The sequence below is a fragment of the Zalophus californianus genome, chromosome 2, assembly GCF_009762305.2.
Source record: "Zalophus californianus isolate mZalCal1 chromosome 2, mZalCal1.pri.v2, whole genome shotgun sequence".
Taxonomy (NCBI): Eukaryota; Metazoa; Chordata; class Mammalia; order Carnivora; family Otariidae; genus Zalophus; species Zalophus californianus.
The window spans coordinates 59,510,221-59,582,309 of record NC_045596.1 but is presented as its reverse complement, the minus strand read 5'-3'; the positions used below and the strand labels follow the sequence as shown (position 1 = coordinate 59,582,309).

At 40.3% G+C, this 72,089-nt stretch overlaps 1 protein-coding gene across 1 annotated transcript; it reads left to right on the top strand.

Moving 5' to 3' along the window:
• The first annotated feature begins 22,666 nt into the window (after positions 1-22,666).
• BTC (betacellulin) lies at positions 22,667-67,826 on the top strand. Its single transcript, XM_027599169.1, has 6 exons — positions 22,667-23,017; positions 48,577-48,675; positions 56,784-56,901; positions 62,074-62,220; positions 64,425-64,535; positions 65,948-67,826. The coding sequence occupies exons 1-5, from the start codon at positions 22,954-22,956 to the stop codon at positions 64,531-64,533; spliced, it is 537 nt and encodes a 178-aa protein (XP_027454970.1). The 5' UTR covers positions 22,667-22,953; the 3' UTR covers positions 64,534-64,535; positions 65,948-67,826.
• The last annotated feature ends 4,263 nt before the right edge of the window (positions 67,827-72,089 follow it).

The window sequence follows — 72,089 nt, the reverse complement described above, 5'->3', positions numbered from 1 at the left end:
TGGCAGTGAAAATCAGTAGTCATGAGAAGCTCACTTTGAGAACTAGAGATATTCACAATCAGAATTTTTTTAACTTATGTAAACCATTTAGCCTTAATGAGTAAATCAGAATTTTACTGATTTTTTTTTTTTAGCCAAAGCCTAGATAGATTCATTATGAGGATATAATATGGCTTTCTGAAACTTTGACCCCACTTGACTCTCCTCTGTTTACTTCAGGCTAAGCTTCTCAATGAGTGAAATGTTCTCAATCCATTGGGCAAGCTAACTATGGCCTCATAAATCCAAATGTCCTTTGATAATAAAGAGGTAGCAGGAGTTCTGGCAATGGCTCAAGTCTTCAGAAAGGTATCAATGGGAATAAAGGCAGTTAAAGATGAAAAGAAATTCCAACACCCTCTCCTTAATAATTGTAGTCCTAGGGGAGCTTGGGTGGCTCAGTTGGTTAAGCCTCTGACTTGATTTTGGCTCATCTCATGATCTCATGGGTCATGAGATCCAGCCCCGTGCATCGGGCTCCCAGGGAGTCTGCTTGAAGATTCTCTCGCTCTGCCCGCCTCCCCCCACTCATGTACTCTATACGCACTCTCTCTCTAAAATAAATAAATAAATCTTTAAATAAATAATAGTGGTCCTAGAATCAGCAGCCTGCTTCACAAACAAAAATAGGGAGAAAAAAAGATGAGAAAAGAGTTCAGGAGAACAACAGAATCAAGAGACAGGATACAAAGCAAGGGGCTGGGGAAGCTTCATGCGTTGTCACTCTAATGGTTGTGACTCCAGTGAGTGGCCAATTAGAATACCAGGGGACCATCATTCCTGGATCCTGAGATCCAACTTTGAATGATGTCTCACCTTTGAATGAGGATCAGACGTCCTGATTCTGAATTGAGACTTTTCTATTTTTTTTTTTAAGATTTTATTTATTTATTTGACAGAGAGAGACACAGCGAGAGAGGGAACACAAGCAGGGGAGAAGGAGAGGAAGAAGCAGGCTTCCCGCTGAGCAGGGAGCCAGATCCCAGGACCCTGGGACCATGACCCAAGCCGAAGGCAGATGCTTAACGACTGAGCTACCCAGGGGTCCCGTGAATTGTGACCTTTCAACTTTAACTAATCCCACTTTAAAATCTTTAAAGGTATTTGAAGGTATAAAAAAAAGAATCTTCTGAGTTTTCATCCAGGAGCAAGGAAAAAGTAACAATAATAAAACAACAACAACATAAGGACTGGAGGAGACAAAAAATAAAGTTGCTTTATAATTGTATCCCATGAGGTGTTCTTGATCAATGTACCAGTGATACTTGGTTAGTGTAGCTCTAGAAGTCACTTGCCCTGGGTGTAATTTGAACAGCTTTTTTTCATTTTCTTAATGGTATCCTTTTTGCTTGGTTACTCAGGCTAAGAACCTGGAACTAAGGAAGATTCAGGATCTATGGACCCTGAAGTCCTAGGGGTCCTGTTGAAGGCAAGGATTATAAAATTACAAGGATGAAATTTCTACGGCCTGTCTCAAATGCCCGGAAAATGTCCTTTCAGGTGAGTGGCCTGGAAGCTTGAGTGTCTTTAGCTTCACAGGGTATCAACCTCTCTCTAAAAGTCAGCTTTTCTCTCTCCTGTCCCATCAACCAAACTATTAACAAGTCCTGTCAGCTCTACTTTTAAAATATATCCCACATCCCATTCTATCACAATATGTCTCTAACTCTAGGCCCACACACCATGATTTCTCATCTGTACTAACTTCTCACTTCTAACTTGTCTTTGGGAATCCCTTGCACATTCAGTAGTCCAGGTGATCTTGTGAAAAGACAGATTAGATTCTCATATCATTTCTCTTCTGCAATGGATTCCTATCAAACTTTGAAGGAAACCCTAAGTCCCTTATGGTTCCCAAGTCTCATAGGACACTCAGTGATCTGGCCCATGACTGTTTTCTGACTTCATCTTCTGTCATTCTCCCGATTACTTATGATGCTCCTGACATAGTGGCATTCTTTAACCTTTTTTTTTTTTTTTTTTTTTTTTTTAAGTAGGCTCCACACCCAGCATGTAGCCCAAGGCAGGGCTTGAACTCACAGCTCTGAGATTAAGACCTGGACTGAGATTAAGAGTCCGACACTCAACTGACTGAGCCACCCAGGCGCCTTCTGCCATCATGGCATTCTTGTTCCTCATCACACCAAGCCATTCCCACCCCAGGGCTTTGCTTTTGCTGTTTCCTCTGCCTGAAATATCCTTCTCTTATTTTGTCTTCTAGTTTGCATTTCAGATTTCACCTCCTTAGAGAAGCTTCCCCTGAGCACTTTATCTAAAAAAGCCCAAACACACACCTGCACACATGTGCATGCACACACATGCACGTACACACTACAACCTGATTTCAGTTTCAACTTCCTAATGCTGCTTTAATTTCTTCACAACATGCAACAGGGTTCACGAGTGTATTAATTGCTTCGAGTTCATTGTAGATCTCCCTTCCTCCCCTATGAGGCAAATACTTCATCTCACTTAATGCTGCGTCCATGCTTGACTAGAATGATGTTTCAGCACACAGAGAATGCTCAGACATACATGGGAAATTAATGAATACAAGTCTTAAATGTATGCTGAGATGGAAACTTTCTGTGAATGCAGAAGACCTCTTTTTCCAGCAATCTGTTCTGGGGAGATTTCACTGCAACAAGAGCATCCTCTAGTTCTTCCCTCTTCAATTAGAGGCATCCAGAGGTTAATGTGGAGAGAGCATGGAACTTGGGGTTCCATCCACAAAGTTTCAAAAATGAGTGAAACTCAGTCTCTTTTTTATTTTATTTATTTATTTTTTTACAGAGTTTATATTCTAAATAGGTATAGACTCTCTTCCCAAAAAGTCCAAGACCTCTGGGGCCTTCTCAGGCCCATGATGGAGACCAGACCTACTAGTCGGCTAGAATTTGTCTGGTGCCTCTGGTCAGAGTATAATTTGATGGCCCTCCAGATCTAAAGGATGCCCTAAATAGAAGACTGCTTTGCCTACATCTTCCTGAACCTGCCTTATGACAACTGGCCGTGTGAGACGTTGCTAGAAAGAGCATGTAACCACAGAAGGATGGGCCTCCTTCCTGCTGCTGCCAGGCGCTGAGAAATCCTAGTGCAGTCAGCAGGGGGGCCACATCTATTGAATGGCTACTGGGTGCAGCAAAGGGAAAGAACATTGAATTCTGTGATTTCGCCCTGTGAGGATTCACTATGTTCATATGGAGACGCTCCCATATCATAGCATCTGCATTCTTGATGGGCTAGCCAAAGACCTACACATGCCAAGGAAATACATGAAAAAGGGGACCAGAATAAGACTGTACTAGTCTAGGTTCTCCAGAGAAACAGAACCAGTGGTATTTATTTTAAGGACTTGGCCGGCACATGCAATTGTGGAGGCCAAGAAATCCCATCATCTGATGTCTATAAGCTGGAGAACCAGGAAAGCTGGTGGTGTGGTTCCAGTCTGAGTGCAGGAGATGACTGATGTCCCAGCTCAAAAACAGTCAAGCAGGGAGCAAGTGCTCCCTCACCCCACCTTCTGTTCTATTTAGGCCTCCAGTGGGTTGGATGAGGCCCACTCACATTAGGGAGGGCAATCTGCTTTACTCAACCTACCGTTTCCAATGTTAATCTCATCCAGAAACACCCACAAAAACATTCAACCAACTATCTGAGCACTCTGTGGCCCAGTCAAGTTGACATATGAAATTCGCCATCACAAAAAATTGAGGTGGAGACTTCTTGAAGAAAATTTCGAGGAGGGTTCTGAAAGAGGAGAATCTTTCCCAAAGAAAAGTGATGGAGGATTCTCTCTGCCTTTAATGTCTTTCAAGAATTATTTCCTACTTCTGGTTGTGTGAACTCCTTCCATGGGAAACCTTCCCTAATCCTTACCATGGATAACAGGCCAACTCCCTGCCCAGTGCTTCTTCTGTACCTTATTTATAGCTTTTCTGTATATTGCTAAGGGTACCATTTTACTCTTGCACCTTTACGTGGCTCTGTACTCCATTTAAACTGTGAGGGTTTTGCAGGCTTTCTGGATATCCTGCAGTGTATGGCACATAGCAAGTACTCAGTGTGCCACACACATGCTGGCCAACAAGTCAGGACCAGAGATTGCAGGTATAGATGTGTAGCCAGGGTCGAGTTAAAGAATGGAGTCCTGGTCACTCCGCCTGCTTTATGTGCCTCAGGATATGTGTCTGGGTTTGAATCATGGCTCGAAACTTTATCAACAGGTTGGACAAATTACTTAACTCTCTGCTTCACTTTCCTCACTGGCAAAATAGAGAAGAATCATAGTATCTGCCTTTATAGGGCTGTATGACTTCATACATGAATAAGTTAATATGTGAAGAGTACTGCGTGGCTGGAACATAGTACAAATTTAACTGATTTTAGCCACCATGGTGATTCTTGTTATTGTCACTATTATTCTATTCATCGTACTTGACAACAACCGTTGATTTATTTTTCTGTTCTTTAATCACACTCTACATTCTGAGAGCAGCCTTCTTTCTTTCTTTTTTTTTTTAAGATTTTATTTATTTATTTATTTGACAGAGAGAGACACAGTGAGAGAGGAACACAAGCAGGGGGAGTGCGAGAGGGAGAAGCAGGCTTCCCGCCGAGCAGGGAGCCCGATGTGGGGCTCGATCCCAGGACCTTGCCACCGTGACCAGAGCTGAAAGCAGACGCTTAACGACTGAGCCACCCAGGTGCCCCAGAGTCTTATTTCCTATGCTATGCCCAAAGCCTTGCAATGTACCTGGCACATGGCAGGTACTTTCCTCCTGATTGTTGAATGACTTAACTGAATGGATGTGAGTATGAAGGAAGTACCCGGGAAGAGGGCAGAGGATTCTCCTGGTCTGTTTATGTTGCAGATGCATGTTTTGCTGGAAAGCGTGGGGTGGAGGAAACAGAGCTGTGCCCAGGGTGGGTTATAATATGCTTAGCAAGATAAACTGAGAGTGCAGACCACACTTAAAGAGAACGTTTGGCAGCAGCCCTCTGGGCTTTTCTTATTCCCTGTCTCTTGGCCTGTAATTTGAAGTTTAACTGACCTTCACGCACAAAATCCTAGTAATGAATTCAACTCATCTTTGAACAGAAGGTGATAAAAGTAATACTGCACATCGGGAAAGTAGGGGAATTAATGAAGTAATTAACCTTAGTCAGCATGTTATGTGACCCTAACCCAAGGAACAGATAACAAAACAGGGAAAAATGCCTGAGCCAAAAGACGGTTTATGATCAGTGGGAAAGGGGGAGGATACTTGAAAGCCATAGTGAAAGGCAGCAGCAGAGAAAGCTTTATGGGGCTAGGGCTCAGGGATTGCCCCCACTGAAAGGTTGTGGGTTGAAATTTGGGCTAATGGTATGTGGGGCATTGCAAGGGCGATTTTGATGGAGGAAAAGTAGCACTTCTTTTATTTTTCTTTTCCTCTTTTTTCTCCTTTACTCTCTCTCTCTCTCTCTCTCTGGCTTCTCACCTGTTCCTGTCTCAGCATTGTCTTTAGCTTCCCCTATCGGAAGCTCCTTGGAGTCATCCCCTCCTGTGTGATTGCCCATCCCCTGGCCCCCACACTTCCAGAGAAACAGCCTGGGGTTAATGCAATTCAGGAAAGCTCTAGAGATCCAGGGGTCCTATGGGACCCTTCCTTGACCCCCATACCTCCATCAGCAGCTATGAAGGCTGTAGGCCAGGTCTCTGTGTGCTCCTGGGTGGACCCCTGCCTTCCGTCCACGTTCAGTACTCTTTGCCTCACCTTCCTTATCTTCCTTGGAAGCATCAGCACTAGTCTGGAGTTCGAAGCACAGAGGCAGAATAAGCGGACCTGGAGGAGCTTTACTTTCTAACCCACCCTCCGCTATCAGATGGATTAGAAATAGCAGAATCCAATGGACATTTCCCCCTTCTTCCTATGAATATACAACAGTTTATATTGAATATCTGTGACCCACATGACCTGGTTTGCATTGTGCAAAATGCTGGGAAAAAGAGTAGGTTCCCTGACCTCATGTGGTCAAGGAGGAAAGCTATGGAAATATATGAAGCCAATACAGTGACTGTTGCTGAGATAAAACTCACTCAGGACAGACTAAAGGCACAAAGGGGAGAGGAGTAGGTTCTGCCAGGAATTGGAGAGTCAAGAGAAGCTTCACCGTTGAGGTGCCGTTGTGAAAGGTGGGCGATACCTGCCGGGGAGATAAGAGAGCAAAGGCTCTCAGGGCAACTGAAGGTGTTCAGCTGTCAGACCGGGACACTGCAGACAGGGCAAGTGTCACCATCTGGCAGAGAGCAGGGCTGGAGGAACGGGGACGGCCGGATGGGCAGAGGCTTTCGTGCTGGCTGAGAAGTCTCGACTGACCTCTGGCAGCGGGGAAATCCTGAAGGGTATTCAGTAGGGTGGTAAGGCGCCTACTGATTTCTTTAGTCTCGGTTTTGTTAGATATGTGTGTTTTGAATGTGTTACACGCAGGCGCCTTTCCAGGCATTTGGGGCACATCAATAAACTGAGGGATAAAAATCTCTGTCCCTGTGGGGTTTATTTTCTACTTGTGGGAAACAATCGATCCTATCAATAAGTACACTATATATAGCACACTAAATGGCTACATGTGCTATGGAAAAATATAGAGCCGATTAAGGGGATCAGGGGTCCTGGGGTGGAGGAAGAGATAGAGTTCAAAATAGGGTGGTCAAAGATTTGAAGGCACTGGAGGAAATGATGTGGATTAGGGGTGGGCGGGGGGGAGAAGGCGTCACAGGCAGAAGGAGCGCTAGTTCACCGGCCCCACTCAAGCTGGGAGCAGGCCAGGCATGGATGAAGAATCTAGGAGACCTGAGGGGCTGGAGTTAAGTAAAAGAGAGGAGGTCAGGGAAGTAACTGAAAGGAGGTCATGGGCTCTTCAGGACCACTATAAGGACTTAGGTTTATATTGTAGTGAGATGAGCAGCCATTAGGGAGAGACTGAGAGAGAGGGTGGGGGGAGAAAGAGGGAAAGGGAGGGAACACAAGCGAGTATGAGCAAGAGTGAGCAGAGGGTGACAGGATCCAACTTAAAATTCAAAGGGATCATTCAGCTCCTGAGCTAAGCACAGACTGTGGTGTAGGGTCCAGAGCAGAAGCAGGGAGAACAGTGAAGAAGCTGTTGGAATAATCTAGACAAGCTTTGATGGTGGTTTGGACCAGAAGCGTAACAATGAAAGAAATGATGAGTGCTGAATTCTGGATATATCCAGATTTTTATTGTGGAATTATCAATTTCATAGTGCAGAGGATAAAATTTTGTATGGGGTTAACATTTATTGAGTGCTTATTATGTGCCAGATACCAGTCTAAACACTTCCCATGTATCAACTCACTTATTTTCCACAGCCATCCAATGAAAGAGGAATCATTATTATTCTCCACTTTCCATATGAGGGGACTGAAGCAGAGAAATCATAGTGGGGTTGGGAAAATTGGAAGATTATTCCAGGCACGAGATGATAAGCGTCTGAGTTAATGCTATAGCATTGGAAATGAAGCAGGAAATCAGGGTATGAGGCGGTGGGGGAGAGAAGATAAACTTTTCCATCTTTAGTTATTTTATTTCTGTCTTCCCAAGCAGGGCATCGCGTAAGTGACCATTAAGATGCTGCAGACGGCTTGAATCTCTTCTCTGGACAAAAGACTTTTGGAAACATTTTCTCTGTAAAGCCGTGAGAGACGTTTATTGTTTGCAGGGCTATCACGTTGATTCATGGGGGAAAAGTATTTTCGATGATAATAAAGCAGATAGTTGAAAATAACTGCAGTGTAAATATATCTTTACACCAAGAGAGATGATAGAAATGTAAAAATTGAGAGGGTTGAGGGAAGGTTTTTATAGTAAGTGTTTTAATTTCTTTCCCATACCATTTTCTGCTAAGTGAATTTCTAAAGGAGGGGTCTAATTTCTTTCTTGTGCCTGGAATGATAGGCAATGACAATTTGCAAGTCTAGATTGACTTGAAATGGGTCTTATTAATAAAGTTGTCAGCACGAAGGTGGCAGAAGGAGATAGTGTGCCAGATTTTGTTTTGGATTCAGTAGAAAAAGATCTTGATTCTAGCCCTAATGCCAAGGCTTGCCTTATTTGTAAAACAAAGACCACAAGGGACAGCAGTAGGAATGGATGCTTCCAAGGCTTTTTCAGGATGAGAAAGATGCTAAATAAATGAAAGGTACATAATGAAAAACGAAAATCTCCTATTAGGAACCTTTGAAGGGAGAGAGTTAAAGTTATTTACTCACTGGAGGGGATTTTTCTGCTGCATTTACCATCTTGACAGTTTGCCCAAAGAAAGGGATAAGGCAGTTAGAAGTTATTAAGATTTACAAACGTCATTTGTCATCACAGCTGGATACTCAATAAGAGCTTTTCAGTCTAGATTGCACTTCAAGCCTTGCCCTTCGTTTTCTCTGGGCATCGGCTGTAGTTAGTTACAAAGCCTCCTTCCTTTAGATTTCTTTGTTTGTGGGAATGTGGGCTGTGTTTTAGTGCAGTCCATGTTCCTCCTGCTGCATTAAATCTCCATTTTGTGTCCTCAGGCATACTTAAAAATATATTCCGGATAGCTGAAAGACGGTGATGTGGGCTGTGTTGAAATGTAACCTATGCAACTCACATTGAAATGACTGGATAATCGCCATTACCTTGGACTTGTTGATAGGCTAAGAATGCAGAAATTGCTTGGTTGTATCACTGCTGAGACCAAATAGACCATGATTTGTAAGAAATACATTTCAGTATTTATTTTTGTATTTCCATGGGAGCAGGTGAGCATATAAATATTACGGGCCATAAACCAAAAGTACTCGTCTTAAATTAAATCGCAATTTGAAGATCACCTAGAATATGGGGAATTCTTAGCCATTTATATGCTAATTCGCTTTTTTTAAATTATTTTTTTAAATGTCTAGTTTCATGGCAGATTTAAGCAGAAATGGTTTCTTAGTGACCATCTGGTCATTTTAAACCGTGTTGAAAGAAGAAATCTTGACACGTTGTATTCGCATTTTATGGCTGAAAAAGGCTGTTTAAGGTCATCTCGTCTTGGAATCTCTGCACCTCCAGGTTCGGAGTGAGATGAAATTCTTTGAATTTCCTTTTCAATACACAGCATGGGCATTTCCAGTGCCAGGGAACTCATTATTTCCCAGAGGAATCTATTCTCTCATTAGAATTTTAGACAGATCTTCTTTCTATTGATTCCAAATTCATCTGCCTCTAACCCTTGGGTCCTTGTTGCAACCGAAGACACTGAGCAGTATGAATAGAATTTATTTTCTATGTGACAACTCTTCAAATATTTGAGGAACTCTACCATGCAAGCTACCTTCCCCACCTCCCTCCTTGCCTCTGTCCTCTCTGCTTATGGATAAACAACCCAAAAAGAACTGTTATTCATGAAACAGAGGCAAGGACTCTCACCAGTCTGCTTAAGTTTAGCAACCTATCATTGAGGCGATATGCGTTCTTCCCTTTTGGGATCACTAAAATATATTTCCTTATCTTGTCTTTTGGAACTGATTTCACATAGATGGCTAATAGCTCGTCCTCTCCACTCCCCGACCCCTGTGCTTTGGAATATAATTCATATGAATCAAAACACTTGAATTCATCAAAGGATTGGGGAACTCTTTTTTTAAATCCCTATATTGGCTTTGGTGTTTTTTCCTTTTTACATTTTATTTTATTGTGGTAAGAACACAACAGGAGATTTACCCTCTTAACAAAATTTCAAGGGTACAATACATTACTGTTGGCTGTAGATACAATGTTGTACAACGGATCTCTAGAGCTTATTTATCATGATTAACTGAAGCTTTATGCCGGTTGATTAGTAACTCATCTCTCCCTCAGCCCGGCCCCTGGCAATCACCACTCCACTCCTCGATTCTATGAACTTGACTATTTTAGATGCCTCCTATAAATGGAATCATGCAGTATTTATCTTTCTGTGACTGGCTTAGTTCGCTTAGCATTATGTCCTCAAGGTGTATCCATGTTGTTGCATAGTACAGAAACTCACACCTGTCAGGATGGCTATTACCTGAAAAACAAAAGACAGTTATTGTTAGTGAGGACGTGGGAACATTGAAACTCTTGCACACTGTCGGTGGAATGTAAAATGGTGCAGCCAGTATGGAAAATGATATAGGAGTTCCTCAAAAAATGAAAAATAGTGCTGTATGATCTGAGTATTAATCCAAAAAAATTGAAATCAGGACCTCGAAGAGATAGTAGCGCTCATATCTATATTCACTGTGTCTCGATTCACAGCAGCCAGGATGTGGAAAGAACCTAAATGTCCATTGACAGATAAATGTGCAAAGAAAAGGTGGTACATACATATCAATGGGATACCATGCAGCCTTTAAAAAGAAGGAAATTCCGCACTCATCTCGGATTTTGATACTTCTTCAAATACCCTCTCTGCCTCTTTTGTTCTCCTTGGCAGAAAAATTAAATCACAACGAAAGTACAAACTTTTACTTATTTATTATTTTTTAAATTAACATATAATGTATTATTTGTTTCAGGGGTACAGGTCTGTGATTCATCAGTCTTACACAATTCACAGCACTCACCATAGCACGAAACTTAAAAATGTGCGTGTGTTTGTGGTGAGCATAGCATAAGGTATAGACATGCCTAATCCCTACATTGTACACCTGAACCAGTGTAGCATTGACACACAACTTTTTAAAAAGCTTAAGAAAATGTGTGCGTGCGTGCGTGTGTGTGTGTGTATGTGTGTGTGTGTGTGATACGTGTTACACCATTGGCACAGAGCAACCGGTCACGCTCCCATTTGCTATTTTCATTATGAACATAATTAGGGCAAATTTTCCATGGTCCCAAGTCATTTTCTTTTCTTTTCTTTTCTTTTTAAGATTTTATTTATTTGACAGAGAGAGAGAGAGCACAAGCAGGGGGAGCAGCGGCAGAGGGAGAAGCAGGCTCCCCACCAAGCAAGGAGCTCGATGTGGGACTTGATCCCAGGACCCCGGGATCACGACCTGAGCCAAGGCAGACGCTTAATGACTGAGCCACCCAGGCGCCCCCCAAGTCATTTTCCTATATCTCAGCCTCTTCAGATGCTGTTGTCACAGGTCTGTAATAGTTATTCTTATCTGCACTTGACTATGTAACTTTCCCTCCAGCTTTTATAGAATTCTTAACTAAAATTGTTAATAATTACAAAATTGGAGTCATGTTTTCTGAGAGCTTTTAACTCTTTGAAAGCATACACTCTTTTTAGCTTCTTAAACCCTATAAATATGCCTGTTTGTCTCCAATATGCCTTTGAAAGCCTGTCTTCTTTCAATTGGGGTTACATAGCTGATGCTCGTCCTTCTCCGTGTGGTCATAACTAATTCTAGGGTTGTATAGTCATTTTTCTCTTATGTTTTATTTTGTTCTAACTTTTCAACCAATTTCACCTTGTGAGTGAGAATTACACACAAAGCAGCAATCCCTCCGCGTCTCTTCCTCTATATTTTAAAGAGACACAATTTTTTCAGGAAGTCAAGTGAAGAACTCATTAGATACGCTGTTATTCCCAAATGAGACTTCCAGCAGGTGGCTAGAGGACCAACTTCACCCACCACTACTATCTGAGCTGCTTAAAGTCATAGCCAATGATTTACTCTTCTGGGTCATTGGAGCTGAAGAGTGTGCTCAGGATTCAGAATTTGAACATATCCTAACATCACTCTGCCGCAAATCAGCTATGTGACTTGGGGCAACTTATTTAACTTCTGTGTTCTCATTTCCTTATCAGAAATGAGAATGACAATAATGCATAGTTCACAATATATTTGGCGAGCACTTAAAAAGTGAGTGCACCTAAAACGCTTAATATCGCGCCCTGTGCGCAATAAGCATCACTAAGTGTTCATTGGTACTATTATTCCAGCAGGGGGATGAGGCACTTATGTACCCTTAACTGAAAAAAAAAAATTTCTCCCCTACCTGTGGAGGGGACCTATGGAATAATTAGGGAAGACAGGAACATTCGTCTTATCCAGAATGAGTGTGCCTACAGCCGGGTAAAAAAGATGCTAGAGGCAGAACACCCTCATATCGAATGTGTTTGTTTGGGGATCCCAGCATTTCCTCACATCATGCCTGGTACAAGGTAAGCATTCAATGTCTATTTGACAAACTGGAATATAGGGCCGAGAGGAGCTAAAAAGTTTTTTTCGGACAATTTTGTAGTTACATGGATTAGGAAAATTTCCTCTATCGGGCCAATTGTTTGCAAGATATTATAATGTTAACTTCTATTCCTCTATCTCTCATTTCCTTACCATTAATGCTTTCCACCATGCTTCAGACCTCTGCTTTTAGGATATGAGATTCCCACAGAGGTATAAATCTCTACCTCCTCTTCTAACAAGCCTGCTTCTTTTTAAAATCCCATACCAGTGATTGCTATATTTGCACCAAATCTTGGGATAACATGGAAGCCATCTTGAGTATCATCTTCATACTTAATATTAAGTACTTAGTATGTGCCAGCCACCATGTCGCATGCCTTATATGAAATCTCCCATCTAAGCCTCATACGAACACAGTGAATCGGTTCTGCTCTAATTATCAACTTAAAAATACAAAACTTTGGGTTTGGAAAAGTTAAGTTACTAGTCCAAAGTCACATAGCTGATAAGGGACCATGCTAAGATTTGAACTAAGGTTGTATCCTTCCCTAAGATTTAAATTTCAAGACTGTAGTATTCCTCACTTTAACTTTTTAACTTACTTTTTGTGCTTATAACATTAGCACATATAAGGTAGTGTGGTCTAAAAACTCTTCCGAATTATTTTTCTCACAGAATTTATAGTAACTCTGATGGATTAAGTGTTGGTCACTTACATTCATCTCTAGGGGGTGCTCTGTACATCCCTCTGTACTACATTCTAAAGGAGGAATGTTGAGGTGAGTCAAAGATATAATGGGGGTCCCCCTAACAATCACAAGTGAGCCGCCATGCTAAGAGGTGAAGTTTTTTTTAAAGATTTTTATTTATTTATTCATGAGAGACAGAGGGAGAGAGAGAGAGAGAGAAGCAGAGGGAGAAGCAGGCTCCCAAGGAGCAGGGAGCCCGATGCGGGACTCGATCCCAGGACTCTGGGATCATGACCTGAGCCAAAGGCAGACGCTTAACGACTGAGCCACCCAGGCGCCCAAGGTGAAGATTTTAGATGGAGGAGCAAGGGATCAATGGTATTGTTTTCTTCATGGTACTATGTACTAGTTTGGAGAAGACTTTGAGGTGTTGCAAGACCAAGATATGGTACAGAGTAAAAGAGGTAGACAGGCTAGGCCAGCTTTACCCTATATCTGGGGGAAATGGCTTTCTTGATCCTGGGCTTCGTCTCCTTACTTCCTCTTGAAACTGTCTGATAAAATTCAAAGGACAGGATCAGGATGTGACCTAGAGAAAAAGTACGAAAGAGACGGTTGGTTGTATTTATCATCTTTTAGTTTCACTATGCTTGGTTCACAGTAAGCTCCCCAGGACAGTCTACTAAGAGAGTAACCAACTGATGAATTAATTATTGTAACAATTCAGTTGACCAGGAGTTTGTTGACATTTGATATATTTTCCTTTGTTTCCATATTTAAATTTTTATAGTACATTTCTTGTTCTTGAGAACTAATCTAGAAGCTGGAAGGCATAATAAACTTTCTAGATTTTTCTTACAGGTTTTTCAGGAACTTTGAGTCTTAATGGAGGAAGGATTAGTCATTGAGATTATTCCTGGAAGGTCCTCTGAATTATAGTTATCTGGATTTAGAAGATCTCAAACCCAGATTCATCTAGCTTTACAGAGTCTTAACCTTTTGCTGTAGGCTATAAAGTTGGTCTAAGATTTTTAAGAAGGTTAAATACTTTTCTATTGTGATTGCAGTGGTAGGATGTCATACCACCAATGCAGACCTCCCACATCTAGGCTCAGGTGAAGAAGGAAAGTTTATCAAGGGCCTACAAGATTCCATCATCAGGATATATGGCACTACCCCCAGAATGCAAGTATGTTATTACCTCTCTTATGTCCCCTCTGATTTTATTTTACCTCCACAGCTTGCAAACAAAAAGAGAGGCCTGATCTTATGTTAGAAAAGTCTGGTGTTCTAAACCATAGGCCCTGAGAGGCCTATTTATGTCACATCCCATCTCTGTGTCCATAACCAAGTCATTTCACTTACTTTAGCCTTAGTGGTTTTTTTTTATCTTTAAGATGGGAGAAGTAACACCCTGCAGGGTTATGATGAAAATTAAGTGAGAAATATAACAATAGATTCTTTGCATATTATCTACACAGAGGAGGCTTTAGAAAATCAGTAGCAGATCTTCATACCGTTACAATGCTCATCTTAATCAGATTTTACCTGATTGAATAGGGGTCAGAGGAGAAAGGCCTGTTCTTCCCAGGTTCAGCTCTACCCCAGGTGGAGTTACCTGGGTTTGCATTTCCAGTGAAATTCTGGAAGACTGGAAGAAAGTTAACCATGCAGGCCAAGTGGACCATAAGCAAAATGAAGAAGGGTAAGCACAGATCGTCTGGGCACTCCCTCCCCTGAGCTTTTACTGGGATCTTTCTCCCTTCTCTTATTCCTTTGCCATGGCAAGCTGACCTAATTTTTGAGACTAACCACCCAACCAGTAGTCTTTAATGATGCTTTATGTAGCAATCAGAAATTACTTGTCACATCTCACCTTTTGTACAAAATTAGTTCATTGGAACTAAGGTGGTGGTAAATCGTATTAATGCCTCGATGTGTTAGCTTTCTCAGGTAACAACTCTGAACATTTTATAAGCCTCTCCGGCAATTTTATTCACTGGAGAACATAATTTTAGTGAAGGAGAGTTTTAGCAAACCATTGGAGCGCTCAGCTGGGCAGCCCTGAAGTCACACAGCTGAGTCACCAGCATAGCTGGTGGAGGAGTGCTGCTCCAGACCAGCGGGTACTGAGAAGTTCATGATTTTGAGTCTGGGGCACCCGGGTGGCACGGTCGGACCCACTCTTCCTTTCACCTCAGGCTGTGATCTCAGGGTCGTTAGATCGAGCCCCGCATCTGGCTCCATGCTCAGTGGGGAGTCTGCTTCAGATTCTCTCTCTCCCTCTCCCTCTGCTCTTTCTCTCTCTCAAATGCATAAATAAATCTTTAAATAAAATAAAATAAAAACTTCCTTAAAAATAATTTTGAGTCCATCTAATATAAAATGCCATCGATAAGATGCACCATTATTTTATGACAATTAAGGAGAATTCTTTTAATTAAAAAAAATTTAAACTATCACCATGGCTTTCTTATTACTTAGAATTTTAATTCTACCCTAGTTGAAAGAGATACATTAGTCTTATTTAGACATCGATTCTTTTTTTTTGCCTAATACTTTATTTTATTTTATTTTATTTTATTTTGTTATGTTAATCACCATACATTTCATCATTAGTTTTTGATGTAGTGTTCCATGATTCATGGTTTGTGTATAACACCCAGTGCTCCATTCAATACATGCCCTCTTTAATACCCATCACCAGGCTAACCCATGCCCCCACCCCCTCCCTTCTAGAACCCTCAGTTTGTTTCTCAGAGTCCACAGTCTCTCATGGTTTGTCTCCCCCTCCGATTCCCCCCCTTCATTTTTCCCTTCCTACTATCTTCTTTTTTTTTTTAACATATAATGTATTGTATGTTTCAGAAGTACAATCTTACACAATTCACTGTGCTCACAACAGCACATACCCTCCCCAATGTCTATCACCCAGTCACCCCATCCCTCCCACCCCTCACCACTCCAGCAACCCTCAGCTTGTTTCCTGAGATTAAGTGAGATCATACGATACATGTCTTTCTCTGATTGACTTATTTCGCTCAGCATAATACCCTCCAGTTCCATCCACATCATTGCAAATGGCAAGATTTTGTTTTGTGTTTGTGTTTTTTTGATGGCTGCATAATATTCCATTGTGTATATATATACCACATCTTCTTTATCCATTCATCTGTTGATGGACATCTTGGCTCTTTCCATAAATCAAAACCTCAATGAGATACCACCTCACACCAGTCAGAATGGCTAAAATTAACAAGTCAGGAAACGACAGATGTTGGCGGGGATGTGGAGAAAGGGGAACCCTCCTACACTGTTGGTGGGAATGCAAGCTGGTGCAGCCACTCTGGAAAACAGTATGGAGGTTCCTCTAAAAGTTGAAAATAGAGCTACCTTCTGATCCAGCAATTGCACTACTGGGTATTTACCCCAAAGATACAAATGTAGTGATCTGAAGAGGTACGTGCACCCCAATGTTTATAGCAGCAATATCCACAATAGAAATCGATTCTTAGTATATATGTTCTATATATACACCAGTATTACTGTGTCTATATTAGTATTATGTATGCATAAAAAGGAACAAATAATAAGTGGAATACATCGGTCAATATATTTCTTAGGCTTTTTCGATTCCAAGTCCTCCTTTTCACAAGCACTTTCAACTTTGAAATCATCGGTATTTTTGTTTTTCCACACATTATTTTCCTTTCTGCCTTTAAAAGGGTTGGTGATGTCGCATTACTTAAAAGGGTGTTCCCCTTTGGTCTACAGGATTTTCTTCTAAGCCTCTAAGACTGTGCAAAAACCATGGCAATTTCCCTATAACTGCTGCCCAGCAGCAACACAGATCCAGCCTGATGTCAAAGATGGGAAAGCATTATGCAGCTTAGCACTGATAAAATCTACATTTGTTATGATTGTTAGGGGTAAATGTTTACATTTTCAATATGCATTTTTTTCAGTGCATGAAGCTAAAACAAGCAATAATCACAGCACTTCATGCTTGTGCCTAACTTTGTAGTTGTCAAAGCATTTTCATACACGTTATCTGATTAAAATTCAGCCTAGAACCAAGGTTAGTGAGAGTTTCATTTTCTCTGGTGGTAGATAATGTCTTACAAAACAATAAATCAATGCGATTATCCTGCATATGTGTATTCACATCTGTGTTCTTTCTGCTTTCATTTACCAGCTATGGCAGAGACCGTAGGTCCACCAAAATCCATCCTTCTCTTCCCCCAGGGCACAAAATCTAAACACAGTAAATTTAAAGCGAGATGTTCACTTCATTTTTTTTTGCATTGGTGGATTATATTTCTTTGAGTCTCAAAAGTAACCATCCATGTGGACCATCATTGGGTGGTAATGCTGAAGACAAAATTACTAAAGGCCTCTGGTAGTCATTAGTAGAGACAGTAAAAACTTTCAGTACACCAGTAACAGAAGACAAAAGCAGTAGAATATTCTGCAGGCATGATATATTTCCTGCTAAGTCACCTGCGAACATTTTACATGTTCACATGTAAACATTTTAACATTTTATTTTTTTTTAAAGATCATTTTTTCGAGAAAGAGAGAGAGGGAGACCATGAGGTGGGGAGGGGCAGAGGGAGAGGGAGAAGCAGGCTCCCCACTGAGCACAGAGGCAGACATGGGACTCCATCCCAGGACCTTGAGACCATCACCTGAGAGGAAGTCAGATGCATAGCTGACAGCCGCCCATGTGCCCCGTTTTAACGTTTTAAAAATGCTACATTTACAAAAAGATGGTAGGTATATATTACAGGGCTAAAGAAACATTTAAGGAAAAAATTATACTATGAGAAACATAAAAGCAATTTAAAGCTATCATTAAAAGAACACACATGGTTATCTCTGAAAAAAACTTGAACTTCAAGCATTATGAGGTTAGGACATAACTGAATTGTTTGTGGGAATCATAAGAGCCACTAAATTATACTGAGATTAATGACAAATATACTGATGTTTTTACCTTAAAACAAAAGAAAGGTGAGAAATGTTCATGGTACAAGGATATCACCTTCCTTACTAATCTACCCCTTGAAAATACCATTCTGCTTCCATGAAAGATCTTTTTAAAGAATTATTTCAAACTTAAGTCTCTTCTCCTTCCCAGTTTTGCTGCTTCCGACTTCTTACTCTCTACTTTTTGTTTCCTAAGAGGTTGGAGGAAGGAGAGGGAATGAGCATCTAAAGCCTGGAGGGTATATATTCAACTTACTTTGTTATAAGCTCATTGAACATTAATTTCTTTGCCATAAAAGATTAATTTATTTCTTTGGACTTTGGAAAACTAGATAGTTCATTTATTTAGACCTTCAAAACGTAGTACTTTCTGTTTACTGTTTAAATAAATTATCACACCCTGGGTTATATGTCATCTTGGTCTTTAAAGAGAATTGATGCTGAGTGAAATAAGTCAATCAGAGAAAGACATGTATCATATGACCTCACTGATATGAGGAATTCTTAATCTCAGGAAACAAACTGAGGGTTGCTGGAGTGATGGGGGGTGGGAGGGATGGGGTGGCTGGGTGATAGACATTGGGGAGGGTATGTGCTATGGTGAGCGCTGTGAATTGTGCAAGACTGTTGAATCACAGATCTGTACCTCTGAAACAAATAATGCAATATATGTTAAGAAAAAAAAGAAGATAGCAGGAAGGGAAGAATGAAGGGGGGGAAATCGGAGGGGGAGATGAACCATGAGAGACGATGGACTCTGAAAAACAAACTGAGGGTTCTAGAGGGGAGGGGGTGGGGGGATGGGTTAGCCTGGTGATGGGTATTAAAGAGGGCACATTCTGCGTGGAACGCTGGGTGTTATGCACAAACAATGAATCATGGAACACTACATCAAAAACTAATGTTGTAATGTATGGTGATTAACATAACAATAAAAATTATTTTTAAAAAAAGAGAGAATTGAAAGAGAGAGGAGGGATGGAAAGGAGGGAAAAGAAGGTCGGAAGGGTCTAAGGGAGTATGAAGAGGCAGATAATGCCCAAATCCATAGAATTTTAGGCTCAGTGTTTCTTTCCCTTCAGGGCTTTGCTGGGTACTGTTTCCTTCCCTCCACTACAACTCTTAGTAAGAGAAGGCTAGTGAAGGAAGCGAGTTCTTACTTTCTATGTACCTACAAATAGGTTTTAATAGTAATATGACAACTGTAATGCACTGAATAATTTCTTTTTTTATTTTTTTAAAGATTTTATTTATTTATTTGACAGAGAGAGACACAGCGAGAGAGGGAGCACAAGCGGGCGGGGTGGTGGGAGAGGGAGAAGCAGGCTTCCCGCGGAGAAGGGAGCCCGAAGCGGGGCTCGATCCCAGGACCCCGGGATCATGACCTGAGCCAAAGGTCGACACTAATGACTGAGCGACACAGGCACCCCCTGAATAATTTCTAATATGCAAGATCTCTGCCTTAGAGTTATACATCATTGGGAATATGAAAACTGCAAATCATTACCATCATTTTATCAACGAGGACACTGGGCTCAGAAAGGTGAGTCATTTGTGACCCAGGCATTCAGTGACACAGCTCCAATTTGAACAGAATGAGCAGACTCCAAAACCAGTTGTACATAATATTCCACCTCTGTTATCTTACTCAGAGGAGTGTCTGGGACCATGTAGGAGGGGATGAGGCCACGATGGCAGGTTTATTGGGTTGGGATATCTAGGGCCTTGCCACTTAGATGTTTGCCTACTTAGCCTACACCAGGACCAGCACAAAAGCCCAGATTTCTTTTTTTTTTTAAATCAGAAGTTATCTTTTTGGTGTATATAGGAATATGGGTAAAGGAAAAGATCACAATACTGAGCTAAAACTAATAGGTATAGTATCATAGAGAAGATTATATCTTAGGTTTATTGGATTTGTATTAAGCTGCCATTTAAAAAATATGGCAAGTCAGACAAATTGAGGCATATATATTTAAAAAAAAAGGATCCTTCGGAAAGGTGGGTGGGGGGATGGATGCAATAGGTGATAGGGTTTAAAGAGTACACTTATCATGATGAGCACAGAGTGATGTATGGAAAGGTTGAATCACATTACTGTATGCCTGAAACTAATATAACACTGTATGTTATCTATACTGGAACTAAAATAACAAACTTAATTTAAAAAAGGATCCCTGAAAGGCTGAAGAAGAATGTACAGTAAAATAGATAAGGAAAAAGCCCCAGTAATCTCCTCCTCCCAGAAAAACTAGATTGTAAAACGAAATCACCTGGATACAGGTTTTGGATGGTGATTTTTCACTGGTTTTCCTTAGAGACTAGTTCAGTGATTTCCAGTGGAGTATTTGAAAGCTCTCTACATATATCATACTAATAATCTTTAATAATCTACAATGCAAAATGTTGATCATTATTCCAAAATATTATGTTTTAAAGAGTTTTTTCACCCTTCATATTTCTGTTCATTCACTTACTCTTATGGAATTAAATAATGTTAATGACCACTAGGAAGTCTTCCTATACTACTGAATGCCTTAAAGCGACCGTTTGGAGAATACAGGTGGACCTAGAATCAGTACATTCCAAAATTTTCCTTTCTACCACCACGTGTGTGTCTGTTTCTGTGTTGTGTCCCAGAAACAACCACAAGCTTATGTTGTCCCGTCCAGAGGCGGGGTGGAGTGTTCCAGCTGGAGGCTGCTCTGTGTGGGAGAAGATGCCCATGTAAAGGCCTTCCAAAGGAATCCACTCAAGCCTCATACCAGATTTGGGAGGGCTGGTTTTACCTGCCTAAAGCTGGCCCAGGCAAGACACCATCAAGCATTTCCTTGGCCAGGGAGAGCGGGGATACCAGTCCTATCTTGTGACTTTGGTGCAGTTTTGACCCACTCTTTTCTTAGTAACAGCTCAGCTTAAAATCTGAAGCATTGAGACACACCCCAGTTCCCCGAATGAGGCCATAGGAAGGTCAAACTCTCCCAAAGTTTGTAGTTGTATCACAGATTTACCTTCCTCCATGAGAGAACGAATTGAGAGAGAGAGAGAGAGACGGGGAAGAGGAAGAAGAAAGGAAAAAAGGAAGCCGGGGAAGGAAAGAAGGAAGGAAGGAAGGAAGGAAGGAAGGAAGAAGGAAAGTGGCTTGACCTTGAAGAGATCGGACTTCCAATGCCAGGAAATTTGCAAGTCATATTCTCCAGAGTACTTATTTTATTTCTGGCATTAAATAAAGCCCTTAGGGAAGGCTATTAATTTATCTCTATATTAAATTACACTTGTTCATACTCTAGTGGCCTGAAAAAGTTAATTTACCATTTGAATGGCATGAATGATGAATACTTACATCAAGTCTGGGCACTTGACAATACTCAACAAACATTTAGCTTTTTTTTTTTTTTTTGCTTAGATGTGCTTTATTTTTTATTTAGTATCTATGGAAAAGGAAAATAAAATAGTGATGTTCTGTGGATAGCAAGGCAGTTCCTTGATAGGGTACCACCTAAGAGCGAAAGATGTCTTAACACAGGGCCCTGGAGGGTGGAGAGAATATCAGAAAAGAAAAGGAGGGGGGGAGATGATGCCAAATCCCTTACCTTCTCCACACTTGCCCTTTTTATTTGGGATACAGTAACCTTCTATCCCCCAACCTTAGAGTTCTCTAAACCCCATGTCTACCTAATGCGTCGTATCACTGCTTTATGAGCTGCATGTGGGGGCTAGAATGGGATTCTGAAAATTAACAGCTGATTTTTATTCCCCTGGATATATCAGTTGCCTGGGGCACTAAAATAATATGAATTGGTTTTGAAATGAAATGTCACTTGTGGAAGAAGAGTGCATAATAATTTGCTTAATTTAAACAATGGGAAGGAAAGGACAGACATCTGAACTGCATTTCATAGCTAATGAATGTTTATTGGGCTTTGGGATACTATAGAAATACAACTCTACTGCGGGAGCGGCATGATTTCATAGTGATCTTGCAAGAGGAATATAGATCAGCATGAAAACAGCTGTACCCTTTAGTTATTTTGGAGGCAAACATATTAATCACATAAGGTAACATTGGGTGTTGCTTCTTGTCTTTGAAAGCTGTGGGGGTGCCTTTGTGTTCCAGAAAATGCTTGGTGCAAAACCCTGGGGTCCCACCTCTCCGTAAAAAGGAGGTGTGATGAAGTAGAGAGAGTGCTTGGCAAGCCACAGGCAAAAAGCCTTCTCCTTATTTTTATAGATCCAACGCAGTACATGAATTTTTGAAATAAAGGAGAATGCAATGAATCCAGGAGTAAACGGATACATAAGAAAATGAAATTTCTAATGTAGCTCTTGGTGAGCCAAACTCCCAGATATTCAACAAATTATATATGTAAAGGAAAGGCTTGTAAATTGTCAAATGCCTAAGGTTAACCACACTGAACGTTGGCTCTGGTCCCTCGGGGACACCAACAGTTGGTTGAAATAAGGGAAGCTAGACTTCAGGGCACGCGTGGGGCTCTGATGCTCTCTCGGTGCGTTGCAGGAGCTTAGAGGAGCTCAGAGCCCGCTTCTCCAAGCACTGCCCGCCCGCCCAGCACTTGAACCACCCCACCGCGGGCATTCCCTCCGCTCCCCACCTACCTGGCTTACTCCCCAAAGGGGAGGGAAACCGAGAGTCAGGTGCGACCCAGCAGGGGGAGTGGGTGAGCTGGCCAGAGGGCAGCCCGAATACGTCCTCGAGTGTGGGTGTGGGTGTGGGGCAATTTGGGTGGGAACAGCGTGGAGGTTACCACCACCGAGTCCCGCGCCTCGCTGCTGGGGTGTGTGCAGAAAGAGCGAGGATAAATAGGAGGCTCCCTCCTCCCGGCCACACTACCGGAGCCTGCCGCCCGCCCGCCCGGGGTGTTGCCTGCCCAGGGGCCCGGGTGCCAGCCTGAGAAGTAGTTTCATTTCCTGCTGGCCCGAGAGAGTAGTTTCCAGGCCCGCCCTCGGGCGCCCGTGGCCCGGGAAGGGGCGCAGGAGGAGGCGGGAGACTCGTCCAGGGGCTTGCCCGGCCCCGCAGCGTGGGGTTGATGGACCGGGCCGCCCCGGGCAGCGGCGCCGGCTCCCTGCCACTGCTCCTGGCCCTCGCCCTGGGTAAGTGGCGCGCCGGGCACAGGAGCCCCAGGAGGAAAGTCTGCGGTGGAGTGGCAGGGAGGGCGAACCCTGATCCGCGCGGTCATCTGGACTCCCCGGGCGCGCTGGGGGCTGTTAGGGCCGGGCGGAGCGCTCTGACCCCGGGGCGAGCGCGAGGTTAAGGTTTCGGCGCTTGGCACCTGGGGCTGCACCTGTTGCGGCTGCCCGAGGGTGGAAGGGTTCCCGCGGCCCCGCTGCTGGCGCAGGTGCCGGCGAGTGAGAGGCGTGGGAGCGGAGCCCACTGAGGAAGGAGCAGGGGTCACTGGGCGGAGGACAGCTCCGGGGAGGCAGAAGGGAGGGAACGCCCTGGCTTAAGATGCGGCCTGGGAGGGCCGAGCACGGTGGAGAGCAATTTGCAGGGTGTGTGTGCGCCCTGGGTGTGTGAGAGAGATAGGGGGACGACTCCTGGAGGGCTGGGAGTGGATTAAGACCCCCGGCCCTTGTCAGGGCAGTGGTGAGGGAGTGGAGGAGGAGAGAAGACAACTTCTGAGACCTTAGACCCCGGCTGCTGATAGGGAAAGGGAAATGGCATGTTTTACCGAGGGCACTACCTAAGCAATGCAGAGATGTTTTACTTGGAATCTATTAGTCCTTATTTTAAGATGAAATGGGGGAGGGAAAACTTTTCTTCATTGACAAAAATTAAACTTGGGCTGTTCAGTTCAGGAGCGCTGGGTGCGGTCCGGGCCTGAGGGAAGAGTGGTAGGACTGGAGGAGCGGGATGCCTGGATCCGCTAGAGGCTCCCCTCACTTCCTTGGGAGGCAGCCTTGGCAGAGAGCTCTGGAACGCAGGTGCCGGGGGAAAGTTCTTGCAGTTGGATGTGGGAAGGGACCAAGGAAGGCATGTAGGTGGGAAAGTCCTGCTACATCAAGACGTCCCCTCTGCACCATGGTCATTTTGAGGGAAGTAGAGGGAGGGGGCAGCAATATTCTGTAGTCTTAGCTGGGCTCAGGGGTAGGGACACCTGGGCTTGAGGCACTAAAGTGGGGGGAGGGGAGTCTCCACAGCTTCAGTGTCTCCATGACATCACCTCTGCCTTCAAGCCTGGGGAAGGCTGGATTTCTCACGTGGTGGGGACACTTTCATTTGGCTACGGTCCTTGGAGTAGGAGAGGTGGCTAAAAAAGTGTGTCATGACCTTGGCTGGAAGTGAGTGGATCTGACTTAGGGCCACGGTTAGAGAGACGGGGCTGATTTAAGAAACCCAGCAGAGGAAGAAGTGAGTGACAATGTAGTAGGGGCATCATGTGGAGTCTGAGGAAGAGCAATGGGCAGAGAGAGTTAGGTCCAGCAACAGTGCTGACGCTTTGGGCAGCATTACTTGGATGAAGTAGGCATTTTCTCCCTCCACCTTGTCTGGATTTTCCAACAAAGTATTGACTGAAAATCTGCTATAGTCAGCAAGATGTTAGAGTATATGGGGAAAGGGGTGGGAAGAGGGCTGAAGAGATTCCTAGGCATGAGTCCTGCCTGAAAGATGTTACGCTGAGGGGCACCTGGGTGTCTCAGTCAGTTAAGCATCTGCCTTTGGCTCAGGTCATGACCTTGGGGGTCCTGGGATGGAGCCCTGTGTCGGGCTCCCTGCCCAACGATGAGTCTGCTTCTGCCTCTCCCTTCCACTCGTGTTCTCTCTCTCTCTCAAATAAATAATTTTTTTTTAAAAAAGATGTTATTCTGAATTTGGGAATGCAAGACTAACCAATATGAAACAATAAGAGAAACATCCATAAAACCAGAGAAGGGCTAGCTCGCCAGGGAGGGATGGAACAGTGGGAAAAGCTGCATGAAGGACATGAGTGGGTGTCTTGATGCCTGGATAGGATTTGAAATAGGCAGGAGAGGCCAATGATAGAGGGTTGCAGTGTGGGGCAAGGGGACAGAGCGAGGGGCCAGAAGACCTGATTGTCTCAGGTATAACCCAGGTACTAAGAACTAATTAAGGCCTAGATTAGGGCATTGTGCCAGCAGAAATGTCATGGTAGAAGTGATTATTCCAGGTTGATAGACATTCTTCCCCCTTTACTAGCATGTAGTGCTTTATTATTTTTTTCTCAAAACTTGTCACGAGACAGAAATGAAAAGACAAAACTCTAATCCAGTGCTGCCATTACACTCAAGGTAACCTGATGGTGCAACTGTCCTGTTGAATGTTTGGCTTAGGGAACTGAATTCAGTCTCCAGATCCCCTAAAAGCTCCACTGCAGGCAAAATTCCAAAGGATGTAATTTGTTGGCATCAGTAGTCCCATAAAGTGTTTCGATTTCTCTCACACGCTTGACTTTTCAGTCCCATTGCTAATTTAAATCACATGTTAAATGTTGTTTACTTTTCGAAGAAAATGTGAGCAATGCACTGTGTGATGCACTGTGTGTGTGTGTGTGTGTGTGTGTGTGTGTGTGATGGGGGAGGGGTAGGGGAGTGCCTTGAGAACAGGCATGGGGCACACAGGAGACCTGGTTCCCGCTCTGCCATTCCGTGACTCTCAGATGTCCATAAATGACAAGTTTCTGGACATTGTTTTTCTCCTTTGTAAAATGAAGGAGCTGCTTTAGATGAGCCTAAGGTCCTTAGCAACTTGACATTGTATTCATCTTTAACTAACATTTCCACTGGGAAATTTAACAGAAACGTTTGTACAACACTATGTACCTTTCATTTACTTTGTGATGGGATCTTTGTTTCATGCAAACTTGATCATAACAGAGAAAACCGTAGATTCTTATTTCTTTGAGAAATATGGTAAAGAGGCAATAACTTTGGGGCCCCTGGGTGGCTCAGCTGATTAGGCATCCAACTCTTGATTTCAGCTCAGGTCATGATCTCATGGTTGTGGGATCAAGCCCTGCCTCTGGTTCCAGGCTCAGCAGGGAGTCTGCTTGAGATTCTCTCTCCCTCTGCCCCTCCCCCAGCTCCTGCACACTTGCCTGTTCTCTCTCTCTCTCTCTTTAGGTGCACCTGGGTGGCTCAGTCTGTTAAGCGTCTGCCTTTGGCTCAGGTCATGATCCCAGGGTCCTGGGATCAAGCCCTGCATCGAGCCCCTCATCGGGCTCCCTGCTCAGTGGGGAGTCTACTTCTCCCGCTCCCTCGGCATCTCCCCCTAATCATGCTCTCTCTCTCTAATGAATAAATAAAATCTTAAAACAAAAGTAAATAAATCTTTAAAAAAGGCAATAACATTGCTTAAAGTATCTTTTTTCATCTCAAAGAAATCAGATTATCTTTTTTTTTATTCTGTTTTTTTATTTCTCCCTCTCATCCAGTTGCTGTATAAAAACTAAAACGGAAATCATAACCAGTGAAAAAGGTAAAAAAGTGCTACCTTTTAGAAAATGAGCGAGTTTTAAGACTAAAAATAAGTTCCCCTCCTCATTAAAATCTAAAACATTAATATTTGTGAGTGGGTTTAAGTTCTGCCTGAGAATATGAGTGTGCTCATGCTGTGTATCTAGTTTCCAAGTTACCAAGCAGGTAGGTGTCAGCAAGTAAAATTCCCATTGTACAAATGAAGTAACTGAAACCCCAAATGCTGCAAGATTTTAGGCTTTGCCTCTTCAGTTATACTTCTGGCTTAGAAGAGCATTAGGAGTGGTTTTTTCCTCTTCACAATCCCAGGTTTTGCACATAAACAGCTGTTACAAATTGATTTTTGCTATTGCTCCATTCTCAGTTGCTGTGTGGAAATTCCCAAATAATTCTGGAAGATCCCACCACTTACAAACATGCTTTGTTATGTCCAACTGAAGGTGCCCCTGCTGATGCTTTGGTGTGCCCACGTCTGTGCTGAAGTCAAAGGCCCTGAGGACAGAGAGTCCCTATGTCTGTCTGTCCCAGGGTCTCTGCAGACACTGCTCACCCCAATACCCGGGTACTCCTCAAGTCCTCAGAGAGCCCAGTGCAAGAACCTCATCTTGTTTCTTCTCACCCTTTTATTGTAGTCAGCTCATGCCAGGACATAGACACGAGTGTAATGAGGAAGACAGTCGGGGGGACAGTCAGAGAGACAGGCATCACGCTGTACCTTGAATCACCTCTCTGAACCATGAACCATGCTCGTAAACCCTCCATTAGGATTAGCATCTTTCCAGGAGGGTCCAGACAAGCCAGAATACAGGCTGCATGCAGTTAGGCCTAGACCATGATCCTGATACCCTTCCAAAATTACCATGACGGACCCCTGGATCCACAAAGAATCTTGGGGGGGTGGGGTCAGGGTTAGGAGGGCACCAAAGTAAACTGTAAGAGGAGAGCAACCTGATTGAAATGGGTATGCTTTGTAACGCTAATAACAGCTAGCTTTCCCAGGCAGATTTGTATGTTGAAGAAGGACTCCCAATAGCTTAAATGAATCTTTAATTGTTAAAATTTAAAGAAATGATAGGGTATATTTTAGATGGTTGGAGAGAGAGGGGGTATTTAATCTTAATTCAGATCACTTAAGCAATAACCTACTTTGATTATCAGCAAGGTCAATTCCAATAGCCACGAAGTACTTTTACTCATTCTTTACATTTTTTTTTTGAGGATATGTAGTATGTTATTTACCTGACCTGGAGAGTATAGGCACTGATTCCAAAACGGTGACCAAAAGTATCACTGAAGTATAACAGTGTTTGTGTTCAACCTTTTTTATTTAAAAGTGCTTGAGTTGATAGTATAACAAGATGAGTTATTAATATAACATTTCCTCCATTGCAAAGTCATGGCTTCATTCATTCATTTATTTACTTATTTACTTTTTTACTTATTTACTTATTTACTTTTAGGGTGGGGGATGCATAAAGAGTGCTTGGCACATAGTAGGAGCCCAAAACATATTAGTTAACTAACTGAATGAATGCAAGTTTGTGACAATGTCTAGCCATTAAAAAAACCAGCAGATTCAGTAAAGAAAACAGTTCTACTTCTTGTTGGCAAAACATGCACACAATTCAGAGATGTAGAGAGACCTGCTTCTTCATCTTTTTTTTTTTACTTGGAACTTGCTTCCAGCGATGCTGGAGAACCTTTCACCAAAGGACTTTTGTTTTGCAAGTAGTTTAATTACTTCTGTTTCTTACATTCTGTATGGGAGATTCAGACTACTCTTTGTCTCTCAGTGTTTGCTTCGAAGTCAGAAGCAATCAGTCAGAATAGGGGCTTTTAAAAGAAGTGTTTAAATGGTGGCAGGAATGGTATTGGATTCAGGGCATTCTCCAATGGGTCATTAAGAAATGCCCTTTGAATTCTATGAGGTGTGAGGTAATTTGCTGACTTGTTTGATTATAACTTTTTCTTTTTTTTTCAGCCATTCTTCTTTCTTTTCTTTTTAATTTTTATTTTTGTATTTAAATACAATTAATTAACATATAATATATTATTAGTTTCAGAGGTAGAAGTCAGTGATTCATCAGTCTTATATAATACCCAGTGCTCATTACATCATATGTTCTCCTTATTGATGATTATAACTTTTTCTAATACACACACGTTTCATTAGCTGGGAGTAACCAAGTTGCCATGTTCACGGTTTCTATTCAGTATTAAATGGAATAAAAACCTGTGGTGGATCCTATAGAAGTTGAGACAGATTGGCTGTGGAGGCTGACTGTGGTCTGACTTGTTAGTGTTGAGGAATCCCTAACTAATCTAACATTATATGTCAATATCTCATAGCAATCAATGGTCTGGATTTCTTGACGGTTAAACTGAAGCACGTGATGCACAGACCCATGCCCCCTGCCTAGGGGTGAGTCACACGGTCCAGGTCTTTCCAGAGAAAAAGAAGACAGCTTGCCTCTGCCTCTTACTCCTGGAAGCCTAGTACAAAGGTCAAGAAATTGTCATGGGGGCTGAATGAGGCACCTTTAGGAGATGTAGACTTGACTTCTTCATGACCACATTCCCACTGAGATGTCATTCTGCGTTACTGACATTTGACTGGTCCCGTCTCCTAGGGTGACTGACACACATGTTGCTGATGACACAAGCAGATGCCTGCTTGACCTTTGCTGTGGAATCTCCACATAACCTCTTACATTTGGGGGACCTTTACAGTTGGAAAAGCATTTTCATATCATTATCTCATTTGATCTTCACACCCAAAATAATAAGAGCAGTTATGTCATATGCACGCCAGGCACTGTTCTAAGAACCTAGTAACTCATTGTATCCATATGACACAATCCATCTAACACACAAGCTATACATCATTATCATTCCCATTTATATAGGGGAACATGAAACACAAAGGCATTAAGTAACTGGTCTAAGGTTCTGGCTTTAGGAGCATGAACTCTGAAGATGAGGTAATAGAGCCTGGATCATAGTAGATAAATACATGTTGCTGAATGAGGTAGACAAGAGGAGATGGGTCACTGAAGTGCAGTGCAATGACATATCATTGCATTGAAGAGGGACCCAGTTCTTCTGATTTATCGAAAAAACATTGAAGTTCATACTAGCTGTTCCTACCAGCTTTGCTTTCCTTGATGCCGACCTATATATTTATGGCATCCCCAGCTCTGGATATGCCTCAGGTTCTTGGATTCCTGGCTCTTTATCCCAGCCAGGAAACCTGCCTACTTATATCGTAGGCACAGGCCATCCCAGCCAATAGTGAACAGTTGGTGGAATGATGGTCCTGAGAGGACCCACAGGCCTATGACTGAGAATGGCTAAGAAGAGCATATCCTGAGGTGGTATGATGCTGTGGTCAAGAGTCCTAGACTCTGAGCTAGGCTATATCTAGGCATGACCCCCCTGGTCCTATGACTTACTAACTAACTCCTTGATCTTGAGCAAATCGTTTAAACCCCTCGGCCTCAGTTTCTTCATCTATAAAAGCCAACAGTAATATAACCAAGGCTATTATATGGACTAGATTAATTACAACACCAAGCACTTAGAATGTGCCTGGAACATAGTATGTTCTGGATAAACATGAGCTATTATAATAAGTAACAAGGAAGTACAGAAGAAATCATTAATTATGATCAGTATATTTTTAAAATTGTGGATATTTTGATTCTGGGTACTTCCTTAATGTAACCAGGGTCTATCAATTGATAGAAAAACTTTATTTTGCCTTTATTTCTCAAATTCCTGCTCCCACTAGTTATGAAAAAGGAAATGGATAAAAATTCTCAAAAGAGTTCTATTTGACTGGTTTTGTTAGAAAGGAACAAATGTAAAAAATAACCCTGCAAAAGCAAAATGCATATCTGCTTTCTAAAAATGTCTCTATAGAATCTTCTTCATCTGCCAATTTTGATCCTAGTTTTATGCACTGAAAAGCTCTACAGCACTTGCCTGGCATTGACACCCAAACCCAGCATCTTAAGGTTAGGACCAGACACAAAAGTCAGCCTGCACTAGCAGAGAAAAATAAAATATTTAGGAGATAATTTTAATATTTTAGACAATCTCATCAAAATGGGGTTATCTCACTTATTTGAATTAAACAAATAATTATCTTAATTAAAAAAATAAATCTGTCATTACAGAAAAATGAATGATGGCACACTGTCAAAATTTGTTTCTAAAAATCAGAAAAATGGAAAAATAAACAGAAATTGTTTTTAGAGAGTTTTCTTATGACAAAATAATGGTTTTTTTCCAGATTATAAAGAGTAGACAGCAGTGCATAAATGTTGTTGTTCCATACTATTGTCTTGTAACATTGAGAAAGTTATTTAATCTCCTTGTGCTGCACCGTCTCATCTAGAGAATGGTATCAATAATAATGCCTATCATCTAGGAATATAGGATTGTTTTGAGGATAAAATGAGATAATTCAGGAAAAGATTTTAACAAGATAATTGGCTACTAAATGTTCAATGTATTATTAATATTCTCACCTTTGTGAATATGTAGATAATTTAAAATTATTTCATAGGTATTGACTAAAAAGGAGAAACAGAATGATTGCATTCTTTATGCCAGTTGGAGTGCTGGTGTTTATGCTTTGATCAAAGGAAATTGCTTTAATATTCACCACTGGAAGCAAAGGGAAAAAAGTAGAAATCTGCTCCATCAGAACCATGCTTTCAATAGTGCTTTTAACAGTTCCATTAGAATATAAGTTCCATGATGGCAGAGATTTTCGTCTGATTTATTTACAGCTATATTTCCAGGGCCTAGGACAGTGCTTGTACATAGTAAGTGCCAATAAACATTTGCTCAGTAAACAAATCTGAATGCCCATAGCACAGGAGTCCTCCTAGACCAGTCGCTTCTCACAGTCAGTCACAAAGATCATGATGTAAACTTTGTGCACGCGTACACACATACACACACACACACACACACACACACACACACACACACACTAGCTTCCATAATAAAAAACAAAGAATCCTCATGTTTCCCAATAACACTTTATATTCCATCTTTAATGTCTCTGAATTTGCAAAAATGACTTATTTTAGGCAGTTGTTCACTTAGATGGCAGCTGTGACTGGTTTTACTGAGTAGGCTGACCTGATAGAATGAGATTTGCTCCTGAAATTTAGGTATTGACGGTCACCACCAGCAAAACATGAACTTATCCAAACACAAGACTCTCTTTCCCATGGCATAGTGTTGGGGGTGGGCTGTTGGAAAGTAGTCTTTATTTCTAAAACATGCAATAATAAGGAAGATATATCTCAATTTGTTTGCTATTTTAAAGCGTGTCTAATACTATTATAAAGTGTGTCTAATACTGTGCTTAACATTAAGGAGAATTGTCTAAGTATGTCATTGTCTTTCCAAAAAGAGTTTGCATTATACTGGGCAAAAATGTTTATCAGAAATGAAACATTGTATAGTAGTTGAATACCTCAGTTTAAATTACTAGTAAAAACTAAATATGACCTCAGAAGGAGAATTTGTTATGGGCTGGAGTGATTGGGAAAAAAAAATCATCAGGGAAATAGGGACTTGAGTTAGTTTTTCCATGAGGGTGGTAGAGGAAACAATGGGAGAAAAATTAGAAGGTGGACAAATTAATAATGACCTTTTCCTTGTGTGTGTAGCAGAGAGTGAGCAGGCCCACATGCCTAGAACAAAGAGTTAATTTTGTGTGGTATCGAGGGAAATATTGACTGGGTAAGGACCTGGTTTCCAGAATGAGAACATTAGTCAGGATCCTGAATTCTTGATGCAGTGCCATCTTCACAGGATTTCCTAGGAATTAGAGCCAGGACATTTTGTAATTTAGACAAATTCAGGCATTTAGTTATAGGTTAAGACTTTATTTTAAAATGTTATGTGGTCTCCTACCTGTGGAACTTGTTTGAATACTGGGGAAATATCCAGATTCCATTTTACTGCATGCCCTGTAGCTTGGTGAAGAGCTGGCCTCACCTTGCTTAAGTTAAGATTACAGGCTGACCTGAGTGGTTTGCTTCATGGCTCCTAACCATGTACTGCTAGGCTTTCCAAGGCTGGGGGTGGCTCATAATCATGAGGTAGCTCCAGGCCCATCTTAGAGGAACAATTGCATTTGGAGAAAGAGACTAATCCACGAGGACAAATTCAAGAGAATTAACTCTCGACCACAGAGAAAAACAGAAGGGAACGAATTTAATGAACTTTATTCTCACTGACTCCCCCCCACCCCGCCACCCCTCTTCTATGACAGCTCCATTCTCTAACACTAAAGACATCATTTTGTCCCTAACTCATGTCACAGGGCCTCCTTCTTGGGAGTGTAATAATAATGGATAATGGGTAGCTATTGTAATATTTCCAATAGGGGATTAATACAGGGAACGCAGTGGCTTGTTTTCTTTTGCTTTTTTAGAGAGAGCAGGGGGTGGAAGGGAGGAAGGGCAGAGGGAGAAGGAGAGAGAATCTTAAGCAGGCTCTACAACCAGCACAGAACCTGACGGGGGGCTCGCTCGACCTCACACTCTTGATTGAGCCAAAATCAAGAGTCCGCCGCTTAATCAACTGAGCCACCCAGGCACCTCAGGGAATACAGTGGTTTTAAGATTAATTTTTATGTGCAGAATGGATCAGATGAGGAGGGACGAATAAGAGCAAGTAAAGAGAAAGCAGCTGTTCTAGGCTAGGAAGTAGCCTAGAAAGTCTGGACCAGGCAATGGAGAGAAAGAAATAAATCCCATAAATGCTTCTAAGTAAGATTTTGTGGGATATAATGACAAGTCATGTGTAGAGAGGAAAGGGGAAAGAGGAATGAAAACTGTCTCCAAGACCACTAACCTGAGAGACAAAACGAATTTACGGGGCCGGATGTGAAAGAAAGCTGCTTTTTTCTTTTGGTGGGAATGTAAAATGCTTTTGAGACATTCAAATGTCTTATGAGCATTGGGAAATATGGAAGTTGACTTCGAATTAGAGCAGTGGACCCCAAATCTGATTGCTCTCCCAAGAAATGTAAAAAGTACAAATTATCAGGCCTCTCCCCAGACCTACTAAAGTCTAACTGAGATGTCCCCCTGAATCTAAATTTTTAAAGACCTTCCAGGAGAAAAAATAAATTTTCCTTACAGAGTAATTGCAAATAATATATGTAGATACTATCCCATGTAGGAGGTCCTTTTGAGTGTAGGCTGGTTTCCAAAGAATAGAGCATGAACAGCAAAAAGAAAATGGTAACTTTACAGTGCAAAAATCTGGCACACACTACCTTCACTAAGTGGCCAAGTTCAACGTCACCAATGATGTCATGTAGATGTCATGCATCCCTCATGTAATGTGATGAGGGGAACACATCTCTTCTGTAGAATTTGCTTCTAAAACCCATAACCCCAGTCCAATCATTATAAAAATATCAGACAAACCCAAAATTGAAGGACATTCTATAAAATACCTGACTAGTACACATCAAATTTGTCAATGAAATCATAAAAAAAAAAACCCACAAAAAACCAACAAGGAAAGACTGAGAACCCATCACAGACCAGAGGAGACTAGAAATCCTGACCCAGAGAAAGCATATTAATGGAAAATTGGTGGAGTTAGAATGAAGTCTTGAGTTTAGTTAACTAAACTCAATTGGTACATTTAGTAATGTACAAATGTTGGTTCTCCGTTTTGGTAACTGTGCCATGGTAATGTAAGATGGTGACATTAGAGGAAAGAAAAGTGGGTGAGGAGGGTATAGGAATGCTCTGTATTTTGCAACTGTTTTATAAATCTTAAATTATTACAAAATAAAAAGTTTAGTACAAAAAAGATCCTACAGGAGGTCTTAATGACTAGCCAGTTTGGACAATCACCTGGTTAGAAAATAGGGCTGAAAATAGAAAGTAATCATTTAGCTGATTGTAATTTTAGAATCTACCACAGGGCCTAGTGACAATTTCTAAGTAAATATTTATTTAAATGCTGAGACCATGGGTGTTTTGTGACATGGAATGGCATTATGAAAAAGAATACCGGGCGCCTGGGTGGCTCAGTTGGTTAAGCGACTGCCTTCGGCTCAGGTCATGATCCAGGAGTCCCTGGATCGAGTCCTGCATCGGGGTCCATGCTCGGCGGAGAGTCTGCTTCTCCCTCTGACCCTCCCCCCTCTCATGTGCTCTCTCTCTCTCTCATTCTCTCTGTCTCAAATAAAAAAAAAAAAAAATCTTTAAAAAAAAGAATACAAAGGCAAAATCATAGAGATAGAAAGTAGAATGGTGTTTGCCAGGGGCTGGGAGAGGAGGGAGTGGGGAGTTACTGTTTAGTGGGTGCAGTGTTTCAGTTTTGCAAGATGAAGAATTCTAGAGATGGATGGTGGAGATGGTTGTACAACGGTATGAATGTGCTTAATACTACTGAACTGAGCATTTAAAGATGGTTAAGATAGGAAATTTTGTGTCATGTGTGTTTTATTACAATAAAAACATTTGGAAAAAAAAGAAGGTTGAGAGTAGAGTGTTGGTGGCGACCACATATGTGGTGTGGGAGTTGGTAAAAGAGCTGTCAGAGTTGAACGAAGAGGGAAGGACAAGTCAGGAAGCTGAGAATGGGGGTGGATTTTAGATGGAAGATTTGGGAAAGGCAACCATATCAAATACTGCAGAGGGAGGAGGCTGAGGTTCAGGAAGAGGTCACTGGTGGGTGAGCTATGGGGAAATCGCTGGTGTTCTTAAAAAGCCAGAGACAAGACATTGGTGGTAACTGAAGAAGACACACACACACACACATACACACACACACAACTGAGAGGATAAAAGTTGGAGTGGTGGCTAGAAAAGAGAAAATTTTGGTTTATGAGAGAGCCAACTTCAAATCATTGAAAAGTTGTCTCAACAAAGGTTTCCTCCGTGTAGTTCAGAAGGCACAGATTGGATTAAAACTAAAATTCCAGGAAGGCAGCTCTCACCTTAATTTTCTCCCAAGTAGAGCTTTGAAAAAAATGGAATCAGCAGCTTGGGATGTGGTGAGCTTCCCATGCCTGGACATGTTTATAGTCTGGTGGCACTTGTGGAAGTTGTGTAAGGGATTCTTGAGTTAGATAGGAGGTGTGCCAAATGACCACCAAGGGTCCTTGTGTCTCTACAAACACAGCACGATGTTACTGCCATTTGAGAATGCTTTGGAGTTTGGAAGATGGGGTTTCAAATTAAGACACTGTCAGCTGATTTCTCTGGGAAGAAAAGAAGAGGCAGGACATTTGAAACCTTGTGAACCAGTGGTGAAGAATTTTGAGGGAAAAGGAATTTGAGGTTTTTTCCTTCTTAAACTGTATTCAGTGACCTTGTCTTCTCATGAATGAGATATCAAGGTTAACATCACCAATGATGTCATGTGGATATTACATATTCCTCATATGATGTGATAATAGGATATCTTGGAATTTAGTACCAATCCCACGCCCCAGGCTCAGGTTTGGCCTTATATTTTACCATTTATTGGGATAATAACTTATCATGGGGATTCAATTATGAATTGGGAAAAACCCTGGCATAACTATAATTGATAAATGATATTAACAAAAGTTTCAAATGTGATTATTGATTATTTCAGGAGACACATTTTCAACATTGTCCTTCTTTGACAGAAAACTTCTATGAGAAAATTCTCTAATCACTTTTAGATACGTGACAATTTTCCTGAAATGGAGGGTAAGATGAGTGATTGAATGTGTGATTTAGATGCGAGGCAAAACTACACCTAAGAATAATAAGCTACACTTCCCATTTGCCTTTGCAGAAGCATGACAAAGGAAATGCATCCTGTTCTCTCTTAGTAATTTCTACTCAACCGTATTCACCGCTGTTAAATACTTCTTAAGTGGTTTTCAAGACCAGTCAGATTCTTTATTGGGACTCTGTCTTTCGGATGTGCTGAAAGACATTGCAGAGTTTCAACTGGAAATACGTGGTGTGACCATGTCTCAATGTGTCTTATTTTCATAGGTAACACAGGAAAATCAATTGAATTATTTCAGTCACACCACACACATCAAGAAGGCCCTTGTTCTTAATACTCTGTATAATTCTTCACTCCAGCTGGACAGCTTTATTCAGTATCTTCCAAACACACTAGGCTCATTTCTGTGTCATTGCCTTTGATCCAGTTTTGTTTCCAACCTCTGTGAAACTTTTCCTTATGGATTCTCCAGCTCAACACATTGCTCTTTTTTGGGATTCCAATAGAATCTATTTCCTATATACCTGACACTTAAAATAATACTGCCTCATCTTTCTTTCTACTTCTGGTCTCTGCAAATAGTTTTGTTGATAAAGATAATAATGGATTAATGTTAAGTTGGATTGGCTTTCCCTAGCTCATTTTAAGAGCCTAAATTCTGGGGCTTTTTCAGGTTGGGTAAGCATCTACTCTTAAATTCTATGTTCTTTCCCTTATCATTATTAAAGTTTGATGACTGTTTCCTCATGGGTCAGAGACTGTGTTATCACTAAATCCAGGGGCCAACTCCACATTTTCTCCTCATTTTGCAATCGGATAATCCTTCCTGATAACAAATTGTTCTTTTGCTTGGTTCCTTTCTCCTCCTCTCTATGAACTATTATGGAAATTCAGTGAGCCCAGAGCTTTTCATTTAAAGTATTATAATGTCTGACTGTCTGGAATGGTCTTATCATAAAGGAATGGGAATCAAAAAGTCAAGTTTTGACAACCGATGATTTCTAAGAAACTAGCTCTAGGTTATTATGGGCTTTCCATTCAATTTAGTCATTGTTGTCACAGATTTAATAATGGTCATGGTGAGAAAAAAAAAAGAGGTTGATTTACTGGCAAAGGCATTATTGTAGTGTTGACAGTTTTCAGATATATGAGTTAGTTTATGTATGACAGGTGGTTAAATTACTTCCCTCTCTGGGCTTTAAAAATATAAGATTGTGGAGTACTTTTATAAGTTAAAAAAAAAAGTGTTATCCATCATTCTTAGCCTTTCTTAAACACCAAGATACTGTTTCTACCTTTTGGGATAAAATTTTACATGGGAAGAGGAAAGAGTTCATATGTTACTTTCCTGATTTTGAATGAACATAAACTATGAAGACTCCCTTATTTTTTTCTGTCCTGTCTCTATCTCTTCCTAGCCCTGAAAATCCAGAAGCCTGTCTTTGAGTTTGATAGTGTAGGCAGTTTTCCAGGTGATGTGATTTGAGAGACCTTGGAAAAGTCCTTCTTTGTCTTAGAACATGGCTATCCATGAGATGTCTTGATGCCTCAAATGCTCATTGGGCCAGGGCACAAAAAATAAGCCCCTCTGAAGACCCCTTTGACTATTTCCTTTGTCACTATTTAGCTCCCTACCCATACTGGGTTGCCCCTTGTTTTGGACTTGGATAACACCATGTCCAGGGCATGAGTTCTGGCCTCTCATTCAGCAAAGGGCCAGAGATTGAGGCCATTAGTACCCATTACATGGAATTTTGTCCAGAAAATGGGTGATGAAAGTGATTGGGGCAGACATATTTCTCCTTCATTCTTTCTTCCATGAACTACTTCAAGATGAAGTTTTTTTTTGGTTTTTAAAATGCTTTATATAGCTTATGTATGAGTGAACATGTGGTCTGAGCAAAGTTTGGTGTCTCTTTGTGGTGCACTTTGGAGCTGCATCTGTGTGATGGGTACACACATTGCATTGCTTTGTCTTCTTCTTTGCTTCATTTCTTTTTTTCTTCCTCATTCTTGTGACCCCAGAGCTTGTACCTCCCAAATAAAGTGATAATCCCTTCATATATATCTCAGGTTCTGCTTTCTAGAAGACCCAGGTTGAAGCACTTGAATTTAGAGTATTTGAGTTATTTCTCTCCTTGCACATCTGCTTTGAAAGCAAATGCATTTGGAAAGGAAATTATATTTAAAAGTTATCTCCTATTTGGGGGAATGTCAAGGCAATACAAAAATATTGGTTTATAGGAGGGCAAAACAACAATGAAAAAAATGGAAAAGGAGTCAACAAAAATAGATGGAAGAGAATGCTAATGTCAAACTTCACCTGTTTTAGTTTTTATCTCAAACACAAGCCCACAATGATAAACATCATTCCATTCCCTAATACTTTTTTCAACTTCATGTTAGTTTTTCTTTTTTCTTTTATTTTGAGAGAGAACGAGAAAGAGAGAGGGAACGCTCTTGCGTGCCTGCAGAAGCAGGGGGGGAGGGGCAGAGGGAGACAGAGAGAATCTTAAGTAGACTCTGAGCTGTGTGCAGAGCCAACTTGGGGCTTGATCTCATGACCCTGAGATCATGACCTGAGCTGAAATCAAGAGCCAGATGCATAACCAACTGAGCCACTCAGGCGCCCCTTCAACATGGTAGATGTAGTCTCATTTTGGACTTAGAAAATGCTCTCTGTATAGTATGCATACTCAGGATTCTGTTTTTCTTCTTTTTTCTTTTAAATTTTTTATTGTTATGTTAATCACCATATATTACATCATTTGTTTTGGTGTAGTGTTCCATGATTCATTGTTTGTGCATAACACCCAGTGCTCCATGCAGAATGTGCCCTCTTTAATACCCATCACCAGGCTAACCCATCCCCCTACCCTCCTCCCCTCTAGAACCCTCAGTTTGTTTTTCAGAATCCATCATCTCTCCTGGTTCGTCTCCCTCTCTGACTTACTCCCCTTCATTCTTCCTCTCCTGCTATCTTCTTCTTTTTCTTTTTTCTTAAAATATGTTGTGTTATTTGTTTCAGAAGTACAGATCTGTGATTCAACAGTCTTGCACAATTCACAGCGCTCACCGTAGCACATACCCTCCCCAATGTCTATCACCCAGCCGCCCCATCCTTCCCACCCCCGACCACTCCAGCAACCCTCAGTTTGTTCCTGAGATTAAGAATTCCTCATATCAGTGAGGTCATATGATACATGTCTTTCTCTGATTGACTTATTTCACTAAGCATAACACCCTCCAGTTCCATCCACGTCGTTGCAAATGGCAAGATCTCATTCCTTTTGATGGCTGCATAATATTCCATTGTGTATATATACCACATCTTCTTTATCCATTCATCTGTCGATGGACATCTTGGCTCTTTCCACAGTTTGGCTATTGCGGACATTGCTGCTATAAACATTGGGGTGCACGTACCCCTTCGGGTCCCTACATTTGTATCTTTGGGGTAAATACCCAGTAGTGCAATTGCTGGATCGAATGGTAGCTCTAATTTCAACTGTTTGAGGAACCTCCATACTGTTTTCCAGAGGGGTTGCACCAGCTTGCATTCCCACCAACAGTGTAGGAGGGTTCCCCTTTCTCCACATCTCCGCCAACATCTGTCGTTCCCTGACTTGTTAATTTTAGCCATTCTGACCGATGTGAGGTGGTATCTCATTGAGGTTTTGATTTGGATTTCCCTGATGCTGAGCGATGTTGAGCACTTTTTCATGTGCCTGTTGGCCATTTGGATGTCTTCTTTGGAAAAATGTCTGTTCATGTTTTCTGCCCATTTCTTGATTGGATTATTTGTTCTTTGGGTGTTGAGTTTGATAAGTTTTTATAGATTTTGGATACTAGCCCTTTATCTGATATGTCATTTGCAAATATTTTCTCCCATTCTGTCGGTTGTCTTTTGGTTTTGTGGACTGTTTCTTTTGCTGTGCAAAAGCTTTTTATCTTGATGAAATCCCAAAAGTTCATTTTTGCCCTGGCTTCCCGTGCCTTTGGTGATGTTTCTAGGAAGAAGTTGTTGCGGCTGAGGTCGAAGAGGTTGCTACCTGTGTTCTCCTTTAGGATTTTGATGGACTCCTATCTCACGTTTAGGTCTTTCAACCATTTGGAGTCTAGGATTCTGTTTTTCTTCTTGACAATGAAGCTACAATGAAAAAATGTCCCAGATCCTTATAGTTTTTACTCTGAATGTTGATTAAAACTTTAAAAACTTTATTAACTTTGTTTTTCTAAAATTAGAGATGTAATTTATAATCTCCTTGGTTGTTAGCACCATCCAAGATCTGATTTTATCTACTGTGTTTGTATCATTGAATCACTTAACCAAACCACTGACTCAGTAACCCTGTCAGACATACACAGTATGCTGAGTCCCCCGGTAGAACTGTCCTGAGAATACAAAGAACCATACAAGATGTCGTATTTCTCTTCATCAACTGAGGTGCATTCACCTCAAATGTCTTTTAAAAATGCTGGAGAGAAACAGCATGTGGAGAGGCCAACACATTGTTCTGCCTCACTAAGTACATACATATAACCACACTGTAGGAATGTGGTATGTGTATGTATATGTATTTATCTTTTGTACCTTGTTTCATAGCCATATTTTCCACAGGGATCAAATCACAACATAAATGTAGAAATATCCACTTAGGAGAATGATCATCTACTGTTTTACCAGAAGAATTTGAATCCTTTTTTACTTCAACTCTTTTATTTTTGCTATTGTGTTGCTACCCTGTGCCAGGCATTACCAAGGTTAATAATTCATAATTTATTTTTTCTCTTTTTTAAAGCACATAACTAGAGCTCTACCATGTAACTTACTTATTATGGGCCTCATTTTACAGATGGGGAGCCTGAAGTTCAATGTTGAGTGACTTATAATCATAAAGCTAGTGATTAGAAAGTACATCCAGGATTCAAATCTGGTGCCATTTGACTCCCAGTTTATCTTTTTCCCACTAATCTTACTCCTTTCTTCTAATAGAAATAGAATTTTAGGGATTTGACTATGAGATATTCTTCCAAGTTCTGCTTATATTCATAGATTAATAAATTTTCCTTTGATTTACGGTTATATTTTCTAATGGGACATGGAGTGTGGTTCAAATCCTAAAATGAGATTGATACAATAGAAGAAATCACTGGATTTGGTAGATACAAGTAGAAGTTAGGATATCCAAGAAGATGTCCTAAGTCATCATAACACAGATGAATGGTTATTTTTTGACAATGTTATATTTATTTTTAAAATATAAAATACACTTGGCTGTAAAAATGGAAAATTCAGCTCAGAGATGAGGCAAATACAACATACATAACTGTTTAAGTTGGTCACATTTGATCTTTTTAAATAGTTGACCCAGCTGGTGTACAACTTACCTCAGCATTTAGCAGTTAACTATGAGACAGTGGGTCATGCTCCTTGTCAGGCTGGCTCTCTTTCAATGCTTATATTGTTCCCAATGACTTCATTCTCCATGCTGGCTGACAGGGATAATACTTTTAATAAATTCTGTAATTTTTAATTTGAGCATCTCATAAATGGAGCTTTGACTCATGAAAGTAGAATTGGGTTTCTTTTCTTTTTTGTCTTTAGTTTTATGAGTACAGTTGATATTTAAAAACTAGCACCAGCAATAGAGACTCAATTTCCCATCACTTAGCAAACACAACTAATCTAACATTATTTTTGTTTTATTTTGTTTTTTATTGCTTTAATGCATCTTTCAGAAACTCTGCAGGTCACGTGAAGTAGGTTAAATGAAAGAGTAAGAAAACGAAAAGATTGTGAAATATTTGACTGATAGGTGAAATCTAATACAATTTTTAAAGGGACCTTTAAAAAGTCTAGAATCATTTTTTTTAGGTAAAAAACAAAAGTGAAACAAAACAGAGCCACAACAAAAAAGAAAAGAATAAACCCATCGATACACTGCTTCCCAGTAGTACAAGAGATATAGGAGTTTCCTTTAATTGTAAACAGACTAAAAACCCAGTATTTAATCAGACAACCAAAAATGGCTGATGTGCTATGGGACTGCATTAACAGAAATATGGTGCCTACAATGTGGGGGACGAGAGCCCCATTCTAGTCTGTCTTTGCCAGACCGTGTGAAACGGCACCTTGGTTTGACCGTACATTTAAGGGGCCATGGCAAGGATTATGAGGGTCTTGATGATGACAAGTAAAATGTGGTTGAAGGAACCAGGATGTTCAGCCTGAAGAAGAGGAATCCTTTCAGGAAGATTTGATAGCTGGCTTCAAATAAATGAGAACCTGTCATGGGAAAGAGATATTAGATTTAGTCCAGGTGATTCCAATGAACAGAATAAAATTATGGGAAGGAAAAAACCAGCTTAATGTAAAGAAGCATTTATAGAGCTTTAGAAATAAATGCTTAATAATCTCTTTGAATGAATGAACGGCTGCAATTGAAAGAATGGATGAAAGATCTCACTGAAATGGAATGCCCTAGAAGAGAGTGAAAACTAGGTACTGAAATTGTACAGGCAGGCTAAAGAACTCTCCCAGTGGATGATTTCAGGGAAGTTGAGAGTTGGTTGGTAGGATATTTTAATTCCTCTAAGGTTCTTACTAATAAAATTTGTGACTCTTATGAATGAAAATCTTATTATGTTTTCCACATCTAAGTACCATATTTTCTTTCATTTTCTCTAAAGTATAATCCATACTTTCTCTGATAAAGATAATGACTATTTTAATAATATGTTTTTTTAACAAATTCTTTTACTGTATTATTTCTTTTGATATTCATAAACCAGATTATGGGAGGGGCAGGAAACCTATGATTCTAATTTTTCTTGATGAAAAAGGTCAGGATAGATTATTAGCTCAAGGTCACACAGTGAATTAATGACTGAGTTCGATGATCTTTCCACAAGATAATGAAACTTTCCCAAAGAAATTTTTTAAGAAGTCAAAATTTGAGCCTTTGAGGCTGTGTGATTGATTTACATTAAAGCAACACTTTCAAAATGAAAGCTATATTTTGGACAAAAAATATTAAAACAGGTTGGAGAGAACTGCAATGGTTCTCAACCAGGTCCGTTTTCCTTTCAGGGATATTTGGCAATGGTGGGAGATATTTTTGATTGTGACAACTCAGAAGTAGGGGGAGAGGTGGGGTAGGACATTATCGGCATTTGGAGGGCAAAAGCCATGGCTAATCATTATTCTGTGATGCACAGCCTCCCATGCCACGGAATTATCCAGGCCCAAATGTCAATAGTATGAAAGTTGAGAAACCTCTGGATGTTTTGCATTCATTTTAAGCCAGAACTTGGATTCCTTTGAACAATGAGGTGAGATGTATAGAATGTAAAATACCTTTAAGCTCTTATTTTCTAAAGACCTTTCATGTACTGAAAATAAAGTGATATTTGCAAAATTACTAACTTTGACTGCAAAGGATGGTACCTTGCAGAAGAGGCCCTGCCTTCCAGGCTACACTTGTAACCTTTTCTGCCTCTACTGGTAGCCCATCCTTTGCCTCTTTCCTATACCTTTGCTTCTTTCTATCAATTTTCTCTCACATTAAAAACAAAAACAACTCCCTTTTTTTCTTTATCTATTCACTAATCTTTCCCCTCCCTTTCTCAGTTGGACATCTTTGAAGAGTAACCTGAAATCATTTGCATACTTCTTACGCCACTAGTATTTCTCCCTAATGTTTGTCTTCTGGTGTCCCATATATCTGTGATTGGTACCACAGTCCAGCCAGCCGCTCAAGTCCCAAACCCTGGGGTCGTTCTAGACTTCTTTTTTTTCTCACTTCCCACTCTATCCCACCAGCCACCAAGTCTTTTATATTTTACTTTGTGAATATCCCTCATGTTCATTTCTTCTTCTCCATACCCAGTGCCACCACCTAGGTTTAGGTGTGTCTGAATCACCTATACCGGTGTTCAAGCAACCTTCTCAAACAAACACACACACAACAAACAAACAAAAAGATTATGTTATTTCTCACTTAGAGCTTTTCAATGACCCCAAATTAGGTGCCTAACAGAATCCAAAGTAGTTAAGATGGTCACATTTATTTGCCCCCCCAGCCTCCTCTCCCTCACAAACCCCACCCACCCACCAGACAAACCAGACAGGTTGTATTACTTATACTGTGTCCTTTTACAAGCTGTCCCTTCTGTTTAGAATGCCTTGGCTAGTTACAACTTTATTTACTCTTTTCATAAAAATTAATTTCATTTTTAATAAAGTAATAAATATACATAGATTTTTAAAAATCCAACAGGACTAAAAGGTTTATAACAACAAAGAGCAGATCTTGGCACCACGGCTTCCTTCCTCTCCATCTCCTAGAAGCAACCATTTCTGACTCTTTTAAGTGTTTCTTCTGTATTTACCTCCATCTTGCTAAATCACTTGCTTGTAATACTATTTGTTGAACTGGCAAGTTTAATTTTTACCTATTGAGTTTCTCTACCCTCCTAATTTCAGTATATCACTATAGGGGTGATGCTCAAAACACCATATAGATACTGATAAATCACCACAGTTTCTCCACATGGTGTATGTGGGCTAATTACTGGTCCTGATTTTATGATAATTTTTGATATAATAATTTAAATTATCAGTATTTACATTATTATTACCATATAAATTTTGTCTACTGCTGAAACAAATAACATCAATGATTATGTTATCTTGCTTACACAATTTTTATCTTCTAGAAGTTATTAATTGATGTTTTAAAAAAATCATTTCTTCCTCATTAAAAACTCCCCACAATGCTCACCTTCTCTATCAAGTCTGCAGCTAGGTAGATTTGATTCTCCATCCTGTGTCACCTCTGTTGTTATCCTTACTACACTACACCTTAAAGATTTGTGTGTCTACCTTCCTTACCAGAATGTGAGCTCCTTAAGGTCAGCGATAATATCTGTTATCTTTGAACCTTCAGTGCCTTGTGTCATGGTACTCAGTAAATATTTGTTGAATTATGAATGGAACAGGAATGCCTTTCCTCTTTGAAGCCGCCTTCAGTATTGAGTAAATGGTTTTGTGAGCATTTCTGTGATTCCTGAGTCACTTCGCACAGATCACAAACTGAAATGCCTGTCAGGGTCTAGGCAGTTAGAGTAAATGAGCGCAGCAAGACTGATGGAGTCTGTGGCATTAAAGGGGGTCACCTGCTGCTTAGCCTTGCCCAGCTGTTGCTGAGAAGGTATTTCACACCTGTGTTGCCAGACCTTCTGCTTTTTCCGTAGAAGCAGAAAAATCCGGGTTTAAGATGAACTGTCATGATTCAATTTTTAAAACTATGCAGATCAAGAAAATGGTTCTTCAGGTGGGTTTGGTTCATGGCCCTCAGCTTGTGACTATAACCTGAAGTTTGTGGGTGGGGGTAGAATAGCACAGGCTACCCCAGTGCCTTGTGCTTGCTGCTTGGTTTGCCTGAGAGTGCCTGCTCCCTAAGAGTCCTGTCCAGACCTCTCCCCAATGGCATCCCTTCTTCAGTTGATGCCAGCATGTGGAGTGAGTCGTAGCAGAAGAGAGTCGGGGCACAGGCCCCAGGCTGCCAGAATGCTTGAAGGCCCTGGGCAGGGTTTCAGTGGAAGCAGGGCTCCCTCTTTTAAGTGGAAGTAGAGAACGATGGGTTAAATTATAAGTGACAGGAGTGTGAGTGGACTAAAAATTGTGTACTAGGTGCCAAGCCACGTGCCTTTTCTTATGTTACTTAATTTTATTTTTACAATAACCTCTAGAAGGAATATTGCCATCCCCAGTTTGTGGATGTTGAAACTCTTGTAAGATTTAGAGCATTTTGTAAAATTCCCACCATTAGAACAGATTAACTCCAGAATTAAGGCCTCCTGATTCTGCCCATGGAGAAAGCTCATGTTATGGGAATTTAAAAATGAATTAAACCTATTTTATAATAATAAAGAAATTGATTGAGATTTTCCACTAGAAACGGATACTGGGATTTTCTTAATCTGAAAGTTGTTTTGTTGTTTTATAGATTGTTTTGTTCATTCTTTCAATATTTGCGTTCTGTGTTAGTTATCAGGATTACAAAGATGAGTAAATATATAATCAGCATGCTTGGAAAGCCCTAAATGATTATATGTTTCTGGTTTGTTATAAGTGTGAAAGGAGGGTGGCAGGTATTGGGATAAAAGATATGAAAAATCTAGAAATTTGGTGGCCAAATTGTGTGTGTGTGTTTTTCAACTGGGGAGACACTCCATTTTTTTTATTGTTGCAACAAATAAAATATGCTACTAGAAAATTAGAAAGTGCAAATAAGGAAAATTAAGAAAAAAGTCTCCTAACCAATGTGAGCAACTCTCGATCTACTTACTTACCCACCCTTTTGCTTATCTATCTATCTGGACATATTTTACACTTATCACACACAGATGCAGACAAACACACGGATCACACTGCATTATTATTCTATAGCCTATCTTTCTTAGGAATATATCAAAATGTTCTATTACTGTTTGAATTATGCCTGAATAGTATTTTATTGCATAAAAATAGTTCCATGTATTTAATCAACTCGATCTTGTTAGATATTTAGGGAATTTCCAATTTTTTATAACCCATGTCATGTAGAGAATTTTTGCAGCTAAACCTTTTTAATGTATCTTGGATTATTTCCTTCGGAATAATTACTAGAAATGAAATGACTGCATTGAAGCATTTGAACATTTTTTTTTTTTGCTTTTAGCACATACAGTACTAAATTGGCCTCCAGTAAAATAGTGCTAATTTACCCATCACCCGTGGATTTGAGTTTCTATTTCTATTCACTGTTTCCAATGCTAGTTACCACCTTGTTTTTTTTTTGAAACTTTCCTAATTAGATAGCTAGAAAAGAGTCTCTATATTGAAAGATTCTTTTTGAAAACTCTTTTGGCCTTTGAACTTGCCAGATCCTATTGCTTCTGGCACAAAAGTCTCACTTCCTGTTATGGTTAATTGGTTAGCTGATTGCCTGTCTTACTAGCTTTGAAGCACTTTGAAGGTAGAGGCTGTCCTATCCACCTGTGTGTTTCTGGATGCTCATGGATGTTTGTTGAACTGAGTTGAATTAGAGGACACGCATAGTTTAGAAACCATTGGCTAGATGGATAAATGTCAGTATACCCAGTGGGCAAGTTACTCGATTCCTGCCAGTTACATAATAATGAGTAATTTAAGTGAGCATTGATTACATGCCACCACTGTGTTGTTTTGTATACTTACCTAATTGAATCCTCACAGCAATGCTCTGAAGAAGAGATAATAATTATCTCCACTTTGCCAATGAGGAAATTGAGAGGTTATGAAATTGGCCCAAGGTACATGACTGTAAAGTGGCAAAAACAGATCATGAACTCAGGGCTAGCTAACTCCCAAGCCATCTCATCTCTCCCCATCTGCCCTCCCTTACCTTCTCCTGCCCTCTTCAACATCTTATTACAGACATTTAAATATATATATGAAAGTGGAGAGAAGAGCATAATAAAGCTCAGTATAGCCACCACCCAGCTTCAATAATTATCAATGTGTGGCCAATCTTGTTGCATCTGTAAGTGTCTCTCAGCATCTTGCACCCATCTCCCCTTGTTGGATTATTTTAAAGTAGATCTTGGAGACATTAATTTCATTAATAAGTATTTAAATTTATATCTTTAAGACATATGGACTCTGTTTTTTAACCTGAACCACAGTATGATTATGACACTTCAAATTATCTGTAACAGTTCCTTAATATTATCTAATGTTTAGTCAGGGTCAAATTTCTTAGATTAGCTCATTAGTGACTTTTTACAGTTGATTTGTTTGAATCAGGTCCACACAAGGACTACACATTGTATTTTAAACTGTTCTAACCACAACAGAGTATTCCTCTCACCCCCATATCTTTCCATGATGTCTGTCCTTCTCGGCAACAGGGATACTTAGCTGAGGGAAGCTGCAGTTTTCAAATAATTCCCACAAATTGAATATCTAGTTCACACATCCCGAGAAGGAAGTACAAACAGTAGTCAATACCCAAGAAACACTGCGTCTGTATGGAATGGAGAGAGTACATTTACATGTGTGTTTATCATCCATTCTCCCTGGAAATTCATCAGTGTATTTGTGCATCGGCCGAGAACTCTCTCTATTTGTCCACCTCTGTGATGTCTCCATCACAAGCTATGGCCAAGTCTCTTCACTCAAGATGCACAGTTACATGTAAGTGATGCTGGCTTGAAAATTCTGTCTTTGTCATTGAGCTTAAAAAAATTAGACTCCAACTTGGCCTGTGTACCCACCCCCACTCCCCCTTGCTGTGGGAGAATAGCCTTGGAAATGGAAACCACAGCCTTGTTATTTTCATAAATGGGTCATGACTTTGGTAGAGTACTTTGCATTGAGGAAATTTTCAAGTTTTCATGCTTGTTTTGGTTCTGTTTTGAACTTTAAGGTCTAGTGATCCTCCACTGTGTTGTGGCAGATGGGAATTCAACCAGGAGTCCTGAAAAGGATGGCCTTCTCTGTGGAGATCCTGGGGAAAACTGCGCAGGTAATGCTTAACAAGTGATGCATTTGTATTTTATCAGCCTCATGTTCAATCTTGGAAAGTTGATTTCCCTAATTTTAATTTTTAATACTCTTGAAATCATAAAACTAGGTAGTTTTTTGAGCACATACTAATATCCCAGGCTCTCTGCCAAGTGCTGTATGTATAGTAATGCCTTCACTCCTCACAAGGGCCCTCTGAGCTGGATAGTATTTTTGACTTTATTTCAAGGTGAAGCCCAGAAAGATTAAGTAAATTGCCAAAGGTTACAGAGCAGGTAAATTATAAATCTGGGATTCACACTCAGGTCTTTCTGATTCCAGTGCTTCCATTTTTAATAATGACACTATTTTAGGTGTCTCAGGTGTGTCCTCCAGACTCAAGCATAGAATATCTTCAACGAGATTCATAAAAAGTTGGCATATTCTATTCAAATTATTTTTTTTCTCTTCCACACTTAAAAGAAGGGAGGAAGGCAATGACTTTTATATATTTTTACATTAGAGATGCTTGATTCAGTATTCTCAAAGCTATTAGTCCAAAGTAGGGATGAGCCTTGATCTAGAGTCAGATAATAAATATTTTAGGTCTTGTGGACCATGCCGCCTTTTTACAGCTACTCAACTTGGACATTGTACTGCGAAAGCAGCCATAGACACTTTGCAAATGAGTGGCATTAGAGGTATTTCAATAAAACTTTATTTAGAGAAACAGGCTGTGGGCCAGATTTGGCCCTTGGGCCATAGTTTGACTGACCCCAGTCTGTCCTTTATAGATCGAATGGTCCGGTCTTCTACAGGGGTTGTTTCTGATTCAAAACAAAACACAGGCCAATTCTAAAAGTAGGTTGGAGAGAGCCTCCTATATTCCCTGGAAACTTTTTGGAGCTGAGAGGGTAGTGACTTGGTGTTAAGTGCGCCTTTCCTAGCACCCCGGAGAAGTCATAACTGAGCCAGGAACATGCTGAGCAAGTTGTCCTGATGTGAGTCATCAGTTCCAGCCCAGTCTTCCTCTTTCTTCCCTCATACTAGTAGGTGGTCTGGAAAGTGCCCACAGGCTGTGGAATCCATTGGTGTCTTAGGTCATGCTTGTGTGGGTCTTGTCACTCATGTAGAGGGAAGAACAAGGCCAATTTTATGTGGTTGTGTGCTTTTCTTCAGCTGAGTTTTGAATATCTTCAATGATGGCATTTTCACATTTCCTTTGGGGGATTATTCCATCATCCAGTGATTGACAGTGTTAAAAAACCTGCTTCATCATTATCCTAAATGTGTTGCCTATTTTTTTTTTATTTTAGTAAGAATATTTAAACATGGAATCTACCCTTTTAACAAAACTTCAAGTGTACAGTATAAGATTGTTAACTATAGGCAGGATGTTGTACAGTACATCTCTAGAAATTATTCATCTTGCATAACCCAAACTTTATACCCATTAAACAACAACTCCTCATTCCCCCCATACTTCCACCCCCCAATCCCTGACAACCACCATTCTACTCTCAGCTTCTGTGGATTTGGCTATTTAGATAGCTTTTTAAAGTAGAATCATGTGTTCATTCTTCTATAACTGGCTTACTTCCCTTAGCATAATGCTCTCAAGGTCCATCCGTGTTGTTGCAGATGGCTAGAGTTCCTGCTTTTTTTAAGGCTGAATAATATTCCATTGTTTGAATAAACCACATTTTCTTCATCCATTCATGTGTTGATGGATATTTAGGTTGTTTCCACATCTTGGCTATTGTGTATAGTACTGCAATAAACATGGGAGTGTGAGTATCTCTTTGAGATTCTGATTTCAATTCTTTTGGATAAATACTTAGAGGTTGGATTGCAGGATCGTACAGTAGTTCTGTTTTTCAGGTGTTTTTTTTTGTTTTTGTTTTTTTTTTTTAGAAAACTCCATAATATTTCCCATAGCAGCTATAGGTTCCCTTTTAAGTCTATTAATTGTTTCTTTCCCATGCAGAAGATTGTTAGCTTGTTTAAGGTCACACAGTAGATGGAGTAGCCTGACAAGAATTTGGAGAGACTGGCTCCAGAATTATTGTTAATTACCATGCTAAACTGCTAGAATCATGTGGGAAGATCACAATGCTGAATATGCAAAGGAAATTCTGAAAAATAATCCTTGAAAGTAAAGCCCAAAAGGGACAAACTGTTCTTGAAAAGGAATTAATGTGGAGCAGGAGCATATTGTCTTTATTGACTGCGTGATCTTGGGCAAGTCACTTAAGCTTTTAGACATCAGTTTGCAACCTGTAAGATGAAAAAGTGAATCAGATGATCTTTACTAGTTGTTCTGGTTTCTAAATGACTTTATAATTTTATTTTCAACTAACCCCAATCTCTTAGCATTTCATTTTTCGTTTGTCCTTTTCTGCCTTGAGTAAGGAATGTATTCATTCCTACCAATACTTCTGTGTACCTGCAATGCAGCAGGCCCTGTTCCAGGTACTCCGGATGCAACAATGAACAACATAGTCAAAGATGAGGCCAGAGAGGTAATGGAGAAAGAGAGGTAATGGGTAATGTCATGTAGAGCCTTGCTGGGGATTATAAAACCTTCAGCTTTGAGTTTCAATAGCAAAATGGTGTCTGTGTGCAATGAGACAGTTAAGAGGGGACAGACAGAAGCAGGGAGACTAGTTAGAAGTTGTTGCCATGGAGACTACTTCCTGTCTAGAGAGAAATATCAGGCTTAGACCAAGGGAGTAGAGATGGAGGGATGATTCTGCGTATATTTTGAATACAACCAATAGAATTTTCTGATGAATTGGATGTAGAGTAAAAGAGAAAGAAGTCAAAGTGACTCCAAGATATTTGACCTGAATCACAGAAATAATGTAGTTGTCATTTACTGAGATGAGGAAAGACCAGATTTGAGGGGGGAAATCAGGTGTTCCATTTGGGTAGTGTTAATTTCAAATGCCAGTTAGACAACCAAGTGGAGATGTTCATTGGACTCTTAGACATTGAAGGAAGAGATCTGGGATGGAAACATAAATTTGGGATTGTTACCATGAAGGTGTTCAAAGCCAGGAAATGCCCAGAAAGGGAGTGTAGAGAGAAGAGATGAGAAAGCACTGAGTCCCAATGCATTGCAAAATTTAGAGGCTGGAGGATATGGAAAAGAACCAGCAAAGGAGATGGAGCAAAGGAGGCATTATATATACCAGAATCCCATAGCTTGCTCTCTTGAAAAGCTAAAGAAATACAAGTTCTCTTCCTGTTCATTTTTGTTTGTCTGCCCCCCTAGCTGTGAATAATTTTAAACATGCAAATACACTTACACATCAACACTAAATTCTTTTTTCTTCCTTTAAAGGGATAGAATGAAAAGGGCAGCTGTAAGTGAGGACCCACTCCTGTAAGCTGAGAAATCACTGGCCTAGTCCTCCTGGTTAAAAGACATGCAGATCTGTTCTGATTAGCCTCCTGCCTAAGCATATTCTAGTAACACTGGAGCGTTAGCAAGTACATCTGTGAGATCTATTTTTCTTTTCCTGGCGTCACCAACTCTTTTCCATTTCTGTAGGAAATGGCATTGGATGTAACACAAATGGGAATCCTCAGCTAAGAGAGATTTTCAAATTTTGTACTTCTTCAAGGACGGTGTGAATTTATATTCCCCCATCTCAGGGAGATAGCAGGCAAGATAAGAAGGAAAATTAACTTAGAAAATATAAAACTTTCTTCCTCATCTCCTGTTTTAAGAAGGTTGTTAAAGGAGGAAACTCCTACTGGGAAGTTGTCAGGAAGCCAAGGACTAGAGGTTAAAGTCTTAGCCTCTACATCATAGACTAGGCAGAAACTTCTCTGCAAACTTAAACTGTGACCACTTAAACTTTTCTGTGCATTAGCTGCTCCTTTTTTGAGGTCAGATATCTATGTGGGAAGAAAAATCTATAGGTATTTGTTTTACTCCTTCTCTCTTGTTAACACTGTTGAGACTTTTTATCTCAAAATTTAGGCCCTCCTTTTAAATCTCTTGCACAGAGATTTAACTATGTATTTAACTAGGGGGTTAGAGATACTATGAGGTTAACACACTGTAAGGAGAACTACATAAAATATTTTACACTTCAAGTTGATTTTAGAAGAACTACTGATATTAATATTATTTATGAGATCATCAAATAGATTTGTAATGAGCACAACTGGAAGAACTAAGTGAATGTTTTATGAAAAATAAAGCTAATGTATAAATTCTGAGGAGTTTTAAACATAAAGCATCACAAGGCCTGTTTGGGTTTGAGAATAAGAATCGTGTACAAGAAAGATCAGGGAACTGTGCTCTTTAATCAAAGCAGCCATCAAACTGAGAAAAATTCCATACTTAAACTAAGTCATTTGAGTGTGTGGTCTATTCCTCCACTTAAGTTTGACCCAAGCGAATCTATCACATCTCATCTAACTATTCATATGATCCAAGGAAGGTGACCACTTCTTGTCTATTTGCCCATATGATCGAAGAAAGATGTTCTTACTTAGAATTAGATGTTGTCATACACCTACCTACAGGAACCCTCGTAGTTCCTTATCTAATTGGCTTTAGAATCTTTGGAATATGGCATCTCAAGAAGAGATTGAAATACGTTACTTGTGGTGCCCATCCGCTTAGGAGTTTCTGTTGTAGTTTTACGGTGCAATTCTGTGGGACCGACTCACTCCCAGAGAATGTTTTGGTTTTGGGAACGTGGGTTGGAAAAGAGTAAGGTAGGAGGGAAAAAAGATCAATTAGGTTCCACCACCCCGGTATCAGGGGAATTTTCGTGTTAGGTTTTCAAGACCAGGTCATTCGTTTCTCAACAAAGAAACAATACATGGGACGAATCATTCTTTTGTCATAGGATTAACTTTTCCTTCTTGATAAACATCTCTGGAATGGAAAGGTAGGTCTTGCCATCCCTTGCCCTATGTCATCAGGTCTCATGATAGGCAGAAAATGTTAGATTTCACAGTTGTTCAATTTTCAGATAATGTGACCTTGATGAATAATAGATGAAGAGAACTGGAATCAAAGGTGCGTTTTGAAAGGGAGTATGCTGATAAGCCTTCTCATTTCCATCAGAGAGAAGAGATGATCCCATCTGTTTGGGGAGGTGGGGGGAGGGCGGCACAGTATGTGTGATGAATTTTTCTCCAGTTTTTAAAGTTCCATAGAGAAATCACTGGATATTTTCTGCTTGGTGCCATGGAAGGGTTTTTAAATCCAAATAATTCTGGGAATATTTAAGATCATGTTTATTTGGCAAAGGAGAGAGCTCTGTGAATGATCCAAACAGCGCCTGGCAACCATTTCCTTGGCACGGGTCTGTGCTGCTTGGACTGGCTGAGGCCGGTCAAGTCACTGCAACCAGCAGCTGCTGGTCAAGGCACTTTCTGGTATCTCGCTCTGCATGGTGTTTATTAAAAGGCTGGCTACATTTAAAGGGGCCTAACAACTAGAGGAAGTACTAAAGCTCAGGATACAGAGCCATATGGCTTATGCTTAAAGTCAGGGATGCTTTGCAAAGTAGGAAGGACCTTTCTGGAGCACAGCAGATCTGTCACTAAGTCTTCTTGCTTCTTAAATTCATCTCCTAGACCTCCGTGTCCCTGCTGCAGGCCCACGTCACGTATGTTTGCATGGCTCAGCCAATGGTTTTCTCCTTGCTCCCAGCCTCTTCCTACTCTAATCCAATCAGCAGCTTTCTACCTAATACACTGATACAATTTTAAACTCAAAAAGCGTAGCTCTTACATATACCATTTAATGTAATCCATAAGAACTTTCTTCACCTCTCCCTTGCCCTGTATTTCAAGTGTAAACACCTCAGCCTACTGACATTTGAGGTTTCGAACTTCCATTCACAGCCGTCCTTGGCTGCTCCCCACCAGGTCCCCTTACATCTCCATTAAATCTGCTTCCTACCCGCTGCATGATCAGGCTTGCGTATTCCTGACCCTGAGCTTTTGCTCCTAACATCCTTCACAACTGAATAGCTTGCTTACCTCCTCTTAAAAAAAAAAAAATCCGTATTTTCCAGAACATTTTCTTTCATTAGATAAGCACTCTTTGTAATGATACAAGATTTCTCTTAGAATTTCCAAGATTTTCAAGATTCTAGCATCAACTCAGTTACTGAGGACTTGATTGTCCGGGGTCCTCTGCTAAGAACATCCACGTGAGTTCTTATTTGAGCTCCATAACAGCCCTCTAAGGCAGATGCTATCATCTTCAGTATACAGGTAGGGAAACTGAGGCGCAGACCGCTTCGTAAGCTTGCCCAGACCATGCAGCTAAGGAAAGGCAGAGCTAAAAACACTGATTTCCTTCCTCCTAATCTGGTCTTCTTTCTTTCCACTGTTTCCAGCATGCCACAACTGTTTATGTGGTTACTATGGCTGTTCTTATCGATGGGTTGTTTATTATCATCTTTAATGTGTTCTGTTGTACCAATTTAGATAGACAAGATATGCTTTACTCTTCTGATGTTTCCCAGGGCTTACTACAGGACTCTGGAAATAGCAGGTACGAATGAAAATTGACTGATAAGTTTATTTGTCAAAACATACAGATCTTTGTTTTTAAGACACTTTGCAGTTATTTCTGGAAGAAATTTCAGTAAGAACCGCATTGATTGGCATGCATGGGAGCATATGTTGGCATGCACAAACTGTCAGCATAGCTGGTAATCAAGTCACCAACCCAAACCAGGTCAGCCAGTTCCTCAGCAACATTCTGCCACCCCCTGAAACTTTGTGACCTGGCATTACAGGAATTTGCTGTGTATAGATCATCCGAAGTTCTTGGCAATTCCTCTCCTTGGTGGCCCTGGGCAATTATATATACTCATTTTATCGTATTAATTAAGACGTTTTCGGAGTCATTACTATTCAGGTCATTGGGATGCCCGGTGCCATACTAAACCTCGTGTGAAACGCCCTTCTGAAGTGAACATCGTGGTCTTTCTGGCTCCACAGGTGTCTGAGTCCTGTACACTGTTGGCCACACCACGAATGTGGGGAAGTCCAAACCTTGGCCGGAGCTGGCTAGTTAGCTGTAGTCTCTGGGTGTGGGCACATGTCTGGTGTGGATCAGCACATGGAACAGCAAGTCCGTATCTCTGTACTGTTTCTCTTGTCAATCCTTATTTATTAAAACCTTCTACATGTAAGCAAGGGAGAAATTGTTACATATTTCTATCCCCAGTTAAAAAATTAGGCAATGAAAACTCTAAAAGGTAAGACAAGGAAGTCCAAGCAGGATCAAAATCCTGGATATGAAGCTTCCAGGATTTTCCTTTCTTCAGGGCAAGAGAAACCATTCAGGGGTTAGCTGCGAGGGAGAATCTCTCCTTCAGGCAAGCACGACTGGGTGCAGCAGGTTGAGAGCAGATGACAGCTCCCTGCTGAACACCTGGCTTGGCCCATCGCCACAGTAGGACAGTCATGGACTCCAGGGCAAGACCCACTGCGTCTGAGTCTTGCTTCTGCCACTTACTAGCTGTGTGATCTTGGAAGGTGACTTAGCCTCCATGTGTTGTTCTTTGTTCACCCATAAATGGGAGATTAGAATGATGCTTACCTCACAGGGCTGTTATAAGCATCAAGTTACTATATAGTAATATATATATATATATATATATATATATATATATATATATATATATATAAAGTATATGACCAGTATCCAGCACTTGGTAAGTGTTATGTGCATGTTTAAGGAAAGAAGCAAAGGAAAGGAAAAGAAAGGAAAGGAAAAGAAAAGAAAAAAGAGTTATTTTTTGAATGAAGAGTAAAAGGCTCTGATAACCTTCCCAGAAAGTGTAGTCTTCTCTCACTGCAACTATGCTTCACCCTTTAAGCAACACCAAGGTTTCTGAGAGGTAGGCTGGACACAAATCTTAATTAAAATTAGCAACATTCCCACCAGGATCCCCAAGACCCTATCTTTAGAGCTATTTGGGGACCACAAAACTCTGGCTTTTATCCCAGGGTGGAGAGAAGGAGAATCGAGAAATTGGAGTATGTTCTATAGGAAAAACCGCAGCAAAGAGAGGAACAGGATTCTAGGCACCGATGTGTATCTGGAGTGGACTGATGGGGCTTTTTCTCACTTGGCAGCCACCACCACGCAAGCCAGGCGGAGAGGCCACTTCTCGCGGTGCCCCAAGCAATACAAGCACTACTGCATCAAAGGGCGATGTCGCTTCGTGGTGGCCGAGCAGACGCCGTCCTGCGTGTAAGTGGAGCGCTCCGGCCAGCAGGCAGAGGGGTGCACAACGGTGCCGACCTGGGACTTGGCAGGACTGGAAAGTCTGGACTAACCAAGCCCCTGGTTCCTGGAACCCCCTCCGTTCCCTTGGGCCTGTCCCGGGCACTTGCTTCGGGGGCCGTTGGGCAGCTGCTTATGGAGAAACGGACGCCCACTTTCCTCCTGAAATGGGAGCCTGCCAGAGCCCAGGTCTGCTCGCAGGCTGTGTCCTCTGCTGCTTTCCGCAAGCAGAACTTTCTGTTAGGTGTGAAGCATGCTTTTTGGCTCCATTAATCTCCTGGGTGGTTCGAATGGAAGCGAATTCTTCCGTCATGTGTGAAGTGGTTTGTAGTTAATGTAAATATGGAGGGTTTTCTGCCACATTAAAAGCTACTTTTGCAGGTGTCAATGAAGTGCAAGGAAATGAGTCTGTTTATAAGCAGAGATTTGCAAAGCCTGTTTATTATGAAGGGGATTGGAAGAAAAGTGCTCTTTCCACCTCTTCGGAGATTGAGTCCAAGTTTAATTTTGTTCAGGCACAGACAATCTTTTTGCATTTAAAAAATATTTGTTTTCTTCTAAAGAGATGTCCCTCTCTCTGAGACCTCTCCTGATGGATGAGCAAGGTGATTTTTTAAGTATAATTTTGACCTAAAGTTTATAGAATGTTTATGTTTTTATGTGTCGTTCCCCCAGTATACAATTTTTTTATAAGTGTCTCAAAACAGAGATTCCAAATCCTAATTTAGTGGACATTTAAGGGCCATGGACTTCATCAAAATTTAATTATAATTAAATCTAATTAAAAAATAAATATACTGGATAATACTTAGAGGGGCATAAGAATTGCTAATGTAAGGAAATAAAAAAATGTGTGTGTTTTGGGAAAGAAAAGAGCTGATTTTTTTTTATTTCCTCTAATTGCCCACTGGCTTAGGAGAATATATTGAGTTTTAAAAATATTTATTTTATTATTATTTTTTTTTTTAGAGCGAGAGAGAGGGTGTGCATGCTCATGCAAGCATGGCGGTTTAGGGGGGAGAATTGAGAATATATATTTTTTTTATTTTACTTATTTGACACAGAGAGAGAGAGATGGTGAGAGAGAGAGCACAAGCAGGGGGAGCAGCAGAGGGAGAGGGAGAAGCAGGCTCCCCACTGAGCAGGGAGCCTGATGTGGGGCTGGATCCCAGGACCCTGGGAACGTGACCTGAGCCGAAGGCAGATGCTTAACGACTGAGCCACCCAGGCGCCACGAGAATTGAGAATTTTAATCAGGCTCCACACCCAGCGCATAGCCCCACCCGGGGCTCCATCTCATGACCCTGAGATCATGACCTGAGTCGAAATCAAGAGTCGGACACTTAACCAACTAAGCCACCCAGGTGCCCTGAGTTTTAAAATATTAATGCCCTTTAACCCAGTACATTTTTGTAACTTGTCCCTATGTCTGCTGATTTATTGTTTTTTAATACTGCTGCCTTCTAAAATGAAAACCACTATATGTAAACTACCTGCCTAAGATCAATACACAGCTTGTCCCCTTCAGCGTGAGGTTAAAACTCATTTCTATGGCCTCCGTAAGCTCCTCTGATCCTGGCTCACCCTTTTAGTCATATCTCTCACTGTGTGCCCAGATGTTCCTCTGAAATCCTACATTCCTTTTCATGCTTTATCACACAAGCTCCCACAGTCCGGAAAGTTTATTGTTACTGATGTTTTAGTTGCAACTCAGACATCAGCTCCTCCTGGACCCCTGCTTTGGCACTGACTTCCCTCTTCTTGGACACACACTCAGGTGTGTTAAATGTCCTTTCTCTGAGATCCAGTCACCCTCCTATGCAAATTCTTTTCCTCTGAAGCATAGCTGTTGGTTTCCTTGAGTCACCCTTCTGTGTCTGTGAGCACCTAAAGGTGGGTCTCGTGGCTTATTCATTTTTTGTGTTCTGGTGCCAAGTACAGGGCCAGAATTTAATAAGTGTTCAGGAAATGACTGGTGAATAAGTCAATAAGCCCCTCTAGCATGGTCCATCTAATGCTATGCTAACTGTCAAAACCAAGGCCTGCCTGTGGGCCAGGAATAGCTTCTTAGTGGTAAAATGCTACAGAACCAATGGGAAGCCGAAGAGCATAGTAGTCAGGACACAGATTTTGGAGTCAGATAGACTTGAGTTAAGACTTTGCACCCAGTTATAAGCACTGCTAACAGTGGGCCAATTACCTTCCCTGAGCCTCTAAAAGGGGATAGTAATATTTCCCTCTCAAGTGTTGAAAATAAAGCATTATGTTAAGCAAAAATTTTTATTATAGTAGCCAGCACAGAGTAGATGTTCCATAAATTGTACTGCTGAGATGAGTGGGACATGTTTGACTTGGGCTTGAACTTTTGGGTGACGTGGCATAGCATAGATTCAGGCAAAACTCTCTTGCCATGGGTAACTCTGCTACCCTGAAAAACCAGAGGTATCCCCTTTTGCTTTGAATTACAGGAGTTGAAGACTCCTGCTTTTTACATTAAAAAAAAAAAAGTGTGTTTCCAATAACTCAAATCCCCTTAGTCTTCTCAGTATTTTCTCGGAATGGGGATGATTTGTTTCTAGACACATACTTTTTATTTATTTATTTATGCAGCACAGCTCATTTAAGCAGTGTTGTGTGTGCTTGGGGCATAAACTTGAGAGTCAAACTTCCTGTGTTTGAATCCCAGCCCCACTCACTTAATTTCTCTATACCGCTGTTTTTCCATCTGTAGAATGGGTTAATAATGGCACCTATCTCAAATGATGTTATAAGGATCAATTGAGTTAATAGTTACAAATCTCTTATAATAGTGTCTGCTGATTATTTCAGAATAGTGATCCCAAATCTGATTTGTCAGAGTCCTGAAGGGTCATGGGCATCTTTAAAAATTATTTTACATTTTATAGGATGCTTATCAAATAAAAACTCATTTATTCAATTATTCAGCATTTAATAAACATCTACTAGGATCTGGCCCTCTTGATCTCTTCCTCTCCCGTTGAAATGACCATTAGCTGATATGTTATTGGTTTGCTGAGAAGGGAACTAGCATGAGAGCCACTATATAACGGGCTATGGAAAGGTTTGACCTTCTAGCATGACTTTATTAGGTTATAGCTTGCAAGAAGTACTGCTTACTGAGAAATTCAATTAAAGCATGGTTACGCCACTGAACCCAGAACTTATCGTTAGAAAAACATTCTAAAAGAGCAGCAAGTAAGGGCTGTATATTTTATAGGCAAAGTTATTGTTTAAAAATTCCTTATTCAGTAAATTTGTTAGAGAAACGAGCTAATTGGAAGAGACTATATTTGTAAGATTTCAATTATGACCTTAAAAAAAAAAAACTCTTTAAAAAATCTCCCTCCCACACATACAATTAAATGTGATTTTCCCCTCCAGCTCCAGTCCTATGTGCAAGAGACTTTTGATATTTCAAGATATTTCTAAGCTCTCTTCTTGTGATCCTGACCTTGTGACAAAGATGGCTAGCTATCTTGCAGGAAGCAATTTTCCCTCATATATCCTTGGGGTCCTTTTGCAATAGACGCCATTAGATATCTTTTCTCTTTGTCTTGCATTGAGCATCACCTTTCAGTTGATGGTTGTGACCAAGCTAGTTTTTTTGTTGTTGTTTCAAGCATTATATCAGTTATAATGTTGGCATTAAGGGATCTCCTTACTTGTGCAAGATAGGCTTTATGGGAATTAAATGCTTGCTCCTGTCAAACATAACCTATAGAATGGCCTGGCAAATAGATCCTTTCTTTAAAAAATAAAAACAGAACAAAACAAAACAAAACAAAAAACAAACAAAAAAAACAACCAAGGTTACAGAGAAATCTTTTTAAGAAGTAGAATTTCATCTTTTTGAGATTTATATAATTAAATATGTGACCAGTATCTCTTTTGTTTTGAACGAGTCTGAGGGGTCGAAAGGGCAAATACTTGCTAATGCAAAGGTACTGATGTCACAACATGTTTTCACTTTTGAAGTGTCCTCAGACAAACTTCTTACATACCTTTGAAGCAGAGAATACTATGGATAGTCTCCAAATCACTGAGCTTTTAACTTGTTGAGCGTTGCTCAGACAGGCCTTGGCTGGGCCAAAGAGAACCTGCTGTGTTGAGGTAAATCCTAAGGCTGTGTTGATAAAGAGTTGAGAGACTGAGGAAAGTGAATGTCCCCCTTGGGCATTTGTTGCTGTCTGGTTGCTGCACTTTATGAGGGCCATGGAGAAAGGGGCCACTTACAGGACAGTGGAAGGCATGGTGTACACATCTGACAATGGACTCTTGAGCATCAGATAAAGGAGCTGGAGAGGACAAGACTTACTGTGTTTTGGGAGCATGTGGTTGGAGAGGTGGTGAATGGAGGAGCATCACGTCCTGTGTGGCCACTTCGAGTAGCAGAATCAGAATTGGTGGGTGGAAGTTGAGAGAGAGAGAGAAATCCTGTTGAATCACATTTATGGAGCTTTCTATGTGTTAGGCATTGGTCTATGAACTTCCACACACATTACAATGTTGGATCATATAAAGCCTGGTGATGGGTATTAAGGAGGGTATGTATTGAATGGAGCACTGGGTGTTATACGCAAACAATGAATCATGGAACACTACATCAAAAACTAATGATGTAATGTATGGTGATTAACATAACATAATAAAATAAAATTTAAAAAAAAGTAGTGTAATTTTTAAATAATTTGTAGCAAGAGAACTTGGGCATGTTGGGTGCCCTACAATGAAATGGGAAGTCCTGGGGATTTTGAATTCCTTGTCATGCTGCTATTTACGTGCTTGGGAAGGCTGCGGAGGGAATTTTACTATCCCCTCTCTTTCAAGCTCGGAATCTAAAATTTTAAACTAAGTTTTAGTAAATTGCCATCATCTCTGTTTATTTATGTTAGCCATATTGTTGCTGTTCAAGTGATGACAGGTTTTCAGCAAAGCAAAGAAAGTGAAATTATTTGTGAACACAGGGGTATTCAGCTTAATTGGAAAAAAAATTTTTTTAAAGGAACTGCACCTTCTATTAATTCCAGTTAATGACAACAATATTAGTTTCTTCAAACAAGAAATAGTAGAGATTCTTCAAAGTCTTGCACTATTAACCCTGTTGTCTTATTTTTCCAGCTGTGATGAAGGCTACACTGGGGCGAGATGTGAGAGAGTTGACTTGTTTTACCTCAGAGGAGATAGAGGGCAGATTTTGGTGATTTGTCTGATAGCAGTTATGGTCATTTTTATCATTTTGGTGGTCGGTGTCTGCACATGCTGTCAGTAAGTATTTTTTAAATTTAATTTTAAGTAAATCTGAGAAATTGTATTTTGCTGTTTCTTTTCTTCTTTCCTTCCTTCCTCCCTCTTTCTTCTTTCCTTTTTGCTATGATTTAAATAAATCACTTTTTGAGGTCTGCCATCACTTTTATTGAAGTATCTATTTACAATAAAACACATGATGCATAGTTTGTGTCATTTTACTGGGCATAATTATTATAATTAAAAATAAAATATGCATAAATCTCTTGATTAAAAAAAAGAAGGTGGACAAAAAGTGTGAAGGTGATCAAAGGTATAAACTTCCAGTTGTAAGATAAGTAAGTCCCGGGGGATGTGACGTATGTTGTAGCAACTGTAGATAACAATACTCGATTGTATATTTGCAAGTTGCTAAGAGAGAAGATCTTAAAAGTTCTCATCACAAGAAAGAAAAATTTTATAACTATGTATGCTGACCAATGTTAACTATCCTTACTTTGGTGATCATTTTGCAGTATATACATATATCGAATAATTCTGTTGTATACCAAAACTAATACAATGTCCTATGTCAATTATATCTTAATAAAAAAAGCCAATTATGGAGTCTTGAAGTCAGTCATATTTTATGTGGGTTTGTTATTAGGCTCAACAAGACTTTTATTATCTTGAATTGTACCATGACACAGTAACTTAGGAAGGTAGAAACAGACACACAAAAACATTCCCCCCCCCGGCCACAATAAAATAATGGATTTTATTTACAAAAGATGATTACCCTGTTTTTCCTTTTCATTGCGTACCACAACTTTGAGAATCAAGAAACACCTTGATTTTTTTTTTCTCTGAGACGGAGTGTTTTGGTACAATTCTTAAGTTAATTTCTTTTGTAAAGCTATAAAAATTTGTATCAAAAATAAAAATAAAAAAATACAAATTTGTATCAGACCAGGACTCCAACAGAATATGGTAAACCGCCATTTTTTAAAGTGCTATATTTTGGGGGCGCCTGGGTGGCTCAGTCTGTTAAGCGTCTGCCTTCTGCTCAGGTCATGATCCCGGATTCCTGGGATCGAGCTCCTCGGCAGCAGGGAGCCTGCTTCTCCCTCTACCTCTGCCTGCCGCTCCCCTTGCTTGTGCTCTCCCTCTCTCTCTCTGTCAAATGAAAAAATAAAATCTTTTAAAAATATATAAAGTGCTATATCATTGCCCTGAGAAGCTAATCTGCTACAATCACTTTTGGGCTACTGTACACACCCAAACAGGATGTCTCATGACTCCTTTCTTCACAAAAAAACTTTAGTGTAGCTACCAGAAGTCTAAAATCTTTTATTTTTATCCCAGCTCTGCTATTAGGTATCTTTGAGACCTTGGACGAACTTCTTAACATCTTTATTTTTTTTTTAAGATCTATTTATTTATTTAGTTGACAGAGAATGAGAGTGAACATGAGAGGGGGGAGGGACAGAGGGAGAAGCAGACTCCCCGCTGAGCAGGGAGCCCGATGTGGGACTCGATCCTGGGACTGCAGGATCATGACCTGAAGGCAGATGTTTAACCGACATCCTTAAACTGGCATTTTATTTTCTATAAAACAGGATGATTAAACCAGATAATCTGTAAGATTCCTTGTAGCTATAAAATGGAAAGATATTTAAAAATTTTTTTACCTGCGTTATGGCAAAAAGGGGTTTTTATAACACCAGTTTTGGGGTAGAGCTGAGAAATGGCCTATTTTATCACATCAATTTTGAATTAAACTTTAAGAAACTGGACTTCTGTCCAGAGTATCTAACACTTTGTTTAATGTATCTATAAGCTTAATTAACATAGCCATAGGCTACCCTCACTCTCTTGATTTTCTTATGTCTGTTTCCAATTTGTACTATTTCTTATTCACACACTAAACAATGCTTATTTGTCAGTTTTATAAAATAACTTGTTCTGAAAATTTTTCTTGTGCTAAACAAGCTTCATCAACACCCAGGTACCATATTCTTTCTATTTAAGTAACTCTACTCTATTCATTACGTTGGCCTACTGTGGCTATCATTTGAGCCTGGGGAAAGAGATAGGTTAAGAGAGAACCTAACATATTTAAGAAAAAAAGGAACCTACAAACTTTTAACCATTTAGAAATAAGATCATAGGCCCTCTTGATGGTCGATTTAGTGTTCACATGAACTAACAGGCCCATACCAATGTCTGACACCTTGTTTTCCTAGCCCTCTTCGGAAGCATCGTAAAAGAAGGAAGAAGGAAGAAGAAATGGAAACTCTGGGTAAAGATGTAACTCCAATAAATGAAGATATTCAAGAGACTAGTATTGCTTAATGGTGAGTGTGATGAACTTGGTAGATGGGATGCTCTTCAGGTGACAGTTACCTGGTGAAATGGGGCTTAACTTTAGTAAATCAGTGATTGGAATTTGATTGTGCTTCAAAACATCTAAAAGTAAATTACTTTTTTTCATAGAATCTGAAGCCAAATAAAAGACTTTCTCATATCTTTCTGTTGTGTGTTACCACATTGAGAGGCATGTGGAAAGAGGACTTTTATATACTTTTTCTAGTGTGCTGAGATCAACCTGCTTTCTAATTCTACATGGTTGTGGTGGTTAGTTTGTACTTTTTCTTCCTCATTTTGGGGCACAAAGAAGAGGTATTTTAGTTTATACATCTCACATTAAAAAAAATGGCAATAACCATGTTTTAATAATAACCCCATTAACTGAGCGTTTACCCTGTGCCGAACACTGTTCTAAGCTCTTTAAATGTTCTATCAATTAGGATCCCAGCAGGATCCAAACAAGGAGATTTTGACGAGGGATTGGGAGGGCAGGGTTGAGGAACCCACGGGAACTTCAAGGCTCCTGGAGTCTAACACTGGCAGGAGGCTGCCCCTCTCCCATGCCTGAAAGGGCTGGGGAAGGTTACTTTGGCACTGAGAAGCTGGCCGCCAGAGGACCTATACTCTGTAAGAGCTGTATCTGTGGACGAAAGTAGCCACTGCTGGAACCAAAACAAGGAAGAGGAGGACAGGCAGAAAAAACACCCCAAACTTTCTCACCTCCTGCCTTCAGGTCTTCAACAGGTGCCTCCCATTAGTCAAACCCAACCAGCACCTGGGAGGCAAGGGAGCTGTTGTGATGTGTCAGCCCCCTCCTCCTGGAGTGGAGAGTGTGGGGGGTGGTAAGCAGAGAAAGGTTCCCAGGGGCAAATGGAAGATGGCTAGTACCATCAGCTAGCTGGGGTAGTTTGGCTGTGATTGCGGCAAACCCAGTCAGACTGATTTAAAACAAAGGACTTGTTTTGGCTCACATGAACTGGCAGTCCAGAGGGAAGGTAGTCTGCACACTTGGGTGAACCAGAGGCTCCCACACCGGGAAACATTTTTTCTCTTTTTCTGCTCGTGTATCCAAGAGTTGGCTTCATCCTTGGCTAGTTCCTCTAAAGTCACAGCAGTAGCAAGGATCCACAGGCTTCCTGTTCACCTCCAGCAAGAGAGAGCAGTGACTTTCATTGCTCCACCAGCAGTAGAAAGAATTTCCTTTTCCAGAAACACCCAGCAAGTACATGGGGTATGGCACCTATTTATCGAGAAATCATAATGTTCTCCTAACTTATTACAGGATGACACTCATCATTAATGAACTGAAGACAAAAATGCTGGCTCTAAACTTTTTTTTTTTAATTTGCATAGTACATTTCTTTTAACTAGCTTGCGGTCTTTTTCCTTATTCCTACAGGCTATGAAGTTACCTCCAGGCTGGTGGCAAGCTGCAAAATGCCTTGCTCATTTGAAAATGGACAGAATGTGTCTCAGGAAAATAGCCAGGAGAAATGAATTTTAAATGATATATTTACTTTATATTTGTAATGTTAGTCTGTGTTTTTTACTATTTTTATAATAGTAAATAATTTTATTATTGTTCAGTAATTGGGAAAAAGCACTCAGTTAAGAAATTTTAATCAACTTCCACTTAAAGTTTTCTTACCAGGATTACTAGTCAAACAAAAAAGGAAACTGGGAAGGAGTTTAGATTTTAGAAACTGAATTAATAATAAAGCTACCATTTACCCAGCACTTACATGGACCAAGAATTTAAAGTATATCATCATTTCCTTTAATCCTTTTAAGAACTTATGAGATATCTCTTATGATCCTCATTTCCCATATATGGAACAGACAAAAAGAAGTTAAATAACATAACCTAGATTTACAGAGTTAGGAATTGATGGGGCTGGAATGGGAACCAAGATTTACCCAATTTTAGTTTGTGTTCTTAACTATCATTTTTCTTGATGAGAGTGGGTACAACCCAACTCACTAATATAACCCAAGACTTTATACTAAACTGTGTTTTGCCATGACTCTGAGATGCTGGGGCTATATTCCTGCAGAAACTCAGGTTGGTGAGTCCTGGATATATATGGTACTGTTACCATCATGTTTTCTGCAGCATTGACTTCTATAATGCTTCTTTGCTCCTTTATAAATTCTCCGTGGCATGAATAAATTCTTACATTAGTAAAGCAAACAGATTTGTTCCATAGCTAGGGTAATGAATAAAGATGGAAAGAAAATGCCTGAGAGTCTGTAAGGCCCAGGTAAGTGTTCATGCTCACTAAGGGATAAAAAATAGCCCTGGAAGAAGAGGCTGTTTATTCCTGGGCAATGGTCAGGGACACTCCAACAGAGCCCAGGCACACATTGTTTGTGACCATAGCCTCATTTGTGTTCTTCCAAAAAACAGTGCCTGTGATTGCTCTCAAGCGGATGTTGATGGGATGAAATCATGACCGTAAGCATCTATTACTTGGGACCATCTTGCCAAATGTTCCTTCAACTCCATAGCATATTTAATAAAGACTCTTTTAAAACTGAAAAAGCTAAATCTACATTTAGCCAATATTCCATAGAATATGAAACTTCCTGCATTGACCGGAATTTACAAAAACCGATGGAAGATGTCCCCAAATTGCTATACTTTTGCTGTTGCGATGTAAGCCAAGCAGCTTTTATTCCAGAATCCTAGCAGATTGTACTTTGCAGTGTAGACTTCATACACAAAGTGAAGTGGAGAATTCAGACCAAAGATAAAGTTGGATGTCACCTTCTATCACACATCGTGTTTTGAGTGAGAATGAGGCTGTCTTCACAGAAAAAGCTCAAATATATTAAGAGCTAAGCCAAACAACTAATCATCTTCTAAATCCATTTTTCCTTCTGACTTAATAGGCATCCTCGAAACAGGATTATATCCAATAGATTCCTGCTGCATATGCTTTAGTTTTCAAAAATCTTCTTCTGGGCTCATTTATGCCCTTGCTTTTTCTCGGTGTTCTTTGATACCAAAGTGCTTGAAAGAAACGCTTGTTACAGCATTTAAATAAACAAAACACAATGCTGTAAATGTTTCTTCTTCCCTGAACTGATGTTGGTTGACCAGTGGAATCTCTCAAGCCAAGTCAGGCTTGGGAATGTTGTTTTGATCCTAAAATGTAAATGGTGTCTTTTAAAATTTGGTAGGTCCGATATCAAGAAGGAACTTCAAAGATTTTCATATCTTTTAAAAATGTATTTTATAATTGTTTTGCATGTTCTAAATGATGTTGTTTATGTAAACTGTCAACATTATTATATAATAAAGTAAATTTATTTTTAAAACAAAGCAAGCATATTTATTTCAAATTTTTTTTATCAATACCATGAATTATTAAGAGAAAGAAATTTGCAGATTATTGCTTTAAAAACCTTTATATTTGGGATGCCTGGGCGGCTCAGTCGTTAAGCGTCTGCCTTCAGCTCAGGTCATGATCCCAGGGTCCTGGGATCGAGCCCTGCATCGGGCTCCCTGCTTGGCGGGAAGCCTGCTTCTCCCTCTCCCACTCTCCCTGCTTGTGTTCCCTCTCTCACTGTGTCTCTCTCTGTCAAATAAATAAATAAAATCTTAAAAAAAAACTTTGTATTTTATAGAAACTACCATTCATATATTTGAAATAGTCCATTTTGATTATAGGTTTTTCTTAGAAACTAATGAATTTGGAAGTGTGGTGGACACCTATGAGATTGCCCAACAGCCTGGCCATATTTTTGAACCCCACAAATAGCTGCATTTGGTTGGTCTAAGGTGAGCACTTCATGAAGTTGGGTGAATTGGAGTTATTCCCAGGGGGACTGTGAACCTGAACAGAAGTTAGTCTTTCTGGGTTTTTTGCACATTAAAATGTGCATTTTGAAGCTATTGCGGCCATGTTTTGCTCCATGTAGCGCAGAAAGGCAAAAGAAGCTGGTCGGAGGAGAACAGAGACGAGCCTCAAGTTTTCTGACAGTCTGAGTCCCCATTATGTGTAATTCTCAAAGTTTAACCTCACTCTGTTCCTTTCTGTGGGCTCTAGGAGACATATTATCATTATAATAAATACTTCATCTGGCTTAAGCTAGTTCTATTTGGATTTCTGGAACCTGGAACCAAGGTCCTGACCAACTCTGGTGCATCATGAGATTGTGGACAAGTTTCTTTTTTTTTTTAAGATTTTATTTATTTATTTGAGAGAGAGAGAGAGAGCACAAGCAGGGGAACCTGCAGGCAGAGGGAGAGGGTGAAGCAGGCTCCCCGCTGAGCAGGGAGCTGGATGCAGGGCTCGATCCCAGGACCCCAGAAACACGACCCGAGTCGAAGGCAGATGTTGAACGGACTGAACCAGCCAGGCACTCCTGGACAAGTTTCTTAAAACAGAAATGACGTCCTCTCTGAAACAGAATATCAAGTTATGTTTTTCAAATAGTGCTTTCCATTGTAGGAGAGGAACATTTCTAGCAACAATATTCCGTCTTCACCATACAACCATTCTAAAGGATGGTTGCAGGGGGTATGGAATTCAGCAAGCATTGCCTGCATACTTACTGTTCTAGGCACTGTGCCGTCCACTATGACAAATGTTAGGCAGGAATAAGACATGGCCCCTTAGGAAGCTTACAATTTAGTGGAAGAAACAGCTACTCACTGATCATTTCAATACAATTTGGTGCTCTGGGAGAGGTTCCAGGTAAATGAGATCCGAGAAGAGGATGACTAAACCAGCTTAGAAGGCATTGTGGAAGGCTCCTGAAGGATGTTATATCTGGACTGATGACTGTCCCTGAGAAATAAAGGTGTCTGACCCAAATTCTGGGCCAGGCCAGAGAGTTCTTGGATCCTTGTGAAATTCTATAGAATTTCTTAGAAAGTTCTAGCAGTGGAGGAATAGGGACTAAGAGAAAAGAACAAATCAAGGCTCTCTGCTTTGTTCCAGAATGCCCTGGGCATGATATGATAGAGTACATGGACATGTGAGCTGACGGGTGAGGTGTTCCTGGTTCCAATGATGTTATATTATTAAGTGATGGGCTAAAATGGGGATGAACTTTTGATTTCCTTCCTGAGGTGGATTATGTGGGCCTTTCTCATTTCCCACTTCATGTCATTGCCCCTGGAGTAGGCAAGTTACACAGAGAGTGGGGTTAAATGCTCTGGGTTACATATTTTTGGACGAGCCTCTGGTTAGTGTAAAATTTTGTGAAGGAAGTTCAGGATATATTTCAGTGCCATGGCTTTAAGACCAAGCTGATACCTCAAGGAGACGTTCATTTTAGTATGTTCTGCATATATTTTGTTATGAGAGCCTAAACATGTTGGGGCATTGCTATCATTCATTTATTCAAAAATATTTAGTAAATGCCTATTAAGTGCCAAGTATCTTAGGTGCTGGGGTTACATCAGTGATGAAAATGGTTAAAAAAAAAAATCTGTGACCTCATGGAGCTTATATTCCAGTGGGTATAATCTTTCACAGCATGGAATTTAAAACAAGGATTACCCAAGAAGTTATGTTATCCAGAGGATGTTATCATTAATTAGACTTTTAATCTATGCCACTGGCTTGCAGCATGAAACTCAAGATGAGCATTCACAGAACTCATTCTGTGGAAGGATTAACAGATTTCCCTTGATCTCCAAATAATTTACTCATTTTAACAGTGACTATCAAGAGCAAAAGAAGTATAACCATGTTTCTTTGGTATAAAAATCTTGGTTTATGCTTTTTTTTTTTTGTCATGGTTAATGAATAGGGTGCTACATCTGGGCCTCTGTTCTTCTTCAAAGAATCGTCTATGCTTCAAAGAATTTTTCTAAAAAGGAACCTGTTCCCCTGTGATCATCTTTGGCCGCTGAGCGTTAATGCCAGAACATAACATGCAAATACTTTATTCTTGCCTGTTTGCTAATGTTACTGAGTCCTGGGAATGTGTATCTTATAATAACATCTAGTTGGCACTTCTGTAAACTAATTCTTCCCCAGGACCTTTCAGCTATTGGTGTTTGAAGTCATCTAAAATTCTGTATTAGGAAACTAAATAAACTGTATAACTTCAAAAATTGATTCAGCAATTATTTTTAGGAGCTAAATTAGGAGGAATGTTTCTGCTTTTGGAAATTTCAAAATGTGGATCTCCAGGTATGTTTAGCCAACAGTTCCAGTCAGTACTTGTATTTTAAAAACAATGGTAACCAAACATGTTTTAAGACCTTCCTCCATGTTTTACTTTGCTTACTCAAATTTAAGTTATACAAAAGTAAACGTGCAACAGAGGTACCTTGAGAGCAGTCTTCTTTTTTCTTCTCCTTTGGTCTATTTAAAAGAAGTCAAACAAACAAAATTCTTCACAAACACAGAGCTCCTTAATGTTGCTTGCTGTGGCAAGTGTAATTATTTTTATAAGATGTGTGCAGAATAATAAAATATTCCCAAACTCTAAGATCCAAGCTGGCTAATGATTTTTCATATGCTGGGTTTTAGTAGTAGGTGAGAAGGAACCTTTATCTGACTTACCCTGTAAAACGATTTTTGAAATACTGCAATATGTAAACTAATTTTGATAAACCTGTTTCTAGCATATTCTTGTTTAACACCTAAAAACATTTGTTTACTCAATGAACTAGAACTAGCAATTCTAAAAAAAAAAAAAAGAAAAGAAAAGAAAAATCACGTATACAGTGTTTTTCGTTTGTTGGTTGGTTTTTTTTTTTTACTATTTTTTTATTATGTTATATTAATCACCATATATTACATCATTAGTTTTTGATGTAGTGTTTCATGATTATTTGCATATAACACCCAGAGCTCCACGCAGAACATGCCCTCTCTAATACCCATCACCAGACTAACCCATCCTCCCACCCCCCTCCCCTCTACAACCCTCAGTTTGTTTTTCAGAGTCCATCATCTCTCATGGTTCATCTTCCCCTCCAATTTCCCCCCTTCATTCTTCCTCTCCTGCTATCTTCTTCTTCGTCTTTTTTTTTTTTTAACATATAATGTATTATTTGTTTCAGAGGTACAGATCTGTGATTCAACAGTCTTACACAATTCACAGCGCTCACCATAGCACATACCCTCCCCAATGTCTATCACCCAGCCACCCCATCCCTCCCACCCCCCACCACTCCAGCAACCCTCAGTTTGTTTCCTGAGATTAAGAATTCCTCATATCAGTGAGGTCATATGATACATGTCTTTCTCTGATTGACTTATTTTGCTCAGCATAATACTCTCCAGTTCCATCCACGTCGTTGCAAATGGCAAGATTTTATTCCCTTTGATGGCTGCATAATATTCTGTCGTATATATATACCACATCTTCTTTATCCATTCATCTGTCAATGGACATCTTGACTCTTTGTATGGTTTGGCTATTGTGGACATTGCTGTTATAAACATTGGGGTGCCCGTACCCCTTCGGATCCCTACATTTGTATCTTTGGGGTAAATACCCAATAGTGCAATTGCTGGGTCGTATGGTAGGTCTATTTTCAACTTTTTGAAGAACCTCCATACTGTTTTCCA

Coding starts and splice junctions, on each gene's coding strand:
- BTC (XM_027599169.1), top strand. CDS start 22,954: ATGGACCGGGCCGCCCCGGGCAGCGGCGCCGGCTCCCTGCCACTGCTC. Junction 23,018..48,576: donor GCTCCTGGCCCTCGCCCTGG/GTAAGTGGCGCG, acceptor TTGAACTTTAAG/GTCTAGTGATCCTCCACTGT. Junction 62,221..64,424: donor GGTGTCTGCACATGCTGTCA/GTAAGTATTTTT, acceptor TTGTTTTCCTAG/CCCTCTTCGGAAGCATCGTA.